General features: G+C 34.6%; 3 protein-coding genes across 3 annotated transcripts; 2 read left to right on the plus strand and 1 right to left on the minus strand.

The window, feature by feature from the left end:
* Positions 1-13,600: 13,600 nt before the first annotated feature.
* LOC132552913 (ran-binding protein 9-like) lies at positions 13,601-40,783 on the minus strand. Its single transcript, XM_060217116.1, has 12 exons — positions 40,594-40,783; positions 39,355-39,466; positions 23,727-23,779; positions 22,389-22,556; positions 21,975-21,997; positions 21,470-21,571; positions 20,751-20,833; positions 20,013-20,125; positions 19,075-19,752; positions 17,191-17,342; positions 16,607-16,718; positions 13,601-16,296 (listed from the first exon to the last, which is right to left on the minus strand). The coding sequence occupies exons 1-12, from the start codon at positions 40,781-40,783 to the stop codon at positions 16,166-16,168; spliced, it is 1,917 nt and encodes a 638-aa protein (XP_060073099.1). The 3' UTR covers positions 13,601-16,165.
* An 8,015-nt stretch (positions 40,784-48,798) lies between these two features.
* Positions 48,799-49,798, plus strand: LOC132553324 (uncharacterized). The gene is made up of 2 exons (XM_060217563.1): positions 48,799-48,849; positions 49,232-49,798. Exons 1-2 carry the CDS (start codon positions 48,799-48,801, stop codon positions 49,796-49,798), a joined length of 618 nt encoding a protein of 205 aa, XP_060073546.1.
* Positions 49,799-51,732: 1,934 nt separating this feature from the next.
* Positions 51,733-61,907, plus strand: LOC132553335 (translin-associated factor X-interacting protein 1-like). The gene is made up of 15 exons (XM_060217572.1): positions 51,733-51,779; positions 52,900-53,020; positions 53,466-53,711; positions 54,227-54,361; positions 54,809-54,878; positions 55,514-55,784; positions 56,127-56,238; positions 57,035-57,096; positions 57,563-57,652; positions 58,244-58,406; positions 58,556-58,684; positions 59,088-59,258; positions 59,732-59,971; positions 60,754-60,860; positions 61,371-61,907. The coding sequence occupies exons 1-15, from the start codon at positions 51,733-51,735 to the stop codon at positions 61,567-61,569; spliced, it is 2,163 nt and encodes a 720-aa protein (XP_060073555.1). The 3' UTR covers positions 61,570-61,907.
* Positions 61,908-72,089: the final 10,182 nt, after the last annotated feature.

The raw sequence follows: 72,089 nt of genomic DNA on the forward strand, positions 1-72,089 counted from the left end.
GAGACAGGATGAGGCAATAGGAGATGGATACACAAGTAAGGGAGGAGACAGAAGGAGGAGGAGACAATAGAAGAGGGATACACATGTAAGGGAGGAGACAGGATGAGACAATAGGAGAGGGATACACAGGTAAGGGAGGAGACAGGAGGAGACAATAGGAAAGGGATACACATGTAAGGGAGGAGACAGGAGGAGACAATAGGTGAGGGATACACATATAAGGGAGGACACAGAAGGAGACAATAGGAGAGGGATACACAGGTAAGGGAGGAGACAAAAGGAGGAGGAGACAATAGGAGAGGGATACACATGTAAGGGAGAAGACAGGAGGAGACAATAGGAGAGGGATACACATGTAAGGGAGGAGACAGGAGGAGACAAGAGGAAAGGGATACACAGGTAAGGGAGGAGACAAAAGGAGGAGGAGACAATAGGAGAGGGATACACATGTAAGGGAGGAGACAGGAGGAGACAATAGGAGAGGGATATACAAGTAAGGGAGGAGACAATAGGAGAGGATACACAGGTAAGGGAGGAGACAGGTGAGGGATAGGAGAGGGATACACAGGTAAGGGAGGAGACATGAGGCAATAAGGGAGAGACAATAGGAGAGGGATATACATGTAAGGGAGGAGACAAGGAGACAATAGGAGAGGGGTAAGGGATAGACATGAGGGATATACAGTAAGGAGGAGACAGGAGACAATAGGAGAGGGATACACATGTAAGGGAGGAGACAGGAGGAGACAATAGGAGAGGGATACACATGTAAGGGAGGAGACAGGAGGAGACAATAGGAGAGGGATATACAAGTAAGGGAGGAGACAGGAGGAGACAATAGGAGAGGGATATACAAGTAAGGGAGGAGACAGGAGGAGACAATAGGAGAGGGATACACAAGTAAGGGAGGAGACAGAAGGAGACAATAGGAGTGGGATACACAAGTAAGGGTGGAGACAGGGGTAGGATGAGAAGAAAGGAGGAGTTAAATGCGTGCACATAAATTGATTGTATAACAAGTTTCCAACCGGCAGATCTATATATCTCTCAGGTAAAAGTTAAAGTATTCATGATATAACACTGCCATAAGATATCGATGACACAGAATATACACGGAGAACCATTTTGTAGTTACTATGGACTGTTTCTACTTCATACTCACTGACAAATTCACCGTAAGGAATAAATTTACCTTACAGTGAGTAGAAGAGTTCAGATGAATTCCGCAGCATTGAATAAATTTACTGAAGCCATAGAGCAATAGAGAATGTTTCATCAGTCTCTGCCAAAATCAAAATGGTTTCGAAACGTGAAATAAACTGGACAGACATCAAAGAATTTTTTTGACATGTCAACAGAATTTAAATTCACACTAATAACAACGAATATGAAGCAAAATAAGGACAAAGGGGAAAAGTTACACGAAAATCCCTGAATAAGTACAAGGAGAATAAGACCACGTGCTATGGAAGAGCAAGCGTTTTCTGTTTTGTCAATGACACCTGACATGTGAATATTGGCTTATTCTACTACAGCATCTCCTGTTTCCATTTGAGAACAAGGTATATAGCTACAGAACCAACATGGAAACTATTCATTATCAAACACGTCCAATTTCATATCGCACAGGAAAGTTCCCAAGGCGATTTTTATGATACTATGCAGACCTCCCCATAATCTGCTTCACCCTGCCTCTGTTTCAACTCGCCGTGTTATAAGAACTGCTACGCTTAATGTAATAAACATGTTTTTAAGCGAAGCAACTGCTACTCTAAAATATTAAAATAGGCGTTATGCCTGTGATTAAATTACGGTTAATGAAACATTTACCAGCCGATATGATACCATTATACTACTGTCGTATATGTTAAGACCAGAAAACAAAACGTATGTGTTCAACCCAACAGGACAAAGCTAAATGACGACAAAACGAAAACAAAACATTACAACGCGACAACACATTCTGTACACACAATAGTTCAAACTGCCGTTTTATTGGGTTGTTGTGATAATACAATAAAGAGATATGATATTGGATAAATTTCAAAACCACGACAAAGCGACGACGCCAGATCAGACACCATATCCAAGCACCACATAAAATTCTACGACCTTGAACTTTTACCTTGTGACCTTAACCTTCACTGATTAAACCTTGATTCTACACAATATATCTATATCAAACATATATATATATAAGAATATATGAATCTTGACTCATACGACCTTGACCGTTAACTTGATCACTGTCTATCAGTTCCTGCAGTATTGCATCGTGATATCATCATGCCGTGTTTAGTATTTAGGGGATACAAAACTACATCTCTCTGACCTTTAACCTTTACCATTTGACATTAAACGTCGACGTTTCGTATCGTATCAGACAACATTGCTTCATAATGTTATTATGCTGTACATTCCCCAGTGAAAGGATTATAAGGCTACATGTAGCTGTATTACATTAATCTGTAATGTCCCCAAGCGAAGTTTGATTGATATCGTTTTAATTCAGTTTCTTTTTCATTTATTTTTATATCATCAATTCCCCAAAAGAAATTGAACTGATTAAAATTATATTGTCGATAAAGTTCGAATCTATCAAATTCAATGGAAATTATTGATAGTAAATAGCCGCAAGTATTTTCATAAAAACCCAAAAATTGGCTTTTGTCAACCAAAAACCTGTCTCCCCTTTATTATAAGGCAATTATAGTGCATTATATTTGACCTGTGTGTGATATAAAGGTTGAAAGATACATTGTACTGAATATTTTGCATTATTTGACTTTTGACCCTGCAGAAAAAAATCGAGACAACCTAATTTCATTGCTTTGCACACCACCTGTGGGTGATGTAGGTAAATTTTCAGTTTCATCAAGATCTCTTTCAGGGTTCAAAGGTTATAACTCGGACAGAAAATTTGGCACGTGCACGTGTGTATTTGGCCTTTGACCTTGCGATGAGGACACGAGGACCAATGACAGTGCTCTTCACTCCACCTGTTGGTGAAACAGGTATGTTATAAATGTAGTCAGTACATTTTGAACACTCTCCTGGCTATGGTCGGACGTGATTGTTCTGAAAAATCTGCACTTATTTGATCGTTTCGTTTACATTGAGGAAAAGTCCACAAGGACCTGATTTAAAACACTGCACACCGAGTGTGGGTGTTGCATGTAGGTTTTAAGTTTCATTTAAATATCTTCATTGGTTCAAAAGAATATGGTCTGGGCAAGAAATATTAGAAGAACTTAGGGTAGAACCAGAACAAGACAAATACTTTAATAACACAACATTCGAAATGGAGACATAATCATGTTTTCGGACTTCATTACATAAGCGCCTTCTTGAATTCTTGTCACTTGTACAGTTTCAATGCTTACTGTAATGATTATTACATTAAGCGTTGCGACAGCTACGCTTATTGTAATAAAACAAAAATGATTACATTAAGGGTATTAGCTGTAACGTTTAATGTAATGAAAAGGAAGATTTCTTTACACTATTCATCGCAGTCGAAACATTCATTACATTAAGCGTTGTTATTACAATAAGACTTGCAAAATGCCTCTCTGTGTTTTGTTAGTTTTTTCTGTTGGTTGCCGTTATCTTGCAGGAAAATCGTGATATTGGAAGCAACTTTGAATATTTAATCAAGTGCGGCATGTTAACACTGTAAGTGAATCAAACAACATTCTCTGCATCTAGGTGTATCATCTACAACAAGAATATCGACTACTAAGTATCTTTGGAATTCTACAAATCTATAACAGATCTGTGTGTTACTTGAATAGATGTTTTTTCTTTTTCGTTTTTTTTTTTTTTTTGTTTTTAGAGAAGGCGTTTTTTAACTATTCGGCATAATTTATCACTGTGAGGTCTTAAATATAGGTCAATGTGTTTCAGAAGTAGCAATATTTCACTGTGCGATTTGCATTTTAAGCAGCGGTACTCTCAAGGGATCAATGTGGAGTATTTAAAATTAACACATTTGTACCATGTGTCATTAAGGATGAATAAAACGAATTCATTTTAAGAAAATATATAGCCTCTTTCCGAAGCAACCTGCGCATGGGCTATCATTAGCAGTCATTGGAAGAAATTAGTGTTTGACTTGTGATTTTGAAATATAAGTTCAAGCATTTTTCTGACATATTTGGTTGCCGTTCTGTGCCCCTTGTTTCCAACTGGAAGAGAAGTTATATCCGGGATTTCATTTCTGATATCACAATACACCCATGTGACCTTGAATTTATACTATTGTATTTTTCATATTTCTAAACTCTATATGTTTGTCTCTACCCTTATATTTTTTGCAGTTTCGTTAGCTATGACCAATTTTTGATTTTTGATTTTTTTCATTATTATCATCATTTTTGCTTTCTCGTCCTTTTTAAATACAAAAAGCGTATATGGCAGTTCTTTAGAGAAAAAATGGAGAACTAACAATAATCAATATATTACATCTAATGTAGGTCATGGAATTTTTATCGAACAAAGTTAATAGTGCCTCCCTCCAGGATGCTTTACTGCAAGAATCACGTGGATGATGTTGTTCTTACGTTATTGATGTCTGTGAAAATAAATGCATTTTGATCAAGGATATATCAAGCGTCATATCATACAAAGCATGCGCGTATTTCATCACTATTTAGATTTGAATTGAGATGAAGGGGCCCCCAGACTCGTACATCTGTGGTACTAAAACACATATTAGTTGAAAACCTATTCCAAAAGAGTATTTTAATTTTATTTCATATGAACTTCCATTTGGTCGCTTTCCCTTCTATTGTTCATATCTAAAAAGGAACCGAATCTATTTCAATTTTATTTCTTTTCAACCCAAACCATTTAAAACAAAAATATATAGACTATATATAAACGTGACTGTAAATTTGTAAAAAGAAAACGTTTCATAACATCGAACCACTTACAGGCTTTTATCATTTCTACTTCAATGACCACCAAAGCAGGTTGTATTAAAACAATTCATAATACCAGACAATCCATACTACTAGTGAAATGTCACATTCTTTATCGTATTGGTTTTTATGTTGAAAGAATTGAACTTGACTCGTAATTAAGTAGTCCGCTCCTCCGAATAGATAACCTGATTACGTTAAACATATTACAGCGAGGGAATTTATAGAAATGGACTGTAGAGTTCATGATATACCAGGATAATGCTGTAATGTCAGAGTTAGTTCTTGGCGTGAACACAACGCTATGTGACAGTTCTAGTTCCCTATTACCTCTGTATATTGCAAATCTTATTTTGTCGATGGTATAAATTTTCGCGGTTTTTGAATGTTCGTGCATTTAAAAAAAATCGAAGAGACAAAAGATTTTTTTTTTTAAATATTCAATATATTAATAATTTTCTAGTTTGTAGTATTCCACACAAAGCAACGATGAGTTTGGCAGTTTGTCCAGGCAAACAATGATCAATATGAACAACAAGAAGACAGTCTAGCCTAGCTGATGTTTTTACTGTTTTGTGATTCATGTCCCGTATAAAATTCAAATATGTTTGGCAAGCTCCGAACATAGTACTGTCTGTAGCGAAACAGATCAACAGATCAGAGTTAGTACAAAATGCTAATTAAGAACTCAACATATAGGTTTTGATGGTACACGTACTGAACGTAAATATATAGAGAATACACGGTCAGCGTCTTTGGCGAGGGTGAAGAAAGACAAATGTGGCGAGACTCTTGCAAAATAGAAAATCATAAAATACTGTTTCTCTCGTGAAAATAACGAAGTTATTCCGGTGATAAACAGAATCTGAAACTCGTTTTCATTTCGTATGGGATATGAAATTTACTTCGACATTTTTTATAATCTTTTATATCTTGTTTCATAGTTCTCATATAAAATCGAAACTCGTATGCCTCGGTATAGTCTCGTGTTTTACATATTTAGTTTTATCACTGTAAAAGACCTTTCCAATGGATCTAACAGTATTACAAGGTATCTCCGAATATAAACCTCCAGCCAACTGACATTTTTGATGATTAAATCTATTGAGGCAAAAAAAATTGTAAAAGAACTTTCCTTTAAATTAGACTGATGTTTATTCAATAAGCGTTTATGGATTAAGAGGAATTAAATTGAGACTACACACATATATTTTAAATTGCTAAATCGATATAAGGTTTGGCTGATTCGTCTATAATTACAGGTATCTGACTTAGATTTCTATATATAATATTGATGCTGCTGTGATACAATTATGGAAGACATTGAACAGCGAATTCGAAAGACTTGAGGAATCAGAATTTTTTTTCTTCGTTTTTGAACAAGAGACCTGTCTAAACAGTCACCTGACTAATCTCAACCAAACCTATATAGCATTTTATTTTAACAAATATCAAACAGCATTAAATAAACAAAGAAAAAAAAATGAAAATTGCTTTTAATGTTGCTTTGTGTATATGTGACATCGTAAACTTGTCAAAAATGTAGCTTGGTAGCTTGGAATCACGTCTACAATATGATATGCAAATGAACTCTCTAAATATATATCTATATGTGTGTGTGTGTGTGTGTGTGTGAGAGAGAGAGAGAGAGAGAGAGAGAGAGAGAGAGAGAGAGAGAGAGAGAGAGAGAGAGAGAGAGAGAGAGAGAGAGAGAGAGAGAGAGAGAGAGAGAGAGAGAGAGAGAGAGAGAGAGAGAGAGAGAGAGAGAGAGAGAGAGAGAGAGAGAGAGAGAGAGAGAGAGAGAGAGGGAGAGAGAGAGAGAGAGAGAGAGAGAGAGAGAGAGAGAGAGCGTGCGTGCGTGCGTGTGTGTGTGTGTGTGTGTGTGTGAGTGTATGTATGTGTGTGTGTGTGTGTGTGTGTGTGTGTGTGTGTGTGTGTGTGTGTGTGTGTGTGTGTGTGTGTGTGTGTGTGTGTGTGTGTGTGTGAGGGTATGTGTGTGTGTGTGTGTGTGTGTGTGTGTGTGTGTATAATAACTACATACATAATTATCCACGACTTGAAAACATTTGCAGTTTTGAGTAAAATCGGCAATTAATAATGACCTAAAATTCAAAGATGCATAACTCTGCTAGTCAGTGTTTCAGAGGATATATCCTGGACCATATGGTAATGGATTAGCTTAATAGCATCATAGTTCTTCGAAATCGCGCCACATTTACCGTACTCAAATTGTCATGTTGGAATGCTAATTTTAACAAGTTTCAAATATTTTGAAGTACTTTTATATTATTGGGCATAGGTTTAATTTATTTGCATATATGTCGAATTCATTTGTTAATGATAACTACACATTTAAATCTTACTGATGAAATTGCAAAGGGCCATAACTCTTTAATTTATGATCAAATCCGTTCCATTGTCTACATCGCAATCTTATTTATATAAGGCTGCATACCAAGATTATCAAAATCCATGAATATTTACTCATTTTAAACTTTGTCGACGCCATATTTGATTTTTGCCCTAACGTCAATATCTCAATAATGAAGTGACATTTTGAAATCATCTTTGCATATGTTATATAGAATTGAAAATAGATAGCACTTTTTAAAGGACATTTTGTGTAAAACGTCAGCTTCCGGTTTTCAGTAGGGTTCAAAGTTCAAAAGTGCAATTTAGGGTACCAAACTCCCAAAAACTTCAACTCAAGTTCTAATAAGTCTAGACGTTCGATATTTCACACACAGAATGATAAGGTAATGGCCTATTAGTTTGTAAATATGAATGACATTGACCCACTTTCTAGGCCACGGGCGTCAATTATATTGATAACATTAAATGACGTTTTCTCACCTTTTAAGGGGAAATCAGTTACGTGATTTAGTCAGCAACTGTCTGTAGAGACTTGCATTTGATTGTTATAGGTAAAACTTCCACAAAAGACTAACTTCCGGTTTTCCATAAAAACTTTAATGTCGAGAGACTTGATATCTAATGTATATCAAGTTTATATAATTGTCCATAAATGTTGTCAATATGGATGACCTTGGCCCACTTTCGATGTCACAGGGGTCAATTATATTGATATCATTAAATGATGTATTCTTACTTTTCAAGAGGAAAACAGTTATGTGATTTGATTAACAACCTGCTGTATATACATGCTTTTGATTGGTATAAGCAAAACATCCGCAAAAGACCAACTTCCGGTTTTCCTTAGGGGTCAAATTTCAGAACTTCAATGTAGGGTAACAACGTATACGAAACTTCTTCTCAGGTTTGGAAAGACTTTATGACTTGATATCTAATACACGTAAAGTTAATATAATTGTCTATAACTGTTGTTAATATGGATGACCTTGACCCACTTTCAAGGTCAAAGACGTTAATAATGTAAAACAAATCCTAAGAATTCAATTTAATATTTTTAGATGTAAAGTATTGTGAAATTTCCTTAAAAACCTCCTGTGGTCCTGTGGACACTTACTATTGATAATAATAAGTAATGTTTTCCAAAAATTCAACTTCTGTTTTTTTCAGTACAGTTCAAAATAAACGTTATACGGCATTATTTTGGAAAACAGTATGCTTAGTCCTTTGATCTCTTACTATTGATGATTCCTTTTGTACTTCGATACTAATGCCAATGTATTGCAGGCGTTGCCTTTAATTACAGGCCAAAATAGGTGAAAACCCCGTCAAAATTGTCTATAACGATTTCTAGTTGTTTTTGTTTTACATATTTTCACTCTCAAATCCGTGAGCTAAGTTACCCTTTATTGGGCCTCTAGATCAAAAATTCATATAAAGCTGCACACACCAGATTCTGTTTATATTAACTCAGGACACCTAGTTCACAAGGTCCAATGGAAATAAAAGTCTAAAGGGCCATAACTATGAAAATTACGATCGATTTAGTCTCATTTTTAAAGTCCTTCGAGATCATTTTGACATAAGGCTGCATGCCACGACCACTAAATTTCATTGAAATATTAATGTGTTCACAAGGTCCAAAGGCAGAGGCCGTCAGTATAATTGAATCGGCCTTATTAAAAATTGACTCAAGATAACGATATATGAAACTGTGATATCGTAGCTCAATGCAAGGTGACGTTTTTAGGAGTCGGTAATTGATCTTTCTAGAGAGACTGACATTAGTAGTTCTTTAGAATTAAACTTAAAGGATGTCAAAATGACTAGAAATAGTATAACTTACATCACATGTAAGTTTCATCATTATTGTCTTGTTCATTTCAATGATTGGTCACGTGGTTTCCAGCGATTCATCCACAAATCAAACTGCGGTTTGCAAACAAACCAACATTTCTTAATCGATGAAACCACCAACCTGTGTGATGAAGATGAGGAAAAATTTCTTCGAGGGTCGCGTCTTTTATCGAAACGGGGTTCAAGGCCATCAAACCTGATATCGCTAAAGGAGACAGTTGAATTTCCAAAGGACATCATACCATGATGACCCCGAAATACATCTCGCACGAGACCATCTGATGTACATTTCCCCGTCAGCAATCAATTCCTGCAAAAGACTTAGTAATATCGGGAATATCGTATCAACCAGAAAAAGTCACCGCCGTAGGTCTGAGAAGGGTGAATGTTACTTCCTAGAAAGGGAAACATCAAAGCAGAGGATTTGCGAAACGCGAAAGGACAAAAAAGCACCAGGTGTTGGTTACGGTGTAGCAAAGTAAGAGGTCAACAAAGCTTGCAATTTTCCGAGAGTAAACAACACGTCATCAATATATCTAAAATGAACCATTTTAGAAAGATCTATGTTACCATGGATTAGCTTTCTCATAAAATCTGTTTCGTGTGAAGAAATTAATCCCCATCCATTTCGTTTACCACATACTGCAAAATCATATATATTTTGGTGGTTTTTCAAATAGTAACTAATTCGTGGCTACCTGATTTTATAGAGAAATATAGCTGATAGAATTTGCTTATACTAATTTTAACGGTTCATTGACATATGAAATCATGGATTTAGAACACAAACGAAATCAACAAAAATAATTCCCTCTCGAAAATTAATTATTTTTTATTTTAAAATGTCGTGAACGTTTTAAGACTTTCAATTAAATGAATTCCTCAGAGAAATGTGATGTTTTAACGCTTTTTAGTAATTAAACATTTAGCATGACTTATGTACCATAAAACCAATTGATAAATCATTTCTGAGATCGATAAAAATCATTTCTTTCTTTTGTCATTTTACTTACTAGTATTACTAAGTATGTTGGTATAAAAGAAGTATTTATTATACTACGGTTTGGCTTAAAGGACTGACTACAATGTATGTGCCGTTTCATAACAAACGTGCCCGAATCAAGCGACCGTTAAGAAAAAATTACATATTGGTATTCCTTGCCATTCTTATCGATTAATCAGGATTGCAGACAAATTGTAAAAGCAAAGATTCCAAAAATGAAATGTACAGCGATTTTTTCTTGACTTGAAATTCATTTTGCTGAAAAAGTTTCTTTAGGAAAAAAACAAACAAAACAATCAAACAAACAAACGTACAATCTTGCCAACACATTCATTCTCTTGTGATGAGCATTTTCTCAGAAAGGAAAGAAATAGTAAACATATATGCTTGCTACTTATTCGGGAGCATATTTTTTGCAAACATATGACGCAAGCGAAGGTGAAATATAACAAGGGTCAATGGTGACATTGTTGTGGAATTATGGAATAAGCTCTGGTTAAAACTTGTCTTTGTAATGGATTTTTAGTATCTCCCATCCTCTACCCTAGTTGTGTGTTGTTTTTGCGGAATTTCCGGTATTCGATTCTCGTAACAGACATGAAAAGGTATGGCGTCTCTTGCCCGACCACGTGGGTTTTCCAAATGCATTCCGGTTTCCTCCTATTGAAAGAACCCTCGCGTGCTTCTATCCGGGCTAATAAGAGTGACTGATATAAGCCGATAGCTTGTTTTGCAACTGTTGTAATAGAAAATTTATATTAACTTTAAACTTTTTAATTCTCAATGAGGAATATTACATTTCTTTGTACGATATTAAGCTCGAGCTATTTGATGCTCGTTAGTTTGACTGTTGGTTCCGTTGTTGTAAACTTTGTTCTCATTTGAGAACGTGGCATTACATACTCGGATAGACCGAGGTTTACATGGCGGATGTCGTCGATGAAGCAGAAGACGCTGACTCTTCCGGAACACGTGATCTTATTCTCGTTGCACTTTTTCAGGAGTCTCCGTTTATTATTTTCTTGATTATCTTTTACCTTATTTTGATGGAATTTAAGTTTGGATGTTGACACGTTAAAATTAAAAAAAAAAATTTTTTTTTTACATTTTTTTACAGGTATGGACACTGCACTATTCTTCTTTACCAGGTTTCACATAAATCAATGGAGCATAAGATGAAGGTCCCATTCAACATGCACAATCCATACTCTTTAAACCCTCTCCACTCTTCTACTTACACCGCTCCCATATTTGGACCATACAATTCTTCTTGACCAGAATCCATAGTGTAAAAGGTCAAGGTTACTTTATGAGTAAATTGTATATTGATCCAACCACGGTATCTTCTGGTCTGACATCAGGACTTTTAAGCTATCTCGTGTATAACTTATTATGATACATATGTTGTTTTACTGATCTGTAATAAAGGCCTGTAAGTAGTATTCTTATGTAGTAATCCCAGAGATGAGAAACAGGCTTCTGCACTCGATAGTGCATTCTTGTGATTACCATGTAAAGATAAATCTGTCTTTCCCTAAGGACACGACAGCCCACATATGCCTGTGTTTTCTTTTTAATCTAAATGTCATCCCTCACATTTGGGACACAACAGCACTTGATGTAGTGTACTAGCGATACAGTCCTCATTTTTGACACACGTTTCCAGGATTGCTTGTCAAAGGGTGATGTAGTAAATTCACACCAAGAGGCCCAAGGGCCTCGTAACATGCCATAGAAATGATGGTTTTAAAAAAGTGATATTACTTTCACTATATTGTACAGATAATAAAAATGTAAATTGTGTCAACATTAACTGCAGTCCCATGGTAAGGCTTCTAACCAAGTTTGAATTAAATTCCACTAAATTAAATTATATTAAAATAAATTATATAAAAAAAAGAATTTTCCTATATAAAATCTTCCATCAAACAAGAGGCCCAGAGGGCCTGTATCGCTAACCTGGATCTTTATGACCAACAGTACTATATCTGTGCGTATGTACCACGTTTAACGCATTTGAACCCTGTGACCTTGACTATGGGTCAAGGTAATTCCTTTTTGCAAACTTTCTTGGACTTCATAGAAGGATCATACTGGCAAAAATTATATAATTCTAGGCTTTTCGATATATCAGAAGAAATTGTTTAAACGTTTTAACACATTTAATCCCTGTGACCTTGAAGATTGGTCAAGGTCATTTCTTTTAGCAAACTTTGTAGGACACCATAAGAGGAACATAGTAGTCTAATATAATGATTCTAGGCCTTTCGATATTTGGGGAGAAGTCATTTAAAGGTTTTAACACATTTGACCTCTGTGACTTTGAATATGTGTCAAGGTCATTTCTGTTTGCAAACTTTGTTAAGCTTCATCAAAAGAACCTTCCAGCCATATATAATGATTCTAGGCCTTCCGGTATTTTAGAGGATGTCGTTTAAATGTTTTTACACATTTTACCTCTGTGACCTTGAATATGGGTCAAGGTCATTTCTTTTTGCAAACTTTGTTGGGCTTCATCAAAGGAACCTTTCAGCAAAATATGATAACTCTATACCTTTCGGTATTTCAGAAAAAGTTATTTAAATGAAAAGTTGACAGATGCAGGGGTTTGGCATAACCTCACTTGGCCACTAGGGTCATGAAATTCATAATTTGGTAAAGCATCTGAAGGCCTTTCCGTCCATGAAGATTACTTGATTCTACCATACCTGAGCTTTGAGAAGATTATTGAAATTTCAGTCAATTTTACCAATTTATGGCTCTGCCCAACAGCCCCTTGGGGGTCAGCTTAGGTTTTGAACTGTTTCCAACAGAAAATAAATAATGTTCAAGAAATGTGATTTTCCCATATCAACTAAGCATTAACCCTTCACCAGAGGGAAATGTGAGACCCTGGGGTCATGATGTTTACAATTTTGGTTTCTATACCTGGGATTTGATAGGATTTTTGAAGTTTCAATCAATTTGACCCTTTTTGGCCCCACCCCTCGGGCCCCTGGAGGTTGGGGACCATATGATGTACAATTTTAATGTGCCTTAAACCATGGAGGAATTTTGGAAAATTTCATTAAAATCGGTTCAGGAGTTTTCCAGAATTTGAAAATGTTAATAGTTTACAATGCACAACATTGAATAAAAGGGGATCACAATTTGTCAACCCTAAATTTCTCTCAGGTGACCTAAAATCATGCAATGTTTAACAATATAAAAGTGTGAAAAAAAATCAAACACTTCTGTGTAATGTTGATTGAAATACCTACAACCTATGGGGCAAGATTTTAAAAGTTTTGTAAGTGATTTTTGACAAATCTTAAATTTTTGAAATCTTCAGGTGAGTGTTACCAATTTCTTCAGATCTAGCAACCTTTGTACATATCCATAGTGAAGAAAGATCAATTCATCAAATTTGCAATGAAAAATGCAAGTCACATAGATAAAATCCATGTCTTTTATTTTCAACTGTTCACTCAATAATTATCTTTATTTAAATAAATTCACCACCGATCCAAGTATTCAACAATTTACACAATCTTCCATTTTTGCACATGTGCATAATCATAATATACATCATAATATTTATAGATCATTTAACAAGTTAAAGAATACACTACATACATGAATGAACTTTACACTAAAAACATTTTTTTGTAATGGTAAATAAATAAAAAAAAAAATCCTGACACAGTTTCATTACATGTACATAGATTCTTATATTACAATTATCACACTCAACAAATGGATTTACACACTTTGGAAAAACTCTTGTTTGTTTCAGTCACCAGTTTGTTTATAGAGCTGTAAGAGATCGGACAAAAACTAACTCCAATATCAATGATAATTTGAGCAAGAAATATAATTTAAAACAACTATTTACCGTGAAAATACAATATTATTTCTTAAAAAAAAAAAAAAAAGGACGTCCAAATTTACCTCATGAGCAGAAACTGCAAGACAGTTTTTCTATACCTTACCTGCAATACATTAATGATTTTAAAATGGGTGAAAATAAAATTTGCATAATGTGCCAAACTGGAATGCTATACAGATATTTTACCCTGTGTTTTACTTTGAATTTTCTTTTCAATATTTCATTTTAAAATTCATACCTCAATACTTTTTCTGTAATTTTTTTAAAAATTTTCACTTTGAATTTTTTTTGTGTGTTTTAAAATTTCTACTTTGTTTTCAATAGATCTAGTTTGAATTTTACATATAGTAATCATGGATTCACTTTGGTGTTTAAGAAGCTGTAGACTCCATGTGTGGGATCAGATAGATGGGCAAATATCATACAATATTTTTTTACAGATATACTTCACAAAAACTCTTACATAGTTCCTATATACATTGAAAACATGACCTTAATACACCATGGTTTTGCATATAAAAATCTCTGACATTGCTCTTATCTCTGAAATGTTATTGCCCTTCCGGGTTCAACCCGATCTCCCTGCCGCCTTCTCTCAACAGAAACCCATGCCCCCTCCTCTCACAGAAAATGTACTACGACATGTCTTACTGCTGCTGAAACTCAAGTTTAAAACACCCGATTTAAATCATCCCACAAACTTTCTAACCACGAAGTTCTACTTAGTCCAGTTTTTCTGGTGTAAACACAAAATGACTTATCTGCCTTTATGTATAAACTTTCTCAGAGCTCCTTGGGTTGTCCATTCAATAATAGCGTCATTCTCATCTCAATGATGGAGAAAGTTTGAATAAACCATAAATGCCATCCTCCTGAAAATCCAAACCACATTTTCTCCAAATGGAGTCTACATCTTGAACAAATCTTCCTAATGACAATAGGACCTGTTACAATGTCCACAGCAGCGGTGATTCAATACAATCGTCATTCACACTGAAATCTACAGACACCATATCTGTAATTCTACAAAAAGGGAATACACCAAGTTTGGCAACTTATAATTGGGAGGTTTTTCCTAAAGACAGGATATGTGTACACCACAGGGTGTTAATTCAATAACTGTCACATTCAGCCAAGTGAACAGCCATTCAGAAGTGGGTTTTATAACTTTAGAAGGAAAACTTCCATAAACAACAAAACTGTTTACACTAGTGTGTACAATCTATAATGATTTCAAATATCATCGTTTATAATAATAACATAGGGTTTCGTAACTTATAAACAAAAGTTTCGATAAAACAAAAATTATTTAGACCTCAAGGGCATATAATCTATGATTATTTCAAAGATCATAGTTCTTAATAGCATAGGGTTTTTATAACTTTTCAACATAAATGATTGTAAAGACCTGTTTTTTACACCATAAAGTGTAGAAAAAGATTTACATTATGACTATTCCGGATGTAGGACCATGCAACAATTAAGGGTTTTGTGACAAATGAACGAAAATGTTTACATTGAGATATGTATTAACCTGACATCATTTACAGTACAAAACTGAAGCTGTTGTATTAACACATAACAGTACAAGGTCTCAAGACTGAATACAGATTTTTGTTTTGAAAAAGACTAAGTTATCCAAACATACAATATTTTCAACATTGCAATGATGTTTGTACTTCACCACACAATACCATGTATTTATACTTTTTGTTCACAATTTATGTATACTTGTTTTACAGATATACTGGATTCGAATACTACCTTTTCATATATAAAAAAAAAAACCTCACAGCCAATGTTGTGTTTATCACCGTAAATAGGGCTGATTACAAACAGCCTTGCAGACACAACTAACAGACATCACTTATAGGCAAATACATTTAAATATCATTTTATCCAATTCTTATATTCAGTCAATAACACCAGGAACTGGCTCCCTTAAGGAAACGACCACAAGTTACCTTGACAACCAAATGCGTCTTCTAAAAGTATTTTGATATAAAAACTACCGGATGATACAACTGTCATTCCTCCAGAAAAATTTAGCATATATAAACGGAGCTTTTCTAATCACTGATTTGGTCCATGGACAAATTTATGATGAAAGTTCAAAGGTCAACTAGATAAATGAGGCACTGAAGGTCAGTGAAGGTAGTCTTTCAGGCTAGCAAATGCTGAGGACCCAATACCAGATTTTGACATCAATTTCATACATTCTGTGGACTGGGCTATCACAAGTTCAAGAGGTGGCTGCTTAGGAAGGCCATTGGATTCTGGAAAATGAAATAAAACAAACATATAGACAATATCCTCTTGTTCAAAGATTAAACAGACATGCATTGAACTTCAATGTACTTACATTCACAATAGCATATAGAGTTTGAAAACTTAAATAATTTATTTCTAAAAGAAGGATGTCGTTTTATGATTGGCTAAATTTCAATCACATGATCAAATACTTAAAACCATAATTCTCTAAGGTATGTCAGTATTAACCAAGGACTGGGAAAATTTTATTGTGAAAAAACATTTGAATCCCTCCACAACAATAAGCATCCATTAATAATTTACTTGTACAGGTACCTAATATAGCACTGTTCAGGGCAGCACAAACTGCTTCCCTCTGCACCGGATCCAGCTGGTATCCCATGGGACTATTCCATGGGTCTGAATAGGCTAATAGGCTGAAGGCGTCCTGAAAAATCAAGTAAAATTGTCTTACCTTGTGAAAATCACTGGAGACAACAACTCAAAATAAACTGACACACTTAATATTCAAATAACAACCTCCTCTAAATAACAAATTTCATTATACCCTGTTCATTTGAATTTTCTTACATGTATTTTTTAATCACAATGTATTGATATGTGTTATACAACAAAACAGCTAGTGATAAATTTCTTGTTTGACTTCTTCAGATGTTCTGGTGTGTAGACGACATGACAATTTGAGAAAAATTCTTAAAGAAATAGCAATGACAAGAATTGTAGAAGAAGGGAGAGAGGAAGGAAAGACAGAGGAGAGATGGCCCTCTGACGATGAGCAACTGTTCACCATCTGATGATGGTAAAGTCAATTTCAGAAATCCTTCATAGAAGCCTCCATTTTGACAATTACCACGTGTAGATGATCAATAAAATGTACGAGTTGTATTGATATAAGATACCTGTAATGCTTTTTTGTTTCCTTCATTTTTGCCGTACTGTCGTTTAAGTTGCTGACTCATGGCCTGTAGTTCTTTGCCGAATTGCAACATTTTTTCTACAGCTACCTGACTACCCCCGCACAGCTGTCTCTTGCCTGACGGACCGTCTATGTCTGGGGAGGAACAACACTCTCAATTACTCAGTACATCAGTCAACCTTCGCCTAACATCACATACCAAGGGATGTAACTCTAATAAAAAGATTTGATACATTAATCCAGAAATCTTGGAACTAATAAAACAAAAATATGTACTATTCAAATAAATGTGATTTAAACAATTTCAAACCTAATCAGTCAAATTGGTTTCAATTTAGTTTCTTCAAGTGCATATACTGTCAAATCAAACATTTCTGTGAGACTGAATTTCTGTAGTTTTTCAAAAAGAAAAAAAATCTACTTCCTTGACACATGATTTCATCACTAAATATAGCTCAATGAATCTTCTTTAATTCCAACAGTTTGCTGAAGAATTTGATTAAGAATTGAATTGATTATCCCTGATAAATAAATCATCCACAAAAATTTATAATTTTACAGTTCATTGTGGATTTACATAGGTGGACAATGAGTAGCTTCAAGATCTGTAAATACCTGTACTTGTTTCTTAACGATCAAAATATATATAATGACATCAAAATATTAACGCTTATAAGTAAGTGTGACCTAAATTCAATTTTGGTATACATATATATAGAATTCCTTGAATGAGGAAAAGTCACCTGCAGTAGCAATACCAATAGTGATTACAAATAAATACAAATATATTACAACCAATATTTTTTAACATCCCCAAATACCTGGAATGTTAATTTGTCCATTAAAAAATTCCATACAACTTTGGGAAGACAATAGTCTTTTTTAAAACCAAAAATTACTTCAGCCAGTGTAATAATATATACAGCTATCCCTCTACTGTCTGTATCCATCTTTCTTTAGAGGATATAGGGGAATGTTGATAAACTTGTGGAAATCTTCTCAACAATAGGTGTTTGTGCTATTACAGAAAACTCTCTATTTTCAGGATTCCAAAATTATCAAAGATTGTTCTTAACTTAAAAACTGCGCAAGTCTATTTCTAGAAAATGACATCAAAATTGACAATGTCTTAAATCGCAATAGTATTCCCAGAAAAGTTCATGAAAGATAAAACCTTTGATACACAAACACAGCCTTTACTTAAAAGTAAAATGTATTTACATTTTATCATTTGCTTAAAACATGTACTTTCAGGAAAAAGGTGATATCCATATATTCTGAATATTGAAATGCTAAATGTTGCAATGATTTTGGAGGTGAAACTTTAACTATGAACATGAAAAGATACCTGAAAACCTGCAAAATTGGCCTACTAAAAGAGTCTGTAAACAAAATGTGAAATTTTTTGTCCCTGACGAAAGTAACATCAACATTTAAAAATATTTTTCATAAATTTTCACATATATTGAATATAAAATCCGGCATAGTGTAAACTGGTATGATCACTCAAGGAGGTATCTGTTTAAAAGATTACTATGTATTGGTATCAATGCATCGCAGGTTTAATAAGAAATATATCATGCTGCAGACTTTCACAAAATAATTATCATTAAAATAAAAACCATTAGCCAGGTGTAATCCAAAATGTCCAACATTTACAGAATAAAGACCGCATTCATTTACCTCTTACCTGGTTAGTAACAACTGACACCTTAATTCAGAGGCTAAGGTCAATGGTTGACTCGTAGCTGGATTAATATTTCAGGAAATTTATGGTTACTTTATGATACATTTAGTAAGTAAACACTTGGTGTTATGGTAGGATTGCATGTGTTTACGCGATGGAAGAGAGAAAAATAACACTAACCCATATCTTCTGTCCTACAGTGCTCGTGATCTGTACTCTCACTGTTACCATTAAGGTAAAGTCCATTGGTATTGCCGTTACTCTCCACTGTTCCGTTTGTAACCACTTTGTTATTCAAATCGTGGTAATCATTCACAAGTCCGTCGATCATCTCGACATCGTCACTATCATCAATCAATCGTGAGTTAGAATTGCCGTTTATTGCAATATTTGCAGCATTCATTTCTTCCTCAGATATAGTTTTGAGATCACTGTTGGTGCTGTTCATTGTCTGTGCTTGTGTGGGTTGCTGTGACGTTATGGTGGGGTGGGTCTGAGAGTTGTTCTGACCTGCACTTGCTGACCCTGACACTGAACTATGACCTTTGACACCTATAGGTCGGTTGGGACTGCTGCCCCTTGACCCCACTGGTGTGTTCCGTTGTGAATGTGAGTTTGTGTGGTGGACAGGACTGAGGCTCGGACTTGACCTGTTGCTGCCACTTCCATGACGAGACTTTGGGCTGCGTATTGCATTACCGCGCACTTCACTGTCTGTTCCATTCACCATCTCTATAAATTGTCTACACTTCAACATAAACAATAGATTTAAGTTGCGTTCTAAAAGACCTGGATACAGTTGTGTGGTATTTTCAATGGCTTCTCCCATCCTTCCATAGAGAACTAACTTCTGTATTCCTAAAATCAAACAAAATTGTAAAAAAATTTATCAAGATGTTCATTTGAAATCCTTAAATTGATTAATTAACAATGCTTCCAATTAAGTTTTATCTAAAATAAAAATAAAATCACAATTCAAATCAACATGATGAAAGTTTTGCCATTAACTAAACCATACTCAAACTTAAACATGCAAAGCAAGACGAATTTCTTCACAAAATTCAAGGACATGTTGTATCAGAAAAACGAACACGGTAATCAATGAATATTTCACCTACTTTGTCTGTTTTTCATGGAGGCGAGCTCTTCATCGAACGATTGTCCCGTGGATTTGGCAAAGGCTTCTGCAGTGGCACAATAGCCATGATGTACTAAGTAGGTTGACACGATTCTGTAAATCAATACCCACATATAGATAATATATATAATACTGTTTTCTAGGTAAAAATTGCAATCCTGAACGATTTGAAATTGCAACAGCTTCACCCTGTACAAACCAGTATATCTCTATACCACAACATTACATGTATATCCTTATATATAGTATGACCTGACCTTGGAAACATCACAATCTCCATATTTACAGAATAGCACCATCTGAGAAGGACATAAGAATTTGTGTCTGGTTGTGAAAATTTGTGTCAGGTTGTGAAATTATCTCCAGAAAATGTCAAGTTCCTTCTGCAATTTCACAGCTTATCTTAATTTTGCCAAATAAATTTATTCAAAGACTTCTTCTTCAGATAAAAAACAAAAACTTTTGTTTTGTTTAGTAGTGAAAGTATATCTTAATGCTGTCTTGCAACCAAATTAAAGCCATCTGACTTCAGACACATACAGAGTAGGCCTTGACAGAACTTAGATTTACAAGCACCTTTTAAAATTACATGAATTTCTGTGATAGCCCTTCTTCATTAAAATCAGAAATTCATACCTAGCTGTTTTTTAAGGGAAGATCAAAAACAAATTTTATTTCAAAAAACTTTTTTGGTTTGATGTTAAAAGCTATCATATACCTCTGTAAAGCTGTTTGCCACTCTCCACGTTTGTCGTTCACCGGAAACCGTTCTATAGTAAGTCTTGTCTTCATGTGCCACTCCTGTTGAAGCATGATATTAAAAACTTTAAAGTCCATACCAGTAGGAAATAGTGGCACCTGAGATTTGCACATTAAGGAATAGCAGTGCCAGACATATGCACAGTATGTAATAGTGGCACGAGAAATTTGCCAGCTTTTTGTCATAACTGAAGCAAAATATAGCTATTATATAGTATACAATACATATTTACTAAACTGTGTATATATTATACAGTACTGTAGAAGATTTTACTGTTTTTAAACTTTAAAGAAAATTATACAAGATTGACAAAAATAAATTTTTACTTTTAATCTTGTAAATGGCTTGTTGTGTTCTGTCATATGACCATGTCATAAATATGGAAAGACACATGTACTAACACAATTGTGATTTTTTGACAATATCTGACTGCAGTAGTGCAAAACATACTGTTCATGTCGAAATAAGTCAGTCTTTTAGGATGAATAATTTTTCAGAAGTGTAGGTTGTATGATGAAATGAATCTTACACTTGTGCTAAAAGGGTAGTGACAATTATTAGATAAGTAAAAACATACATAAAATCTGAGGTAAGATAAATAGATTGTTGCTTAATGGTACACAAGGAGAGGGAACCCAAGGTATCGGGTTGCTGTTCATCAAATCTACATCACATACCCTCATATAGTCTTCAATGTCATAGGCAAAGGGGGCCTGACCAAAGTTAGCCTCCACCACCTCCCCGGGACTCTGTAGCCCTACAGTAGGGTATAGATTTTGCTGGAACAAACAAATTCACAAAAAAAAAAATTAATAAATTACAGTGGAAGTTACAATTCTTGTCTGAAAAAAGCCCACAGGGCCAACAGGTTACATTTGTCATGGGCGGGCTTATTACAGGTCAATGACGTGTGTGGTCACATCAATAACCTAGCATTGGCTTATAGAAAATTGTTGCCTGATTAATAAGCTAATTTAATTTGATCAAAATTGTTCCTTGACAAATCAACATTATAAGTACGTACACAAGAACTGGACACCTCCAGCCCTAATCTGATCAACACATGACACCACTTAATTTTCATCACTTCATAATACTATAGAAAACTATACAAAGACTATGTAATGAGAAACAATTCATGTGCTCTCATGCAGTTTAAATGCCTAGGACTGTAATACTTACGGGTAGATCTGTGAATGCAATACCTACAAACAAACAAGTCATGTTAATATAGCTTTATGCTTTTGTGTGTATGCAGAATATATGGTTCTCTTTGTATTATACTGCGATATCTATATAGATTTGCCATTATCCATACTGAAAATATCGGATCAAACAAAATAACAGCAATTTAAGATTCAATCTTTAAAATAAAAACACAGCCACATAAAGATGTAATTTATTTGGACACCCAAATATGCCCAGCAGGACCACTGAATACTGTGAATTTGTAATTAAAAGGGAATTTCACTACCATTAAGACTACACAAAGCTAGATATGTATATTCCCTGCAGGACTTAAATGCACCACAATCCTAAAAAATCAAAATGGCTACAGGTCTATCCATTACATTTACCTGTAGAGTCACAACTCACCTAGATGAACTCCGTTCTTTGTGTAGAAGCAGCTGTTGTCTATGAGGTTCACACAGCACCCAATCACATCGCCTGTCGTGAAGGTTGGTCCATAGGGCTGACCAGTTCCAGAGGAACAGAAAGAATGGCCGTCATCGCCATGGTAACCATACGAATTCTTGTCCCAGCCTTAAAAAATAGTTTAAAGTTATGGTCAACAGAATATTGCAAGTACAAATCCATGGCCAACATTAATTTAAATGAGATGCAGTTTAAAATAAGTTTTCAAAACAGCTTTGCTTGGGTTTGAACCTGTTCCTTTTTACAATGGTTCAATTTTTTGTCTTGTTACTGAAAGTTTGATGCAAAAGATCTATTTTTCACAGAACCTTGAAATCTTGAAGTGAATATGTTTCCTTTTTCTCTTCTGTTTTCAAGATGTCTTATGTTTTGCCATTTCAATTTATCCTCCAAAACAGTGAAGAAACCGTTGAGCACCACAATCTTTTACTTTGAAGCTTATGTTAACACATGTGTTGGAGTTACATAAGTATGTCTGCCAGTAACCAAGGATAAGCTTAGAACTATAAAGTATTATTCACTTGGTTTAGAGGTGTACTTGTGATGCCTGAAATAAAACTTCCCTTTGGTATGTGCAATATATAAACCAAGTTTTCTGACCCTTACTTAACTGTGGGCAAAGTTATGTCACAAAAGGATGGATGGAAAGACGGACAGACAAGCAGACAGACAGACACGGCAGCAACTATATGATCTCCCTAAAATTTTCAGGGAGCATATTAGATTTACTCTAACCAAATCAGAAACTAACCTGCATATTATCATTTAACTACCTATCAAATTAAACTACAGTTTTATCTTACCTGTTGAACAGGAAGTGAACAGAAACGACATTTTGATGCCAGATCATGAAAAGGCAGTCGGGGCATAAAAATAAACATACTGTGATTTGTGTTCTTATCAATAATTAACATCTCTTGTATGTACCAACGTAGTACACAGAATTTTGAGTGACAGAAACTCTAAACATCAGTAAATAAGCATGTAATCTGAATCACTGTTAGCGATGAATGAATCTCTGGGATACAGAAATTAATTCCGAGAGACATTCCCGGTGAGAATGGCAAGGGATCAACACCAAGAGAGCCAAATCAATAAAATTTCCAAGATGTTCATCGCCAGTCAAATCAGGTACCAGGTAAATGAGAACAAGATTTGCAGCTTCCTGGTCACACTGATGTACACGTATATAGTATATAGGGAATGCTTTTTTTTTTAAAACATAAGATTAATGTACCAGCGTAACTTAATGATCGCCACGATCAGACGAAGTATTACCTGGAAGTCGGTTCATGTTAACTCCTTGAGCAGCAAGCCCTATCCCCATGTACCTGAAAAACATAAAATGTTTGGATACACTTAAAATTTTTTCATTTGACCCAGCTGATACTTTCTACAGAGCTATATCAACACACTTTTTACATAGAGCTACATCAACACACATTACACAAACACTTGTGCTAGTCAGAAATATTTTGACATCACACATTGATGTTTGCTTCCCACTTTCCAATGACTGAATATTGAGTTCACTTTCGGTTTCACAAACAGACTAAATTAATTGGAGTATTTTCCTACAGATCGATTGAATTTCAACCAATAACACTTCATTTGGAAACATAACTAGCAGCTGTATACAAACACTGGCTTTATATCAAAGCAAACACCAATCAAAGATTTGATTATTCATATTGTACTAAACAAATGCAACTTGTGCAGTATTTGAAATAACTGAAATATTTACTTCATCAGCGTAATTAAGACAACTTTACGTAACAAGTAGAGAAAGATACATAAAAGTACATCAATCGTCTTAAATAACAACCCGAAAATACCTAGCAACCCTTGCCATCATAATAAAACATTGCTGCATCTCTACATGTGCAGTTCTTGTAGGCCTATATATATCTCTACAGCTGTTAGGTATGCCTTAGCCCCCTGGATCACCGACTTTAAGACATACCAATACAATAGGTACCTGTTGTAATAGCTGTTGTTTATGACTTACCACTATTACAGTGTACAGAGTCTAGACATTAGTAATATGTATACACTATATAGATCAGGAATACTTTTCATGAGATATATAAACCATTGCCAGAATGCCCCGGTCAATAAAACCACCATGAATCGGTCAATTTTAGAATTTGTAGGGGATCCTGATCTCCTTGTGGTCATAAACAACTCGGAGCAAAAAGAAAAAAAAACTATGTGGTATGATATAGATTCATTATTCACAAAAATAAACACACACAAAAAGTCAACATACATGTTTATGAAAACAGCAGTTCAGTAAACAGTTCAAGTAAATATCAACAACGCTATATATAAATATCAACAAGGCTATATATAACCTTCACATGTGGATCATGAGGGACACTTCCTGACATGAAAAGCAATTTTGACACGTGACCAATTTTTTTTTTAGAGTTAGTAATGTAAGAACCACACATTCTGGATTGATATGTAAGGTGGAGATAGAGACACATGGTTCAACACTCCCTACCTGTGGGAGTTTGTGTTTCTCAGTAAACCGAGAAACAGATGAGTCTGTGCTGATATGTTTGTATGTGTCCTTAGCTAGACACTTTACTCCTATAGTTTTGATTGACTAGCAACTAGCCTCCCATATAATGTTCAGTAAGGTAGTCACCAGGTACTACAAGAAGACTGTGCCTAAATACGACCCTGACTGGGGACGATAAAACCCAACAAACAAACCAAAATCATTACATTTTTTTGTTTCCTTCTGCTGTTGTTTCAAGGTTCTACAGCTAGGTTACTCTGGTATTGAAACAAACAATAGATAACTGATCAATACTCGATGTGCAAATGATAAGCACTTTTGCTTTTTCATCACAATTATTGACCCGTCCATTCCAATTATAGTACAACTCCAAATATCAACAATGGTTATGTTTATATACATGTAGAGTTGATAAACATGAAACCGACCAGGTAAGTTTACAAAGTATATGGTTATATCTTGTGATAAATGAATTCTGGCCTTGTTAGTGTAGTTGCTGTTTTGACATTGTGATGTTGTGATATTCATTTTGAAACCTTTTTTATTGATATCTATAATTAGATAATACATTACAACAATTAAATGACTTAGCTAAAACCAGCATGAAATTTGCTACATACATTATCTTGTGAGAGCATTTTCCTACAACCTTGTTTGTATTTGCTTGATATCCAAATAAAAAGGGTCCAAATCCCTGGCCAACACTCATTAATCAACATCGTCCGTGCCAGTCAACACTGCCTGACAAACGTGGAAAACCAAAGCTTTATACATATGTATATATATTACCCCTGTCTGTTTCAATGTTGTTGACACAGGTGTAGGTGTAACTAGCTATATATACAGATGTACAAAACATCTTATATTCACAAAATATAGGATCATCAATGAGAATCATTTCTAACAATGAAAGGAATATCATGGTCACACTGCAGTATAAAATAGCCAATCAGACCTTGTACAAGTTATCACATATCTTGGAGTTTTGTTTATAGTTGTGCTAAATATTGCTTTCTAATTACAAAATGAATAAATTATAGTTAGTGGTGTGCCATGTAATACCGTAAATTTCCTGTAATAAGCCCAGGGTACCAACGCATTATCTATGATATAAAGTCGGGGGCTGGGCCTATAACAAGACCTCATGGGCCAACTTATTACCTCTGAATCAAAGTTACAATGTGGGCTTATTATAGGACCAGAGGTGGACAATCTAGTACATCTGATTCAAAGCCACGGGCTGGGCTTATTACAGGACTTTGGGGGCCAACACATTACCTATTGACTCAAAGTCATAGAATGAGCTTATCACATGACCCCATGTAGCCAATCGTTTATCTCTGACTCAAAGTCAGGAGGTGTGCTTATCACAGGATATTGAGATGATATTTCTTGAATGTGCTACAGAACAACACTACATATAGGTGGGCTTATCATCAGAGATGGGTCTACTGTGTGATAAATGCGGTAACTCTACACGAAATGTACTGTTAACAAAGTGATACATAAATTTTACCTGCTTCGTAATGCTGATAGCGTAACCATACAATATATATACTGTGACTGGTATGTTTTGATTTCCCTGTTGTAGTGCTGGTGTAACTATGGTGTGTATATATATGTTTACCATAACTTGATTATGTTATTAAGTGTCCTGGGTAATTACACTTCTGTGCAATGTACCTAGCCGTGTATACCAAAGCAATTCAATGTGTTACCTCCTGGTGACAGTATGGACGTGCACACTGCAGTATAATGAGTCATCTTAAACATCCCAATTGAGTGTAACCTTACTCCTATGTCAAGCTCCTTTCATAACATATCTGGTACACACGTTATGTACACTATCATTCTTAGGTCCTTCCTCTCCTTTTATCATGCAATTTTGCCAGCTTCTATTTTGTTAAACCTTGTCATCTAGCCTCTATTTTGTTAAACATTGTCATTTGGCCTCTGTTTTGTTAAACCTTGTCATCTAGCCTGTTTTGTTAAACCTTGTCATCTAGCCTCTGTTTTGTTAAACCTTGTCATCTAGCCTGTTTTGTTAAACCTTGTCATCTAGCCTGTTTTGTTAAACCTTGTCATCTAGCCTCTGTTTTGTTAAACCTTGTCACCTAGCTTCTATTTTGTTAAACCTTGTCATCTAGCTTCTATTTTGTTAAACCTTGTCATCTAGCCTGTTTTGTTAAACCTTGTCATCTAGCCTCTGTTTTGTTTAACCTTGTCATCTAACTTCCATTTTGTTAAACCTTGTCATCTAGCTTCTATTTTGTTAAACCTTGTCATCTAGCCTGTTTTGTTAAACCTTGTCATCTAGCCTGTTTTGTTAAACCTTGTCATCTAGCTTCTGTTTTGTTAAACCTTGTCATCTAGCTTCTGTTTTGTTAAACCTTGTCATCTAGCTTCTGTTTTTTAAACCTTGTCATCTAGCCTGTTTTGTTAAACCTTGTCATCTAGCCTGTTTTGTTAAACCTTGTCATCTAGCTTCTGTTTTGTTAAACCTTGTCATCTAGCCTGTTTTGTTAAACCTTGTCATCTAGCTTCTGTTTTGTTAAACCTTGTCATCTAGCTTCTGTTTTGTTAAACCTTGTCATCTAGCCTGTTTTGTTGAACCTTGTCATCTAGCTTCTGTTTTGTTAAACCTTGTCATCTAGCTTCTGTTTTGTTAAACCTTGTCATCTAGCTTCTGTTTTGTTAAACCTTGTCATCTAGCCTCTGTTTTGTTAAACCTTGTCATCTAGCCTGTTTTGTTTAACCTTGTCATCTAGCCTGTTTTTAAACCTTGTCATCTAGCCTCTGTTTTGTTAAACCTTGTCATCTAGCCTCTGTTTTTTAAACCTTGTCATCTAGCTTCTGTTTTTTAAACCTTGTCATCTAGCCTGTTTTGTTAAACCTTGTCATCTAGCTTCTGTTTTTTAAACCTTGTCATCTAGCCTGTTTTGTTAAACCTTGTCATCTAGCTTCTATTTTGTTAAACCTTGACATTTAGCTTCTGTTTTGTTAAACCTTGTCATCTAGCCTGTTTTGTTAAACCTTGTCATCTAGCCTCTGTTTTGTTAAACCTTGTCATCTAGCCTGTTTTGTTAAACCTTGTCATCTAGCTTCTATTTTGTTAAACCTTGTCATCTATCCTCTGTTTTGTTAAACCTTGTCATCTAGCCTCTGTTTTGTTAAACCTGGTCATCTAGCCTGTTTTTAAACCTGGTCATCTAGCCTCTGTTTTGTTTAACCTTGTCATCTATCCTCTGTTTTGTTAAACCTTGTCATCTAGCCTCTGTTTTGTTTAACCTTGTCATCTAGCTTCTGTTTTGTTAAACCTTGTCATCTAGCTTCTGTTTTTTAAACCTTGTCATCTAGCCTGTTTTGTTAAACCTTGTCATCTAGCTTCTGTTTTGTTAAACCTTGTCATCTAGCTTCTGTTTTTTTTGTCATCTAGCTTCCTTGTCATCTAGCTTCTGTTTTGTTAAACCTTGTCATCTAGCTTCTGTTTTGTTAAACCTTGTCATCTAGCTTCTGTTTTGTTAAACCTTGTCATCTAGCTTCTGTTTTGTTAAACCTTGTCATCTAGCTTCTATTTTGTTTAACCTTGTCATCTAGCCTCTGTTTAGTTAAACCTTGTCATCTAGCCTGTTTTGTTAAACCTTGTCATCTAGCCTCTGTTTTGTTAAACCTTGTCATCTAGCTCCTATTTTGTTTAACCTTGTCATCTAGCTTCTATTTTGTTAAACCTTGTCATCTAGCCTCTGTTTTGTTAAACCTTGTCATCTAGCTCCTATTTTGTTAAACCTTGTCATCTAGCCTGTTTTTAAACCTTGTCATCTAGCCTGTTTTGTTAAACCTTGTCATCTAGCCTCTGTTTTGTTTAACATTGTCATCTATTTTCCACATGTACTTTTACATATGTGATCTCAAAATTAAGTGTACATGTGTTTTTATTTTTACCTCTGACCTTGACATTAAATTCTTTAAACTTACATGTTTTGACATTTATGTAATCATCTCTGTGTCCTTGACCTTGAACTTCCTACTGAATCAGGGTAATATTCCCTCTAACCATTCTCAGGTTAGAATCATTATAGGACCTGCTGATTGATGAAATCAAAATTTGCCCTTTTCACTATTTCTATTTAATAAAATTGTGGAGAAAAACAGGCCTGATACCTGAAAATCAGCGAACAAGCTTGATAAATGATATCACATATTCACAATTATTATGATAAACTTGTATAACATAAACTCCATTTATCAGTGAATGTGTCTGTACTATTTGACAGCTGTTTGCATCCCTCCTCACAATATCTCTGTACAGAAAGCATTGCTGTAAGCCGATCTTTAGTCGATTAAGCGTGATAAGTTAAACACTAACACATCTTTATGGTACATGAATCAAATTCACGGTTTTAATATTTAGCTTCAAAATCTGACACCTGTTTTTTGTAAAGTACATAAACTGCTAGTTAATACAGAACAATAAACTGCTTGTTCACTAATTCACATTACAATATGCTACAACATCTGTTTAATGTAGATTCTTGCTGAGAATCGGATTGACAATTTCTGTTATGACAATGCCAGGTCACCCTTCTTCCTTGCAGCCACGTGCACCTGCTGTTTCGTGTTAAAATCTTGAGTCTGCTCAACTTTATTAAATTCAAGTGTCACAATAATTGGCATGAGTATATAATCATAAATAGGTAAAGCACATGTCCTATCTCTCTGACAATAGGCCCATAAATGTCTATTATAAAACTAATCTTTATCTATCCTTGTTCAGTAAAATTATAAACCAATGCTATTTCATTGAAAGTCCTCCTTTGACATTTAAGAGGAAGCCTAATCATGACTTTGTGTGAGAAAGTTAAACCCTGACATTATGTTTGGGTAAGAAATCCCACTCCTGACTAAGAAATCTCATCCCTTTGTGTTAAACTCCTGACTTTGTTAAGAAATCTGACTTTGTTTGTAAGAAACCTACTCCACTCATCTGACTTTGTGTAAGAAATCCCACTCCTGACTTTGTGTAAGAAATCTCATCCCTGACTTTGTGTAAGAAATCCCACTCCTGACTTTGAGTAAGAAATCCCACTCCTGACTTTGTGTAAGAAATCCCACTCTTAAATCTGTGTAAGAAATCCCTCTCCTGAATTTATGTAAGAAATCCCATCCCTTACTTTGTGTAAGAAATCCCATCCCTGACTTTGAGTAAGAAATCCCATCCCTGACTTTGAGTAAGAAATCCAATCCCTGACTTTGTGTAAGAAATCCCACTGACTGAAGTAAGAAATCTGACCTGAATCTTTGTGTAAGAAATCCACTTTGTGTAAGAAATCCTATCCCTGACTTTGTGTAAAAATCCTGACTTTGTGTTGAAATAATCCCTGACTTTGTGAAGTAAGAAAACCATTGTGGAGAAAAACTCCCTGACTTTGTGTAAGAAATCCAATCCCTGACTTTGTGTAAGAAATCCCATCCCTGACTTTGTGTAAGAAATCCCATCCCTGACTTTGAGTAAGAAATCCCATCCCTGACTTTGAGTAAGAAATCCCACTCCTGACTTTGTGTAAGAAATCCAATCCCTGACTTTGTGTAAGAAATCCCACTGTAAGAAATCCTGCACTTTGTGACTTTGTGTAAATTCAATCCAATACTTCCCTGACTTTGTGTAAGTAAAGCCATGACTTTGAGTAAGAAATCCAATCCCTGACTTTGTGTAAGAAATCCAATCCCTGACTTTGTGTAAGAAATCCCATCCCTGACTTTGTGTAAGAAATCCCATCCCTGACTTTGTGTAAGAAATCCCACTCCTGACTTTGTGTAAGAAATCCCACTCCTGACTTTGTGTAAGAAATCCCATCCCTGACTTTGTGTAAGAAATCCCATCCCTGACTTTGTGTAAGAAATCCCATGACTTTGACTTTAAGAAATCCCACTGACTTTTGTGTAAGAAATCCCACTCCTGACTTTGTGTAAGAAATCCCATCCCTGACTTTGTGTAAGAAATCCCATCCCTGACTTTGTGTAAGAAATCCAATCCCTGACTTTGTGTAAGAAATCCTATCCCTGACTTTGTGTAAGAAATCCTATCCCTGACTTTGTGTAAGAAATCCCATCCCTGACTTTGTGTAAGAAATCCTATCCCTGACTTTGTGTAAGAAATCCTATCCCTGACTTTGTGTAAGAAATCCAATCCCTGACTTTGTGTAAGAAATCCCATCCTTGACTTTGTGTAAGAAATCCTATCCCTGACTTTGTGTAAGAAATCCTATCCCTGACTTTGTGTAAGAAATCCTATCCCTGACTTTGTGTAAGAAATCCTATCCCTGACTTTGTGTAAGAAATCCCATCCTTGACTTTGTGTAAGAAATCCAATCCCTGACTTTGTGTAAGAAATCCTATCCCTGACTTTGTGTAAGAAATCCTATCCCTGACTTTGTGTAAGAAATCCCATCCTTGACTTTGTGTAAGAAATCCTATCCCTGACTTTGTGTCAGAAATCCCACTCCTTACTTTGTGTAAGAAATCCTATCCCTGACTTTGTGTAAGAAATTCCATCCTTGACTTTGTGTAAGAAATCCTATCCCTGACTTTGTGTAAGAAATCCCACTCCTGACTTTGTGTAAGAAATCCTATCCCTGACTTTGTGTAAGAAATCCTATCCCTGACTTTGTGTAAGAAATCCCATCCTTGACTTTGTGTAAGAAATCCTATCCCTGACTAGTATAGAAATTGTTGCTCCCTGGGCTGATTCCAGGATATACATGGTAACTGTCTGATTAACACATACTGGCTGTTACACTCAACATAGAATAGCAGTGTTCTGTGTTATATAAATCCCACATTCAGCTTTATCATTACTACTCTATTTACCTTCAAGACACTTATATTCATTCATCCATACATATTGCAATGTAGTAAAATATAACATGATGTTATATTGTTACATCCAGTAATAAGCCCACCCCCTGACAATGAGTAAGAAATAATATTCTGACCCCTGGTCATGGGCTTATTGTAAGGTTTTCTATGACTCTAAAAAAACCTTCAGTTTGACTCCTTAAATTAAAAAAGGGCCCCTTAAATCAGTATAGTTTTATTCTATTTCATATATGATGCGAGTCCCAGGACTCTTGTAATTGATAAATTTTGCAGGATCAAGTACATTAAGTTAATGATGCCAGATGGTGGTTATTGATATGTTCAATAAATCTCTTCTTATTTGATAGTTGTGCACATGTTACCATCTAACTCAAACTTTTATAAATACATTTGTGTGTTTTTCTGAGAACCATCACTTATTCAACAAAATGATCACTTGTAATCACTTCGTCACTTCGCATGTGACGCCATTTTTGTCCCATCAAGTTTCACATATAAAAATCGATGATCGTTATCAATATTGACCTATGACTTTGAAAACTTGACAATGAGAAAACAAGTAGCTGTAATGGTGAATATATTTAAGATACAAATGTTGTGAAGTATAGCCACACCACATTGCTTATAGAAGTTTTGTAAACAGTGTTACAATAACAAGGCTTTATCGGGGATGAGAATCTCCAGTCTTATCATATAACATAAGTGAGTGCTATATCCAGGTGTACAGTTACAGACTGTGCTTACATCAGATGCTATATATAGTAATTTGTTTTTCCTCTACTGAAGTGGTCAGGCAGTAGAGCCCTATAGACCTGATTACAGGTAGTGTGGTAAGCCAGAGGTTGTCTTACAATGTGTACTAGGACTCTCATAGCTGGAAGTGTTGAACCATTTTTATACCTTACAATTTATATTGATAGAGCTGAAATACTGAACCATATACATTGAGTACATGTAAACAGAGATTGATTTTGTGAGGAAAAACATGTCTCCCATTGTCAGCTACACACAGATTTATACTTGATACTTGGCCTAGATCAGACTTGTAAAGGTCATGAAACGGTTATGAAATCGCTAAATATATCTACAGTAAAAATAAAAGCTGTTAATGTAGTGTGATGCACATGTACTGCAGCCTAAAACACAAGCATGCTTCTTTGTTTCATTAAGAAAAATAGCCCAGATTAGACAAAAATGCTCTCAGACATGTAACTGTTTTGTCTTTTATCGAGATAAAAGAGGTCCGTGACCTATATATAGCTAATTACAATGGAATATATACACCAGTATTTACTGTGAAACTTTATGGGGGCTTGTCAGTTCAGTTTTATCAAGATTTACATTTTCAGAGCTTTGTAAGTTACAGCCTTGATAAAAATTGTATATTTTATACTGATCAATCTTTGTCTGTGAAGGCCATCCGTGCCATGCAGGCTTAAAGATACATTTCTGTTCTAAATTTATTACGAACTACAAAACCTTCCGCAGACGTACATGTATACTTAAATGTTTGCGTTTGTTTGAGTTTAACAAATTAAAAGTCATGATTAAGACCCAGACAAATTTTATAATAGCCTAGATGAAGAATTTGTTAAGTAGCTACGTTAACACAACCTCCCTTTGATGACGACATGAAACATTAACAAAGTCTATAAATCTGCCGATCAGCACTGAAATGTACAGATATATCATCAGTGATTCTGTCCCGATTTAGACTCGTACATTTGTACACAGCGTAAAGATATATATCAAATTAAATATTCTCAGGACGTTCAGTGGCACATTAATCAATATCATTAATCAAATTGAAGATAATTTCTGATCAGACATGGCCTGTATCATCATCTAATTAAATTTGCATGAGCAATAAATAATAACAGTCAGTCTGCATTATGATGACTTCGACAACTTCAAACTATCATTAAATCTCAATATCTCAAACACCTCAGGTAAGTATGTCTGCATAGTTGTAAATTGTATGGAAAAGGAAATATGATGAAAATTTGTTTTTAGTTGTTGAACAAAGGAAAATTTTTTATCAAAATAACTTTTTTTTAAAGGAAGTTGAGTAATCTGCTTACAATAAAACCCTTAATTGTTGTGGGGATTTAATTTTCATTGATTTTGTGGGTACTCTAAATCTACAATTTATGTATCTAAGGATAGTTGTAATAAGTATAAGTAGATTGAGTTATGTTTATCTTTTCAATAGGACTTTATGAAAATCCATGAAAATAGAGTCCCACAAAAATTGTAATATCTTACAGAATATATCTTCTGTGTGAAGTAAAGATATCTAGATATAACAATGTAGGATAGATGAATGCACACAGACAGGATACTGAATATACTCATTCCTTCAAAACTACTATGAGTCATACCAGGAAGATGCATTTTTCAAATCCACAAAAAAAAAAAAAAAAAAATCAAGTTATTTTGCAAGTGATTGTAGTCATTAGCTATGCTTCCCAGGTGGAACTAGAAGCAGTTGGTAAGATGTAAGATGGTTACTCTCAAGAAATGGAAAGTTTACAATGGAGAAATTTAAATCATCACACTTTGACCTTAAGTTACATGGTACGCTTCTACACTTCTGCTGTTGGTAAAAGTTACTTTCCACATAAAGATATGAACTATGAAGAATGAAATCACTTGTTCCTATTTATATAAACCTGAGACTTTTTTTAGACTGGCTAACAATTCTCTTAAGCTTGTTTCTAAGGTTGAATGAGAAATGCAGAAAATCGCCCACTCTTCATAGACTTCCTTATAACTACTTCACATTGACAGTAAACAAAGGGATACACAAAGATTCTCCATTATGTACTGTAGATGTACTTAACTTAACGACATCATCACTATTTGGTAAATTAGCGCAATGGTAAATTTCCAGTAATAATTGCCGTACATAAAAACATCCAGAATGGCAATTACTACAACCATAAACCATATGTAATTGCATGGGTCATACTTTCAATGTGAAAAGCACTAAAATAAAATTACCACTAAAAAAGTAAACATCTACAGTAAATGATGGGGCACTATTGATTGACCCAAATTCCAGTGTATATATGTACATGTCTATGGTACATGTTAGATTCATCAGCCTTGAGAAGTTCAATTCTCATTTACATACACACAATGATTCATCATACCTGAAATGAGTTATCATATTATATTCAAATCCAAATTTAAAATAAGTTTAGATAGATTTTGCGTTAAGGTTTACGACATCTTAATTCAGTATTTTCTAAGCCTCTACAGGATACCTAACTCCAGGCCTTATATATACATATTTATAACACACAACATACGCAGCAAGATCTGCATATATTCAAATTTTCTACTGTACTTTTTAAATCTGGGATAAATAATTAGAACTCTTGAAAACAAAGGACCAACTGATATTTAATGACAGATTTGATTATGAGTCAGTATCTTCAAAGTCCTCGCAGTTGTTTTGAGGAGAATCGCTCATTGTCTGTCTGAGTGTTATACACTGAAGTGTTCAAGTATGCTACAATAAAGGGAAGTTCTATTTTTGCTGAAAGTTTTGAGAAACGTACATATTTTGTGTATGTAAGTATACAGATCATAAATTACAACAGTGACTCACATAAGATGAAAAAAAAAGAAGGTTGAACTTCCTGCCTTAATTCTAATCTATCTTTTGCTTAAAGGACCAAACTTCAGAAATTGATACTGTCTTCTTTATAGTGTAAAACTAAAAACACAAAAAAAAAACCCACATTTCTATCTCCTTTTCCAAGAATCAATAATTGACATGTTAAAAACGAATTCTAAAAATGTCCCTTTGCAGAAAACCATTTTTACTAAAACTCTGAAAATTCATTCATCATCTGTTATTCCTACAAAGTTTACCAATCACATTCAAAGTTTAGCTTAACCTCCATTCACAGAAAGTAAATACTGAAATTGATCAGATAACTTAATTAACTTCTTTTCTTTTTACCAAAAAACAATAAGCATTACTGCCGATGTAACGACAATGAAATCAATATTGTACATATACCAGAGATATTTGTTCAGGGGGCAGAAACCACACAATCTATATATAGCCCTGCCATGTACATTCTCTTTACAGTCAAACCTGCCACAAAGGTCACCTATATACCTGTCTATAAAGGCCATTGGCATCAGGTCCAAATGTGGCATTAGCTATTGAACCTGTCTAGAAAGACCACCTGTATATAATGTTCATTGGATTTGGGTCCAAATACAACAGAATTCCTTGTAATAGAACCCTTATATAAGATAACCTGTCTATAAAGGTCACTTTTCTCTGCTCCTCTGTGTGGACTTTATACACAGGTTTGTGAATATTTTAAAATCCAAATACTTTGAACATGTTATAATCTTACACTGCTTTAAGGGTTTCTGCAGCTGTCAAAATTCCATAAAGCATCAAATGCCATAGTTGATAATTAACAATTCATTAATCATATCATGTCACGTTCAAAAAGAGGCACATTCCTCCCTGCTAAATATATACAGTGCCTCTAAAATGATGAATTCCACCAGTGTCGGTGAAGTAGGTACAAGCACTTATATCAATATGAATCTTACACTGTTTTGTCTTTCATGTATACTGCTGTATATTATCATATACATAGTGCCACACAACCCCTCGCATTATATAGTACAATTGTAGTAATACACATCACACTCTACATATATATTGGCACTGACTACAAAAACTTGGGAGAAAGTCACTGTAGCTAGACCAGTATCAGATCTAGGACGATCCTGATCATGTGATATGGTAACAACAGGACTGCACCTGTTGACCCCTGAGGCTGAGAACAACAAGCCTGATATGATATTTGATAAATTTCTGTAGATAATCTTACATAACCAGTACATATCACCGAGACACGACATACAGATCTTAGATAGAATTAAAAACAAATGTCTAAGCTACCTCTAAATATAGTGTAGCCTCCATTGATATTTATGTATAAATATCTCTGACTCGATTAAATTATTTATTCACCTTAGTTACTGTACAAATATTTATCAAGTATATCGAGAGTCAAAATAAATATCATACTGAATATAATATGTACATGTAGGTGAGTTTAATCTGTAGATATAAAGGTATATGTTAAAATATTGGACAAGATCCAAGGAAGTGAACAAAAACAAACATGCATACAAAATGGCACCTATGCAATTTGTAAGTCTATCATGTTAACATAGAACAATTTTACGATCAAATTTAGGAAAGTCATAGCACTGATTTAACCGCAATTATTTTTTTTTTTACTTCCACAGGAAATTGTGTTGTGTACTGTTACACTAGATTTTGACAAATTATGTATAATGAAACACTTCCAGAAAAATTTCATTATCAACGAGTTATTTTCTGACAATTTTTATGGGGCTGATTATACATAATTATATCATGAGATCCATTTCCAATGTTAATCTAATCTATTAGTATGAATTATTTTAAAAAAACTTGATGTTTACTACTGAAAATGTTTAATTTTCCTGCATAAAAAAAGGTGAAAAGGCAAACTGAAAAAAAAAAAAAAATTGAACAAACAAACCCTGCAGCAGTAGAAACTGTATGCTACGTAAATAGCATTTATCTACACAAGGACCTGGAGTAATTACCTGCAGATATTGTATAATGTACATGATTTAAATCAAAACTGATAAATCATCTTCATATTCCACTAGGACTTTAATTGAACATCCTGAAGGATAAACAGACAAGGCTATAGCTGTACAATATTCCTTGTTTATCACACGCTGACATAGGTGGACAGATCAGTTGATATTTCACCTATATATAAAACCATCTAAATCCTGGCATCAACAGCACTGTATATATTCATTACTACACAATACATACAAACTTCATAAATTAAATCAGGATTTCTTAGCTTGTGCAAACAAATTAACAGGTATATGATGTGTCATTTTAAACTAAACATTATCAAGTCCTCAGGAAAATTCTGAGTCAGTAATGTAATGGGACAATTTCTGGATTTTCAGAAGGTCCCTAAAGCAGATGGGATTTTCTTGATAATAAACAGCACATCAAGAGAATTTCAACAAGATTTTAAGCAAAAGCATAACTCTGTAAATTGTGACTGAATCAATTTCATTGTCCAACTCATCCTCCATCTTTATTATCGATAAACAGCTGCATATCAATTTTCAGTATAATCTGTTCTTATTTACCCAAGTTGTTATGTTCACAAAGTCCAAAGGTAAAAGGGCCATAACTCTTTAAATTACAACTGACTTAGTCCAAATATTAACTTCTTTACAGATCTTATTGATATAATGCTGCATACCAAAATTCATCAAAATCTGGTCCTATTTACTCAAAGTGTAATATTCACCAGGACAACGGTAATAAAAATTCAACCTTTATTGTAAAATAGCTGCTGGATGAAGCCAGAAAGTAAGGTCTGACAAAGATGAAGGCACTAGAATTATCAAACAAATGTTTGACAAAAGATGTGAAAATCAAAGATCAAATTTTGTAATAATACAAATGAAAAGAGTATATATATATATATATGTGTGTGTCTTGAGAGTGACCATGTAATAGATTTATCAAAGTTTGGTACGAGTTACCGATCTATAACCATTATATATAACTGATTGTGACTGTCCTCTTATGAAAACGACACATCTACTACAAGTATAGTGACTTAATTATCATCAACAATGCTTTGCTGGTGTAATTGTTTTAGTCATAAAAAAAAATCACATAATCTTGAATGCATCCCTTACACTATCAATCATCTAAAGACAATTTATCCCAGAAACTGACCAAGGATAAGTTATCTTCACACATTTGGCAGCTACAGTAATAGATAAAATTTCGAGGCATTATCATCCAGATTTTATTCTATTCTTTCTTGTTAACAGAATTTCACACAAAACTCAGCTAAAAATTACAGATTGTGAAAATTTAAAAAACCTGTATGTTATATTCAACCTTATTAAACCTTTTCTAATTGGTGTGATTTAGAAAATCTCATTTTCTATGGAATGCCTGTTTAGACCATCCAATTTTTGCCATAGTTCACAAGTGCTCATGATCTGTTGCAATCTAGATGTTATTCATCATGAAAAGATCAGATCTGTATCCTGTATGAAGCTGCATTATGTCAATTATCAAAATCATTAAGCAAAAGAGTTCATCAAAAGAATCCCTGTCTGTTCCATATCTGTTAGCGGCAATGAAGTCGGTTGTCCATAGAACATACACCCCAGTGTATCCCTATTTCATTGCTGCAGTACTAGTGGTCAATTATTACTTAAAACTTGATACAAAGATACCAATACCCATTACAAAAACATTTAATTCCACTGCGCGCGGCTCAGTGACGTTTACAATCAACATAGGACACATCAAAATTTACCCGACATCGAATTAATACACTTTAAAAACAAAGATGTTTTCACACACACATAACAAGTAATATGCTACTCTGGTGAAAAAGATTGAAAACTTACCCATCTCTTCCTTTACTGATGATTTTCACCTCAAAGTAGTATATTCCACATGAGGCTGGTATAGGGTGAATTGCCCGTACACTAGCAGCATCCTTGTGTGTCTTTCCAATACCTGCACAAAAGCATGCATTGAAATTTTATAAAGATTTAAATACACATTTAAAATTCACACTTATTTTCTTTTCAGTTTGGAATGAGCTCAAGGTTCTAGCTCTTTGGCTTATTTTGTTTGGAAAATCAGCCGACTATTTATAAAAAAAACTAACATTTTTGAATTTTCAATTATCTTAAATAGTATCTTTACCCCAAGAAGTTCATAGATTAGCTTTGTTACAATCATGTAGATACCAAATTATTACAGCTGTACCAATTCTGAGATTTCAGAACAAAAGACTTTGAAACTACTTAAAATGATGAAATCTTAATCAGCACTTGTTTATATCACAACCAATTAAATTAAGCATCACTTCATATTAAGGGTTTATGATTTTTATGAGCTTTGATACACATGTAATCTGATTACATACATATACATAATATGTATTACTAAATAAATAGAGTTGCGTTTTTTAGTGATAATCTCAAAATAGGTCATGGTCTCTAACATATTGAGATCATTACTGAAAGCAGTTTGTAAATACAAAAAGAAAAGTTCCTCCTTAGAAATAGTGATGAACATCTGTGATAACAAACAATATCACAAGGCAGATTGATAAGTTAAATGAACAAGGCGATTTCTAAATATTTTAGGGAACACAAATGCATATACAATTATTCACATATTTTTACATACTGAATCACTAATGCAATTTCCTCTGTACTTATGACTCAGAAAATACCCCACTCCTTAAATCGTAACTCTCAACAAATAAACTCGGGTCAGTCCTAAAATGGACACAGGCCACGGACAGTGACCGCTACAGCGATTCCGTTTTATTTAATGTGTATCGGATCAGCTGATTCGTTCGTGTGCTGGTCTCGAAGTATGTCACGTCAAATGTTCTAAAAATAAACCCAAAACAAAGGCGCAACTTCTCTTATGCTTGGAAAAAATAGCACGTAGAGACGTTGAGATTTAAAATACGAACCTTTACGGAAAACAATGACAATATATAAGTTTTTCCCTCAATACTCAGTAAAAGTTACAAAATTATTTCAAGCTGATATGAGAAGATTACAGGAATAAAGTACCCAGGCTGATACACAAGAACTTTCGCAATGTTTAGAGTAAACATCTACCTTTGTAATGGACTCGGAGGTTGTTTTGTGACAACCCTATGTAGTTATATCGATCCTTCTGACTCCACGATCTAGGGAGAGGGTATTCTTCTTCGTTTACCGCCGGGTATAGCAATTTTAGGCGATCCGTGGAATCTTGAGGTCCTAAATTCAGCGACTCAGTCGAACTGGAGCCACAAGTCGCTGCCATTTTCCCTGTGCAATGACAGGTACCCGGATGTTGGCTAGAAGTAATTGTTAGAGTAGTGATGATTGGCCACATAAGAAAACTATCAACGAATCGAAAGGAAGTTAAGAAAATGAATGCAAATATATTAATGTGATAAATAGGTCAAATACCTTAATCGAACTTTTAAAAAAATCGTATGCTTTCCCGTTTGAGTGAAAAAAAAGTTATTTCATCTACACTTGGATGTATAAGTGCACGATCCGGATCGACATGGTCTTATTTTGTTCGGATGCTGTAGTTATAAATTTCCTTATTCATTTCATTAGTATGATTGCATACAAATCAACATGCCCTGTTGTGTTTTTGCCCCTTCTTTACTGTGCGTATTTGTCAGAAACCTTAATAAGATAATTTTTAAGGCTCTGATTAGAAAAGCGTTTTTTAGGTTACTAGACTGGTTGTTAGTATTCTGATTTGCTGGTTAGTCTGTTTAAACCTTTAGAATTATATTACTTTTTTCATCTCAATTTTTCAAATCGACAAACTACAGGAACACATTATCTCTTGTCAACTACGCTCAAATTCAAGTATTACGAAAGGGTGAACAGCGCACATGTCATATACTATGTTCTGTCCTGACTGTGCACAGATATTGCAGAAATACATTGATATCTCTTGAGAGTAATCGCTTTTATCCATAAAAATTCTATTTAAGTGTAACTTTGATAAAAGAAAAACCACCCCCCTCCAAAAAAAAGCAAAAAAAAAACAAAACAAAACAAAAACAAAAAAAAAAAAAACAAAACACACACACACACACAAAAACCCCAACCAAAACAATAAAAAAAACATACCATTAAACCATTTTTGTTTATTCGAAAAACGAAAATACAGAATGAACAACAAATTCAAGCAGTTACGTATAACATAGAAATTTAAAATAGGGCCGAAATTGTACACGACCGCGTCAATTTCCATAATAATTGCTATTCCTCCATGTGGTAAACAACTTCTGATTCAAACAAGATTATATTTCGTTGACTTTCGTAGAATCAATAATTACAACACTGTGTACGATGGCTACAATAATTAGGTACTCATTTAATTACAGTAACGTAAATATTCGTTGACTTGCTTCAACACTGTTTCTATCCAATTAATCATTTTGTTTTAATCACGGGGGTACATACAAAATATTGTTATAGTCAGGTGCTCCTTAGTTAGAAGACAGATATGTAAAACTTACTATTTCTTTCTTTTTTCAACTTGATACATACCAGTTGGTCTCTAACTCCCGACCATTCCTCCAGCACTCCCTCGCCACGCCCCTCCTCATCTCTACCCCCTCCCCTCCCCCCCCCCCTCTCTCTCTCTCTCTCTCTCTCTCTCTCTCTCTCTCTCTCTGTTGTGTTTAGTTTATAGACTTATTTATTTATCTCCCCAGGGTACCGATCTGTGACTAAGTACGACATTTTTCACGCAGTTAATTATATAATGATGTAAAAGCAAATCAGTAGGCATCGATATTGCCAGACTCACTGGGTTTGTGACTGTTATACATATCTACCTGTCTCTACGGGAAGAAAAGGAACGTACATCCAGGAGGGTCGCCACACTCTCACGCAACTAGCATGTATTTATGGAAATGACGTTACCTGTGTTCACATGCACAGAGTTTGAAGTATAGTCTGTATCTGATAACATGTATTTATGGAAATGACGTTACCTGAGTTTACATGCACAGAGTTTGAAGTATAGTCTGTATCTGATAACATGTATTTATTAAAATGACGTTACCTGAGTTCACATGCACAGAGTTTGAAGTGTGTATCTTACTAGCATGTCTTTGTGGAAATGACGTTGCCTGACTTTACATGCACAGAATTTGAAGTGTGTGTCTTACTAACATGTCTTTGTGGAAATGACTTTACCTGAGTTTAAATTTACAGTTTGAGGTACAGTCTGTTTCTTATAACAAGGACTTAGATAAAGGACCATTTTTCAGTCGGTGCTTATAATGTAGAATTTTGTAACTGTCATTATGTCAGCGATAAGTACAGCCGAAACTCATTATGTCGAAATTTAAAGGACAGAGGAAAATATTTCGACTTATCCGTATATCGACTCAAACGAAGTGTGTGATTAAGGTTGACGATATCAGTTTCATGGCGTTGATTACGGCTGAACGATACGAGAAGTAATCTGATATTTGAAATGGCAGGCTACGATTGGTTATCCATCCAAATAACAAACCATATAATAACAACTCCAACCAATTGAGCACGCATACAGCGTAGTTTAATCTGATATTTGAAATGGCATTAGATCATTTTAGTAAAATACAATGTATATAAACTTTATTTATTTTACAACAATTGCGAAACAAGTTATGTCAACTTATATTAATCACTCTTGTTGGCCCGGAAGTAAGCGCGTGAGGGGTCTTATTGTGGGAGGAAACAGGAGTACCCGGGGAAAACCCATGTGGTCGAGCAGATGACCCCCCTACCTTTTCACGTCCGTTCCATGAATCGAACCCCGGTCGGCTAGGTGAAAGGCGAGTGCGTTACCACTGCGCCACCCGACCACCACAATGTATATGCCGGGTACCGTATACTGATGAAACTATGATATATCATATCAGCTGAAATGTAGTAATTTAAAATCAAACCTTACATTCAAATGCTCACAAGTATACGATTTCATAATTGAAATTTGAAAACCTAAACATTCTGTTAACTCTTTCTTTGTGAATTAATTGTTTACGTCACAATGGAAATATTCATTTTGTTGTTGTAATGAGAAAGTATTATGGTAAATAATGGTAATATCGTTTAATATATTGATGGTTTGATATCTTATGAAACCATGGCTGAGATTTTGAACCTTATGGTGTCTTACATTTTACCAAGTTGATATGATTTTCATTCTTGTTCAAATCGCCAATATTGTTAATAGTTGCTTTACGTCCTATTAACACGCAGGGTCATTTAGCACGTGCCAGGTTCCGGAATTCCCGGAGAAAATCCATCAGCTTGCGTTGCCAGTAACTGGCGACTGTCCAACGTGCATATCGAATCTCCAACCCCGAGAGAGAGAGGGCTGGTGATAAAGACGGAAAGACGCCATTTTTTTCTTGAAATGAATAATTTATTATTTATTCCCATGAAATACCTAAGTACTCGGTATATGACTGGGCAACATAAGCCCCTCAGAGGGCAGAGAGCAATTCACATCGGTTATAGGGCGGAGCAATATAGATCGTCACAGCAATACACACCTGTTATAGGGTAGGACGAAGTGTGTGGTTCGAACCTAGATCCGATAACGAAGTTCTAGGACATTGGAGAGACGTTTTGTTTATTTCTACATCTATTTTGTATGAGTTTGATCATTACCCGAAGATTTCTGATTGATTGCCTGTCTCTAATTTTGCAATTGTGCACAGAATTTCACCTCTACTTCTTTGGAAAGCATTCGGTGGGCCTTCCTTGTTCATTGACGTAACACCTTCTACTGCAAAGAGACCTGCCTCAAAACGACACTGGTTGTTCAATGAGAGATAAACCACACAAAATACATATAAGCAAAGAAATGTTCCTCGTCATTAATCTTGAGATCATACAGATTTGATCTCAGACACGAGACATTCAGAGTGGGCTATAATTCTCGAAACTCCCTCCCTCTCTCCCCCCCTCTCTCTCTCTCTCCCTCTCCCTCCCTCTCTCTCCCTCTCTCTCTCTCCCTCTCTTTCACTCTCTCTCTCTCTCTCCCCCTCTCTCTCTCTCTCTCTCTCTCTCTCTCTCTCTCTCTCTCTCTCTCTCTCTCTCTCTCAATCGAGCCAAGAATATGTGATTCTTGTACTCTATAAATGCGGCCCTTTATGCTCGTGTTTGGAAAACAAAGAGACTAACGAAAACTCTTTGTTATATTGTAGTCTTTTCCCGGAGTTTGAGTCACAAGACAGCCGGCATCCATATTGTACCAATCTCAATGGTTTCGCGGATGTTGTTGGATATTAAGGAGATACAAGTCTTCTGAAACAAAATCGTTTCGGTGAATTTAAAAAATTTATATCAAAAGAAGTCTAACTCTGATTAATGGATTAAACTTTTTTCATATTTTAATAGAATTTAGCTTGCATTTAAACACAATTACCAATTCATTTCAAATTCCAAAGTGTATTTGTCCCTGTTCGAGTGTGTGTTTTACCAGAATGTATGTGACCTCCTTCTACTGTGAGAACAACGGACCCAAGTATTACAATTTATAGTTATCGAGCATTGCAGCTTTTTTCCTGGTCGCTAGAAAGCCGTTACTTGTGTAATCTAGGGTAGTTGTAGACCGTGGTTTAACATTACTGAAAGTAGTCTTGCCTTAGCTTTCTATTTCATAATGAAAACTCTATTTCTCTTACATTTGAATTAAGACCAACTTTCTGGGCGCTTTGGACTACAGGTAAGTGCTTTTTCGCTGTAGTACATTACATATATGACAGTGTTCTCGTAGGACTATTAAATTATGGTTTATCTGAGGGGCTTGGGCAGTTGAAGTCCTGTTTCCGAAATTTCTTGCGCTAAATCACATTTGTCTCTTAAGTTGCCTATTTCATTTTCAGACTGATTTGATGCAGGAACATCCTGCAATTTCAGGGTTATATCGAAAGAAAATTAAGTATTCGTAAAATAATCGGTGAGGGTTCTGAGGGCCGCTTAAAGCCCCAGGCCTTCAGTGGGGTCCTTGTTAAAGGCCTGGTATATATTTTGTCCTCACCCCCAACTCAGAGATTTTTCTCAAGTGATTTAATGTCATATTACGACTAGTTTTGAATGGGATCGCACCAAAGTGCTGACAGTTATTGCCCTGTCATAGTATTTTCTCACTGTTTAACTGTCTTGCCGCCATCCATTATCTCTGATATTGATTTTAAATGTTTGTAATTTTTTTAATTCATGGGTTCGCTCCTGTAATTAGTTTTGAAATGGCAAAATATGCTTGATAAAACGGTTCTCGATGGGCTGACGCATAGTTCGGGTAGTGACGTGCGCATCATTAGGAAATACCCAAAATTCCACTTGTTGTCAATATATTATGACGTCACAATTAGCTGACGTCATATTCATTGTACCACGGTGATTTTCCCCACACAACGCGGTGGACAAACTGGTGAGCTGTATTTCATTCTTCTAATTAAGGATGATTTATGTAAATTACTTTAAAGTATCTCTTAAATATGGATATGAGAGAGAGAGAGAGAGAGAGAGAGAGAGAGAGAGAGAGAGAGAGAGAGAGAGAGAGAGAGAGAGAGAGAGAGAGAGAGCATGTTACTGACGAATTTTGAAAATATTTTTAACAAGTCTTTATCGTCAGGTATATTTCCAGCCAGTTGGAAAGTAGCAAAAGTTATGCCACTGTTTAAAAAAGGTGACAGGCATTTTCCCTTGAACTGTAGACCGATTTCTCTTCTATCTTCTGTTGGGAAAGTCTTTGAACGTGTTATTTTCAAACATCTACATAATTATTTCGTAGAAAATTCATTGTTTTATAAACACCAGTCTGGCTTTATGCATGTGCATTCTATTGTATATCAGCTCATTGAAATTTATCACAATATTTTATTGCTCTTGAAGAGAAAAAAACATGTATGTATGGTCTTCTGTGATATTTCTAAAGCATTCGATCGTGTTTGGCATAAAGGTTTGGTGGTAAAATTAAAATCGTACGGACTTTGTGGTGAGCTATTTACGTGGCTAGAAAGCTATGTATTTAATAGGCAGCAGAAAGTATTCCTAAATAGTGTTTATTCTCATTATTCTCAATTAGATTCAAACTAAGCAGTGGTTCCTCAAGGTTCCATTCTTGGACCACTTTTTGTGTCGCCTGCAGAACTGGCGAACACTAAGGGATCACTTTGTCCGTCGTCACGCGTCGTTGTCGTCCGTACGAAAGCTTTCCGGATTTTTTTCGGTAATGCTTGAAGTTATCAAAACGAAATTTGGCATATGGCTTTTTGTTGCAAGGGTACAGATTAAGTTCGATTCCCGGCTGTCTGTGACACTTTTTGGCAGAGTCATGCCCCTTTCAACTTAGAAAATTTCCTGGGAATATTGTTTTCCGGACTTTTTTGGCTTATACTTTGAGTTATCGAAATGAAATTTGGTATACGGCTTCTTGTTGCAAGGGTACAGATTAAGTATGATTCCTGGCTGTCTGTGACTCTTCTTGGCTGAGTTATGCCCCTTTGAACTTAGAAAATTCTCTGGGAATATCTTGACTTTCTTTGGTTATGTTTCAAGTTATAGAAATGAAAATTTGGTATTACAACTTTATGGTTGATCGTTGCACATCCAGTTCAATTTCTGGGTGACACTTTATGCAGGCGACACATACAGTTCCGAGGAACTCTTGTGTTTCTTATATACGTAAATAATATTGCCGATGTCCTTGAATCATCTTCTCGTCTTTTAGCGGATGATTCTTCTTTATTAAAGTTTTCTTCGTCATGTCTTGAAATCCAAACTGTCTTAAATAGGGATCTTGATTCTTTAAACTTGGTTGGTTACTTTCAACCCAGAAAAAAACTGAGGTAATATTTATTTCTGATTCGATTGACATAGATGATGATTTCGACGTGAAATTAGACGGGAAAGATTTAAATTTTACTGATCATCATAGGCACTTGGGGGTAAATTTTAATTCCAGCACAAAATGGGGGATCTGTTATGAAGAAAATAAATGTCTTAAGGTTGAAATATTTGTTAAAAAGAAATAGTCTCTTCAAAATTCACAAAGCTTTTATTTTACCAATTTTAGAGTATGCGTGTGAATTGTGGGACGGTTGCACTAATACTGAATCAGATAAATTAGAGAAAGCCCAAAGAGAAGCTGCTCGTATTATAACTGGCCTTCCTTCTGATGCACGTATAGAAGATTTACATTTTGAGACTGGTTTAGATACACTTTCGAATCGTCGAAAACGCAGAAAACTTCAACTTTTATTTAAAATTCATAACAAGCTAACTCCAGATTATTTAAACGATCTCTTGCCACCTATTGTTGCAGATAATATCCGATACAATCTTGGAAATAACAATGATTATAGAGTTCCTCTATTTGGGCTTTCTCTTACAAGCCTTTCTTTTATACCTTCAACGCTTCGTAGCTGGATCTTGTTAGATTTCTCTGTACGGCCACTGCCTTCCATAAAAAAATTGTTTAAAACTTCACTTACTTTAAATACACAACAATCCCCACCTGTCTATTTTAGTTATGGTGAACGGAAGTTAAACATAATACATACTAAACTTAGACACAATTGTAGTTCCCTTAAATACGATCTTCACGAGTAAATCTTGCCGAAAGTCCAGTTTTCTCCTGTGGATATCCTTGTGAGAATACCATTCATTTCTCCTTTGAGTGTCAAACTTTCAAAAATGAAAGACGCACTTTGTTTCATAATCTGGCTGAATAAGAAATAGATTTGAATTTAGAGCTTCTTTTGTTTGGTAGTTTTGATCTTTCTGAGGACCTAAACTATTTTGTCTTTACACATGTGCAAAATTTCATTAAATCCAGTAAAAGGTTTTAAAAGATTCTTATACGATGATGTATTTTTATGTCTGTGTGTGAATGCTTAATATTTATAATTTATGTTTAAGCCTATATCCTTATAAGCATGTATTTGAAAATGCATGATGGGAGAGAGCTCCAATAAGTTGTAATGACTTGTGCGCAATGCCCTTGTTCAAATTTATTTTGGCAATAAAATATGTTTAAACTGAAAAAAAAACTACTAACGAATTATTTTTTTGTGGAGGTTTTCAAGTTCCGTTGATGTCGTTGATAGCCCGAGTGGAATTCGGAAATACTGTTTATCTACAAAATAAAATATCAACGCTTTTTCTTGGAAACCACGAAATTTGAGATCCACAAAACACGTACGAGTATTATCAGTTGGGGAAATAGTCATGCAATTAAATGAAGTTCCTCTATTTCAGATTTTTGGTTGTACGATCTGGTTATATTGCATTCACGTCATGACACAGCGACGCCACATTGTAGTAGACCCCTCTTCAATAGATCCAAAGGTATGTTGTCTTTACAATCAGTATTAAACAATCTGCATAAACTACCATTAAGAAATGTTTGTGTTGTAAATTTGGTTGTTGGTGGCCCCTAACCTTGAATGACATAGCGTAATACGAAACGACATCAATAAATGTATTTCTATTTTGAATTGTGCTTCACAAAAAATATACATTTCATTGTTGACAGAATTGCTCCCTGCAGGTTTTCACAATAAGACAGAACTAAGTAATTTTGAAGGGAATATACTCATAAATGAAAGCATTAAATGTTGTGTCGTATCAATGGGAAATAATTAAGCATTTCGCGCACTTAGGTAAAAGAGATCACATAGATTAAGCTGCTTTGTGGTACAAGAAATCCTTGATTTTTTCTTATTCGCAGGACCTTGCGGATGTGGCCAGTCTGGATGGTACAGAAGGTTGCCCAGCTCCACTGTTGGGAAGATGTTTGTTGGGATGTTACTACTTTTTCAGGCCGAATAAACGACCCATTATTTACGAGATTGACCCCACATTATTCGTGGAGCCCGTTTGGACTGGCACTCATTCGACTGACGTTCAATCAGACGACGAAGTGGTAATCGACACATTAGTGGAATCTAGGCCATTGCGACTCATGTCATCGGTATTCTCCAGCACCCTGGCGCCATCTAACAGCCACCCAAGGGCTGCGGTCGAGCTACCAGGCCAGCTACCCGACGAATCGGAATCCCCAGCTGATTTGATTTCAAGGCAAATGTTAGGACCACATGGTCCGATTTATGAACATGCCAAAGGTTCCATACAAGCAAGTTCAGAAAAAAGTGTGAAGAAAACCATGGAACTGTCCGACGTGTCGGCAGCTAATGGCGACGAGGGTAATCAGCAATCAGTTAAAAAGACCCCGGATGTGTCCGTACATCGATATGAATGGTTCCGATCCACTCTCGGATGGACCAGCTCTGTGTAATAAGAACTTTTTCGCAACAACGTTGATAATTAGCTACAATCAGAATAAAATGTTTAAATTGTCTCACGATTTTACCACTACTGTCAAATGTAATGTCTATTGACTGTACCCACAATGCAACGCGTTGTTTGATAGCTAGACTCAAGGACACGTACATTGCCAACAATCTCGTGTGTGCTTGGTGAATTTTTAATAATGTGGTCATCTGGTCAAATGTGAACGGTTGATAATAATTTTTATCATGTACACACCATGATAGTTATATCCTAATAAAGCATTGATGATTGCTGACTTCTTATTCTGAGTTTTTTTTTATAAATAACAAAAAAAAAAAAAAAATAGTTTTGAAAAGAGGACAACTTAATATAATTTTGTCAACTTCAAAACACATCACAGAACAGACACGTCTGTGATTGAAAATTTCAAACTGTCACTGAAAGACTTGATTACAAGAATATTTAATTATGTCGGAGTGGTAGTATCGCATTTAGTACATTGTATGTCATTACATTGAACTTGCCAAAAAAATCACGCACTTGTTGCTTCAAAATTGAGTACATGATGTTGCAACAACCAAGCAAATGGATTACGTAAAAATGACTTATTGACAGCTATCTTAATGAGAAATAAAATGTACGAGTTCAGTGGTTTCGAGATTCGCTCTGTAGTATGTAATTGCATTGGAGAGAAGTATTCCCACAGTAATAGTCTCGGAGTTTTCTTTGTTATAACCGAATCTACGGGTGTCTTTACATACGCCCCTGAAATCAGACGATTTCTTCGTATATTGACAATATTAATGTGTGAAATCATATAGGAGAAATTAGCCCACGAAAGAGATGGCTGTAGTTTACACCTGTCCATGTAAACCACAAGGCGCGTCCTTCGAAATAACTGACCATATATAGACACTCATATAATCGAATGTTGTTTTCATTCGACAGATATTGTTGAGCTGAATTGCACCAGTCTGGTGTTTATAATAATCAGTGAAGGTGGTTATCATTTGTTTGTGATTCTGAACATGGATATTCACGCTATCATGGATTCAGATTCGAAAAGTCCTACATGTCACGTACCGTGCTATTACGAACAACATGTGATAGATGTGTAACCTCTGTGTAGACTACAACATATAGCCAAGTCTGTCCGGTTCTCCGAGTAAAATGGTACCTACTAAGCCTATATTAGTTATTTGATAAAATCACTCATCCATGACTGACCCCATTCTACCCGTAGGGTTACATGCCTACGACTCGATAAACAATAAGGGGACATAACCCATGGTATCCTGTAGAAAGAGCTGCATACGGCCGACTCCGTGTATGCGAGTTTGCTACTAAATCGCCCAATATCAACTAAAGTGCTCTCATTAGGTGATGATGAGTTATCAAACGATGAAAACGCATTAATTTTTGCGTGTACGCAAAATTTCATCCTCAGATCGAAAAGACTTTGACGAGTGTTCTTTATTTTTTTTACTGAAGTCAGAGACATATATAACACTGAAGTGTGTTTCGATATTTTATGACTTAATTACATCTTCCCAATATGTTTTTGCTTATACATAAAAATGTGAAAAAAAACAAGCGCGGAAAGGGAAATGCTGTTCATCTTTTATTCATAAACGACACCGATTTTTCGTTGAACGGCTCGTCCTCCAGCGTTGATATTTGGTTCGGTTGAAGACGTATTATGTGTTCAATCACTTGTAGTAAGTAACGTTTATTTTTGCATTTTTACAACATCCACACATTATAAAACGCATTTAATTTCCGAAACATTTGCTGTAATCTGTTAATATTTTTAAAAATTTGTTTTCCATTTGTTTCTTTTAAATAATTTAGGCAAATGTTAAGTTATTATGATTTACGACTTACGGAAGTCAGAACTTGATTATTGTTGTCGTAGTAACGCCTCCATTTTAGTTCAATATGGAGGGGAAAATGGCAATGGCTCGCACTCTACCGCCGCTCGCGGGGTAAGTCGTCAAGATATGTCAATGATTATCATGGCTTCTCGAACTAGAATTGTCATTCTATCGAAAATGTTTCAACATTTGCGATTTATGAGATGTTTAATCAAAATGGCGGACCGAATCATAGTGCTGTCAGTCATGTTTTCCTGGCAGTTCAGAGTTAATCTTGATCCTACACCAGACGTTAGACATTGCCAGGGGCAGATATATGGTCGATATCACACATCATTGATCAATAAGTGTCTACTAACGATAACTATGGTCTAATGTCTGGTGTATGAGGCAGAGGGAACTTGGTTTATGGTATTGACAATCGAAATAAACACATTTCCATAATCATCACCATTGATTAGTGTTGATGCCGATTATCAACCTAGATGAAATGTGCTACCAAGACAGTATACTGGTACAGTACCAAGGCGATGAAGGTCCTTTCTTTTTAATGTCTTGATCTTCATGAGGTGTGCATAACATTTTCAATCCACATGTCCTATTGACCCAACAAATTATGGTGTAACTGAACAGCTAAATACACCGGTCATTGCTTATGAAACTCATGCATCAAGTACATAATGTAAATTCAAACATGTGCAATTTGGTTTTTATTAAACACGAAGTCCTGATGACGGGGTCGAGATCAAAGTCTGATTATTAACTCTGGGACCTGGTATAAACATGTATAATTATAATTAGAACACTGAACACTCATGGATACTCAATACACTGAATAACATCAGTGGTACACATTTACGCAATCTAAACTAGATTAACTTGAAATGATTTCAACTTCTTGGTGGATCAGTTGATCTGTTATTTGTAAGTTTGATCCCTACTTGGGACAATCATGTTTATAGGAAGCTGAGGTCACAACCATTTTGTGCTGTATTGGCTGTGTCCTTGGGATGGCATTTAATGGGCCTTTGGTATGTTGTTCAGTTAGGTAGCCACCACCTTCTGAAAGGATGGGATGATAAATCAAGGAAAATAAAACAAAAATTTTGTACCACTCTGCAAACTAATACTACATATAATAATATTGATAAATTTTAATTTGTTATCTAGCATTTAGCATAACATAGCATTTTGGATTTATGAATGATTTTCTTTTCTTACTCTTTTTAAGGAGAGGAGGGCCTATAGGGCCTATGTCCCCTCGGATGGGCCCCAAATTTGATGGATTAACAGGTCCAAGTTATAGATTGGACAACAAAACATATCCTCTGCCAAACCCAAAAGCATTAAAGGTAAGTCTTCGGTGTGTGACCATCGTTAAACTTAATATAACAGGTTAGAATTTAAAGCAGTCACCATAACATTTTGAAGCATAGAAATAATTTACATTTGAAACTTTAAATTAAATTCAATAAAACAATTTTTCATTGATTCAGAGTTGTTTTCTAATAAACATATAAAAATATATTTTCTAAAGGTTTTTTCATGCTAATTAAATTTTAACCATTCATCAGTGTTCTGGTTTTTTTTTAATGTTAACAGGCTGCATGAACTTTTGATGTGTTTACGAAGTAATATTATTTTGAAAATAAATTATTCAATACTGATTTTTCAGTCAACTTTCAGTCATACACTTTAGCAAATCAGTCAGGTATAGCAGTCTTATATAAGGAACATGACAATCCATCAATGACATCTCATTAAGATGAAATTAAAATGTTTCTTTTCTCTGTGTAGCCCTATGCCGATACTACAGCTGGTGCAGTGGATACGTGGCCGGCTCATGCTAGTGGACATAATGTACCACGTACAACACTGGTGCTGACAAAGAACAAAAATCTTGTCTTATATGATGAAGATTTGATGGGAAAGCCACAAATTATACCAAAACCACGCTTCCTGGAACAGCTGGAAGGTTACCTAAAAACAGAACTTAAAGCTCTAGGAGTAACACAAGTTGTACCGAATGACCTACGACTACAGGTATATAGCCTTAGAGCCTAGGCTTTGTGGAAGTTCTGTTCATATCATGAAATATATTTCATTGTTTTTTTTTAACTTTTTTTTTAGCCCTTTGAATTATCACCTGGTAATGCTAGTTTGATCATGTAGCAAAAAGGTAAATATAAACATTGTGCAAGTGTATATAAAAACATAGACATTTATTGCAGTGAATTTTGGAACTCAAATATTTTGAATACTGAATGCATGCTTTTCCTTTGGGACTCATCTAATTTTGAGAACCCGAAACAATAGGACTCCCAAAAAATTTTGGAGGTGGCTTCCAGGACTCCCATGAATAAGAAAGAGAAAAAGGAAAAAAATCCTATAAATGTTACTGAATTTCAGAAAATTAAGCGTACTTGTGGTATATTATATATTTATATAACTCATTTGGCTGTTTACTATATTGATAACTAGACACTACAGTTAGACCTACCGTTAAAAAAGATGTGGAAATTTCTGTGTTTTATCTTTTGAAAATTTTTTCCACACAGGCCCACAGAGAAGTATTTGAGTATCTCATAGAAGATTTCAAGACCTACAAACCCCTGCTCTCCTCCATTAAAAATGAGTATGAGATGATGCTGTCTTTTCAACGACAGCAAATCCGAGAACTCGACCCTCTCAAAGTGAGTATACTACAAAATACATTGTAATGTGCATAATGACAAAGGTTATTAAAAATCATATGTTGACTTCTGGTAACTAAACACTATTTTTATTTAAATAATACTGTAAATTTTCTATTTCTGTGTCATCAAATTTTAGTACAATATGAATTTTTATCTTATAAATATAAAAATGAATAGGCACTTTTACAATAGTAGATATATCAATGACATACAAATTCTACAACTAATACAATAATATTTTACCACAAAAAAAACCCCACGCTAAAATAAGTTAACCACAAAAATATGCACATTTACAGTATTTCAAGGATCAATTCAAGGGAGGATTGTTGTTTTGAAATTTCAATTTCACTTTAAATTCCAACTTTGTAATGTTTTGGTTGATAGTTAGGATAGTAGACAGAATCCATGTGTATCTGAAACATATTTAATTTTCTTTTTCAGCAAATGTTGGTGACAGTTTCTGAGCAGTGTGACCAGAAGATTATGGCCATCAGAGAGGAGGAAAAACAAGGTAAACTCACGCAACAGCTTTTCAATCACTTATCCTGAAATTTGGAGTATTTTTGAAAAAAATAAAGGCCATGTTTGGTAATAAGCCCACCCATATCTATTACAGTTCATTAGTTTTTTTAACAAATCATTTTACATTGTCTGTTCTGTAAGAAGCCTACTCAACGAGGGATAAATTTTTATCTTAATTGACCAGGTACCATTAGTTCTTATTAGATAAATAAGTTTCTTTTTCAAGACCAGAGGATGTAATTTGATACAACAGCAGAATTTAAAGGCAAATCAAGAGTCATGATATATTACGTTTGTCGCATAGTTTGATGGTCAAAAATAGTTATGCAGACATTTATGTAAATTCTCACTAAGATGAAAGTCTACTCATTACAGACACTGATGCTATTCTCTACAACATCTCTAGAACAAAATTGTCTGAATGTGTTTGTTTTTATCCACTGATAACCTCATGTCTTGTAATAAGCCCACCCTATTACTGTTTGGTAGAAATAACAATAACATGTTTTTGATCCTGTGATAAGCCCATCCTCTGTATTAGTCAGAAGTTGTAATGTTGCCTCCTGGACTTCTTACAAAAAACAAATGATACATTTTTAAATAACCATCTGTCCACCATTGTAGAGATACGCGATTTGAAGATGGAGAGAAAACGGCTTACAGAAGTGATCCAACAGATGAACAACGAGCAGAAAGACTTATTAACCCAGGTGTCTAAGTTACAGGAAGATCTCGCCGCAGAGTATCATCGGTACCGTGACGAGTGTGACGCACGTAAACAGCTGGTGTCTGACATCAACGACCTGCGCTATCAACAGGACGACTACATGATGTCGAAACAATCTGCCTCAGACGAGGCGCAGGATGATCCGATGACACTGAAAATTGCTCTGAAGTAAGTTAGCAAATCATTCGGATCTGAAAACCTGGAGACATCAATATTGATTTTCTACAATATCAAAGTACAGTCTTCGAATCATTACAAGGATTTATTAGCTGTGCAAAGTGTGGATGATAAATGCAACTGAAGGTTTCAATTTTCAACTTTCAGTTTAAACTGTCAACTTTTAAAATTTTTAAAGTGAAAAAAAAATTGTCACAGTCTTTTCATTCATGATAGTAGTAAATTTCAGTTGGTGAAGATGAGGTATATAATTTTAAGGATAAATTGCAAATATTTTTGTCTGTGGTTTGACTACCCCAATCATAGTGTAATGTGCTCTTGTCTGATGTTCAGGAAAGCCAGAGAGGACGAAAAAGCTGCTACAGAGCGTCTCAACAACATGGTGGCTAATTACGGAGACGTCATACCCAGGAGGGACTTTGAACTCCTAGAGGCTAAATACAATGTAAGATTTTTAATTAGAATTGCTGTGGTTTATGGAAGATTTTACAGTATCCACACTTCTAGGCATGTTGTTCACGTTTCAGTGCAACTTCATGGACGTGATCAGTTACTTCATTATCTCTCGGTGTACATTTTACATTTCTTCAATTTTTAACATTTGTCATTTGTTTGCCATCATTTTCATTTGTGATCTGGACAATTCCCAAACTGATGGACTAAGCATGATGAACTGTAATTTCAAAACCTCAGGTGAACAGAATATCTCTTATATCTTTTGTGATAATTTGTGATGAAAATATTAAATTTGACACCAAATTTGTTAATTCTAGCAGCAAACCAAATATATAATTATTACATATTGTGTGTCATTTCCAGAATAACTAAAAGAGTTTTAAACCTTTTCATTACCTTACATATAAAACTGTACACAGCATCTTTATTTATGTTATGTTATGTTATGTTTATGTTATGGAACAATTATTCTACCTATGAGTTCCGGGACAAATGACACATATTTTTCTAAATTGTCCTATTAAATTTGGGAAATTTAACATGCCATATGTAGGGAATGTCCCATTGTTTGCCTGTTTTCGGTGGAAAATGTCTAGACCTTTTAAAATGTTGATAAATCACGGGTCACATGTAAAAGATTGAGACTTTGACTGTTGTTTAGAAGTTGAGTTGTAATGTTTTAATTCAGTTACAATGTTAAGGTAGTGTTATGATAACCCCCTAAAGATAATACAATATATGTGGTAATTTTACACACATGCTAATTAGCATTGCTTTATTAACAGAAACTCCAGGAATTGTATACCACAGCCCAGGACGATTTCCTCAAACTACAGAAGGAACACGAGTAAGTCGCATCTATATTGATACTAGGGAACAATATTATTACATTATTGTCACAGCTAAATAAAAAGTCTGTCAGTATCAATATACCCTAACAACCATGCTTCTGGGATAAGAATTTGGATACTCCCTGAATTTTGAAATCCAGAGCTTATATTACTGTGAAAATTATCACTTTGGGGTTGTCTATTTTGGCTAGTTTTGAGGACAAATTTAAATTTAGAAAAAATACCAAAGAAAGCAAGATTGACAGAGAAAACCAACCATAGCCAGTTTCATGATTTTATGTAAACAATATTTTTTTTCAAGCTTTCAAAAAAACTGCAAAAATTTGATTCATTTAAAAAAAAAAAATTAAAAAAAAACCATTACCAGCTAGTATACCCTATGAAATGGTCAAATGATTTCAAATGTGATTTCAGTATACATACAGTGTGTATATATCAGGACTAATGAGAGATTTGTTTCAGTGCCTTGTTGGATGTCCACAAGACCGTGACCAAACAGAGAGATGAGTACTACATGGAGTGTGAGACACTCAAACGCAGCTCCACCCCCAGGTACTGTATGTGTACTTACTATACAGAATTACGAGGGAGATATTGCAATTTTGATCCTATCTGTATTGTTATCACACTTCATTTATCATGATTTTTGAGACAGTTTAGCAACTGGTTGAATATTGTTTTCATTTCGAGTGAAATTCTGTATTTGAGACATCACGGAACAAGATAGAATCCTCTTTTAGCAGGTCTGGCTTTGTTTTGAATCTATAGAATGATGCACATTGCCAAATACTGGCCACCTAATATTATGTCAAAAATACCTTTTTGGGGGTCCCATTGTAATATCAATCGTAGTAATTAAACCTCAGTATAAAGGACACCTGTGTATAAGGGTCAATTTTCTCTGATCCCTTTAATGGCCTTTATAGATATGTTTGCAAATCCTCTGAGTCACTTTGTTACAGGAAATCTGTTTCAAGCCAGTATAGTATTATAATGGTAGATAATTACTGACCATACAACATACAAGTCATTTCTCAACTAGATGAGAGTTGACAGCCGGCAAAATAAAAAAAAATTGAATCTACTTTCAGAGAGAAAGAGAAATGACACTTTCATATCTATGCATTTTGTATTTTTTTGCAGACCTGATTGGGACAAGTGTGCTGACCACGTCCAGGGAGGGATGACCAGGTGGCAGGAGTTGTCCAAGGGCAAGAGGAGCAACGAGTTGGTAGACGTCCTCATCGCCGAGATTGCAGCTGGAGGAGCGGGAGATTTGGGAGGAGCTGAATACTTTGATGGACAGGTCAGTCAAACTTGGACACAGAAACCTCAGTTTAGACCTTTAGATTTTAACATGACTAAGATTAGAAAATTGATAAAATACAAAAGTAAAGTTGATTATGTGGAAAAATAGGATTAACTTTTACACTGATTGTCTTGTGGTTTCTGTAGGGCACTGGTCCAACTGTCCCTAAATACCTCCAAGTCGAAGGCCCTGTCCGCAACAGACGACTCGGCAAGCGAGACTGCTCCATGCTCATTAGAGACATCTGGAGGGAAAAAGTAGCACATGATGCGGAGGTAAGTTATCAAATGTTAAACAATAGCTGCATTTAAAACTAATAAAAACTTTTTTTTTGCCCTGTGATAAGACCATCCCTAGACCTTATGTAGGTCCCCATTCTTGGTATGTATATGTTATGTACATTATATTGCTGTTTAAATAAATTGTAAATGAATATACTATTTTATTGTCCTTTGATAAGCCCACCCTCTGACTTTGTAAAAGAAGGAACATACTGCTTCCCGGAGTTTTTTGCAGAATAAATACAGAAATAAATGAGAACTATTTATTGAGGTGACAAAAAACGATTGTGTCTGAAAAAAACAGAAAAACGTTATTCATATGCAGTTGTCAAATTTCCTTTTTGGAATTTTTTATTTATTTATTTTTGTAATGCAACATGAAATGACATATTTGCAGAGAACAGATGGCCAGAGAGATGCTATGAGTGACTTTTTGGACCTGTACCTCCAGCGTCGCTTCGCTATGCCGCAGATGAAGGTGGAATGGGGTTACAACTTACAGGATGCCTGCGAGAGATACGCACACGATGAACTTATCGGCCTTTTCTGGGGAGTCCTCACTTATAACGTAAGTCTCATACAGGAAGAATTATATCCCTATAAACATGTAACTACATTCGTCGGCGCCACGATAGCTAATTCAGAATAGAGTGTCAGATTTCGCAATCCTAAGGATAGTCCGAGATGTATAGTTTGATAGCTATCCAGGTAGCTTGTGTCTCCAGGAAGTAGAGATCATGAACTCATGGGTGTGTGGCTCCCACATTATATCAAATGAGGTAGTCATCGGCACAAAAGTACTACATCTAGAATTCCACCTCAAATAATTTGGGCTGTTCATTGGTCGATAGACTTAAATCAGATTAAATTCCCAACACACAAAAGCTCTCACATTCTAGATCAATGAAGCAGTTTTATCTGTTTCTACTACATAATGTAATACATTTGAAGACTACATTTTAAATTCATAAAAAGAAATGATAATATCAAAAATTTTGATTTGTTTCAAGTTGACCAATCAAACTGCTTGTAACATTTTAGATTGATGAAGAGATATACCACGACCAGATGAACAAAATTGAGGAGCTGTTGAACCATCTGACGAATGCCGACATGGAGAAGGGCAACCAGGAGAAGATCAGTAAGGATGAGCTACGTCAGGGCATACGCGCAACCTTCCCTGGCATGGAGGACGAAACACTCATGGTGGCCATGAAGGCAGCGGATGTCGAACTTGACTCAAAGGAAGAGAATATTGAATATAAGGAACTCTTTAAAGAGGTAAATGTGATTTAATGGTAAACAGGTTAATGATAGGGTATGGCACTATTTCTTTCATCTCCAAATGAAATTCCAAGTCGCATTAAAAACTTTGTCTGGTGAAACGCTTGCATTAATTTTTTTTTGTCCTTTGCTGGAAACTTCATTTATTAACAAGTCTTAGATTTAAATTATAGTAATGTATTTCAGCTTATGTATAACATTTTATCCTAGCTGAAATTTCATTTTTGCCATATTGACAACTGGGCAATGGTTAAACTTTGGTAAAAGTTTCAGATATACAATAGTAGATGGTATGTGTAGACTGTCTCTGTTTCGGCTGGTCTACTGGGTGTATTGACTTTATAGATAATGATATGATGGTAGATGGCAGCATGGTGTGTGGTACTTCCAGGATAATTATGAAATAGCTGTAGAAGACATTGTTTATCATACTTGTGTTAGGATTTAATGGGCATATGAAAGTGAAAGAAATTTTTAATGAATTGTGCAAGTCAGTTTTTTTACTTGTGTCATAAATGATGTATATACTGCAAAATTGCATATTTTCATGGGACTCTATTTTCATGGGACTCTATTTTCATGGGTTTTCAAAACAACACTATTTTGTTGACACATGGATTTCCTGAATAGATATAGCTCAGTAAGTCTACTAAAACTAATTATAAATGTTTGTATGAATTCATTGATTAAGAGTATCCTCAAATTCAATGAAAATAAATCACCCACAAAAATTAAATATTTTACAGTATGTAATATGCACATTTTGTTAATACCCACAGGATGATGAGGGAAGGACTGGGCCATTCCTGGAGGAACTCATGAAGTTCATCAAACAAGAACGACTCAATTATGTTGAGGATATTAAACAACAGCTGGCGGGAATCAAGTAAGTATGAAAAAAACTAAATAAATAAACAGGAATCCAATAAGTATGATATATAAACAAATAACCAGGACGCAAATAAGTATGATATATAAACAAATAACCAGGACGCAAATAAGTATGAAATAAACAGGAATCAAGTAATTTGATTAATGAAGATGTTTGCAATACAATAATAAAATCAATTATGTGTTACATTACAGCAAGTTTGCAGAAAGCTGAAATAGATAGGGTTATTTTGGATCATTTTTTTTTGCTGTTTATTTTGCTCTGCTGTTATTTTGGAGGAATTAAAAAAGAAGTATTACATTGAATATAAAAAAATTAATAGAGAGAAATGTAGTCCATCACTGTGTGAAAAGTATGTGTACGTATCATTTCTGGTAAGGTTACGGTAAAATTGTGAAAATGAAAATATGAACCGTAAAAAGAACGGTGAATGTTTTTCTGAATTGCTGAAAAACCATACATTGATGTACAAATTATTTAAATATCATGACTTGAACCTTTCAGCAATGTGACTGTTGATGATCTGAAGCGAGCACTAAGTCTGGCCGACCCTGAAATAGACAATGCTCTTATGGACAAATATCTAGCATGGGCCTTTGATACAACTGCAGAAAAATTTAACGAAGTTGAACCACTTGAACAATCTAAACTTGTGGAAAGATTACGAAATGGCTGTCTTCACAGAGCTGGTAAAAAAATGTGATTTCTGTTCGGATGATATGACTGTGTTCAGATGCTGACATGGAACCATCAACCTTGGCTCAAGTTTATCTCTGCACATGGTTAAAGAAATTTCTGTGAAAGAAAAAGTGCTGTGTATGTAAAATTCAAAGAAAATAATTTTAAGATAATTTCACAATTTTTACAAAGAAAATTATTTTGATCTTAATATAAAGTGATATCTTTATTTGATTACTGACAGAGAAATAGATTCGAAACATACACAAATACCTATATATAATTAATTTTGATTCATTGTACTCACAATCCCATTTGTAGACAGTAAATAGTCAAAAGTATACCACATAATCTAAAAATCTTCTTCATATGAATTCTTTTTTGTGTTTCTTTTTTATTATTATGAAATGGATATTCAAAACACTTCGAAATTATTCTTTTAACGAAATGTATAAACAAAATTCAAAATCTGAGTTAACATAATATAGAACTGTATGTGTGAAATTTTATGAAACTTTTTAAAGTACTCAGGTTTTAATGTTGCATTATTCATGCTGATTATCTGCCAAGATAGAATTATAAAATTTCTAGCTTTACACATACATACTGACTGTTACTGTGACAATGTGTCCTGATCATGTGCAATTGTGTCTACACCTATTTGTTTTTAACTTTTATTGTTGTCGTCTGTGATTTTCTGTCCCTTTTGAGTTCTGGTGAAACATTAAACTTTACTTATGATGGTAAAAAGTACAGTCAAAAGTCATTAAAAACAAAATTTTATGAAAAGTTTATGTTTTTTTGCTTCGGTTTCACATTGACTATATGGCTATAAAATTCAACTTATAGAGTTACTCCCCTTGTTATGTAGAATCTGTTTTACAATAACATTTTTACAAAGTAAAAGAGACTAAATTAGCCAAAACTGTCCCAATTTTGTTAGTGTCATCAATTGCCTTGTCAAAATCAGTTTTAATCTGGTAACATTTCATCAAAATCAGCACATCTGCCAATTAATTCTCTTTATTCTGATATTTTTTTCAATATAAATAGATTTGATTTTACAATCCCCCCACCCCCAACTGTCTGTGATATCTTTACACTGTACATAGTTGTATAAAATTATCATATCCAGCATTATTGTAAATTCAGGTCATACATGTATATATATATATGTCTGCATGAGTTATACAATGTATACTTATATACATATTAGGAAATTGACATACTGTTTATAAATGCCAGTGTGCCGTTATTGATTTCACTGTTGTATGAAAGTGAGTGTGTGTGATGCGAAGAAGGGACTTGTTTCTTTGTATTCTTATCAAAGAAAAATATTTTTTGAATGAAATAAAAGTTTCACAATTTATCAAACAATAAAATTGTCTCGAGTTATTGTGTTTAAATTCTACAATGACAAGTTTTCCTGTGTTCGTTATATTGTGCATCTGTTAAATGTAGCTTATTTTACGTTTTCTGAAAATATTTGTCACAATCTTAAAAAACTTGAAACAATGACACCCTAGTGGAACAATATCAAAGACAGTGTAAAAGGAAATGATTGGAAATAGAGTTTTAAAATTCATCCATGTGACTTATAACACAGATCACTATTATTAATTGGTGCAAGTAACTAAAATTTGAACATACTAAGGGTTCAAGATTTTTCCTTTCACTTTTTATTGCCAATTTGGACCATTATGGGTTCAGATTGGCAATCTTCAGAAAATCTCAAACTCTCAAATCTCAAATTCATAAACTCATCAACCATATAAAGTGATAACATCAACCTCAACCATACACAGTGATAACATCCAACCTCATCAACCATACACAGTGATAATATCCAACCTCATCAACCATACACAGTGATAACATCCAACCTCATCAACCATACACAGTGATAATACCAACCTCATCAACCATACACATTGATAATATCCAACCTCATCAACCATTCACAGTGATAACATCCAACCTCATCAACCATACACAGTGATAACATCCAACCTCATCAACCATACACAGTGATAACACCCAACCTCATCAACCATACACAGTGATAACATCCAACCTCATCAACCATACACAGTGATAATATCAACCTCATCAACCATCCACATTGATAATATCCAACCTCAACCACACATAGTGATAATATCCAACCTCATCAACCATACACAGTGATAACATCCAACCTCATCAACCATACACAGTGATAATATCCAACCTCATCAACCATACACAGTGATAACATCCAACCTCAACAACCATACACAGTGATCACATCCAAACTTATCGACCGTACACAGTGATAACATCAAACCTCATCAACCATACCTAATGCTAACATCCAACCTCATCAACAATACACAGTGATAACACCCAACCTCAACCATACACAGTGATAACATCCAACCTCATCAACCATACACAGTGATAACATCCAACCTCATCAACCATACACAGAGATAACACCTAACCTCATCAACCTTACCCAGTGATAGCATCTAACCTCATGAACCATAAACGGTGATAACATCAAACCTCATCAGCCGTACACGGTGATAACATCCAACCTTATATAGCCATACATGGCTATAACGCCCAACCTTATATATCATACAAAGTGATAATTTTCTCATCAGTTTCTTTTCCTGGTTGTATTTCTTTCAACAGGAAGAAAAAATATCCTAATTTTTCCTTTCATGTGGAAAAACTTGCACATTTGCACTTATTTTCTCTCATGACTGAGTAGTCACCATCAAGGATGTTAATGATATTGAAAAGAGTTCAACATTTATAACCCATGTAAATTGTACTGAGGGTTTCACTCAATAGCTCACATTAATTGAATTAAAAATCAAGTGCTTTTCTAGACGTGGTAAGACTTTAGGAAAGATTTTACATCTTTTTTATACTTTTTATTTTGTGGTCATATAGTGAAGTCAAAAAGTCGCTGTATTGTAGATCCATTCAGATTAGTTTGAATGTGTTAAAGTTGGTGTTTAATGTATAATTAATATAGAAACTGATGTTTTGGTCTCTGATTAAATGACCAGTCTTTTTTTTAACTATCATTCATATTTTGGTAACTGGTTATATGAAGGAAGAGGACGAATATGAAATAAATGAAGAAAGAAAAGAAAGAAAGACCCGATCCAATATTTTCCCACTAGATCACCGAAAGTCATTAAGGCTGATGACGAATATTGAGTTGTCTCCCCTATACTTCGAAACTGCCCTGCTGAAAGGCATCGCGGGAGAGCTGGCGAAAAAGGGATGCTGGGGAGTTCGGACCCGGAACAAAGTGTAAGGGGACATTTTTTGTCCATTTCTCTTTAAAAAGATTCTTCTCTGCAGCAGGCCCTGTGGTCCACCGGTTCAGACGCTGAATGGTAAGCTAGTCCGAGATCCCTGGATTTTGTAACATTGAATTGCTACTTCACTGCAAATTGATTTACATTAAAATATTTGGTTCCTTCGCATGATTTTTTTTTAGATAAATTGTCAAAGGTCATACTTTATATGTTGTTGACATGCCATCTAATTTCAATAATTTAATAGGCCTTGCACAAACGTAAACGACTTACGTACGGGGTTAACTTGAATCAAAGCTGCGAAAATTGATGGAAAAAATAAAGTAAATTACTTTGGTCAGTGTTTGGGCGGGTTTGGGGAGTTCACACAATTTTCGTATTCCAAGACTTTTGGAATCAAATGCCTATTTAAAGGTATGTAGAGACCATAACAGTGTCTTCTTAATTACCAAAGTTTTTAAAGTTACAGCTGTGTTAAAACGTACCATTTCTGACAGCTGTATTACTAGTGCATCTCGTTAAATTTGGCCACCTATTGTAATAGCACACCTAGTGTAATAGCATATCATGGTATTTGTTGAAAGTTTTAACAGTTTACTATTAAAGCTAGCTATTTTCAAGTTTTAGTGAGAGATATGAATATTCATATTGTGGATTTTAGACAAAAACCTATCTGCTTAATTATTTGTACTGATATTATTTTTGTGAACAATTTGTCCTGCATTAAACTCCAAGGGCTAACATAGAAATTCTCTCCCAAGTTATGTGTTGAGTGAAGGTAATGCTCCCCCTACAAGCTTATGATAAAACATGACAGTCATGCTACACACTGAGAATTTAACAGATAAATTGGCTGACTTTAAGTCTGGAGCAGGCTTATTAACATATCATGTATATATAAGATTTATTTTTTCAAGTTTAATGTAATTCTAAGTGGTTGAAAAGCTTATAAAAATTGAGATGAATTGATATCACTTATACAATGTATCACAGAAGTGTTCAGGAGTAGTGGATGTTTCTCTATGGTTATCATCCAAATGTTCTCAACTCATTTGAAAGTGAAATTATTTTCCAAAAATAATAATTTTTTCTGTCAAATTTTTGTGATGATGTATGGATTACGTACCGTTGAGCAATTTATTTTCGATATAAATGTTTTCGGGGTTATATCCATAACGCTATGAACCTGTTTTGCTTCTCTAAAATTTTAGTACCGATTTAAAAGATGAATATGAAAAGAAAGAAAGCTTTTATCTTGCAACTTAAAAGATGACATGGGTACAGTAGTGTGATTTCAAAACTAGTTTTACTGGTAAACTTTTTAGGAAATTGGTTAAGAAATTGGTATAAATCAAACCGTAACAAAGAATAATGTTTAGGTATTTGGGTGCGGTTCAAGTGGAGACAAAGTGACCTAAGATTAACTTAATGTAATGACATAGCAATAATGTCTCTTTAGTTTTTTGTCATGTCATTTCAAAAAGTACTTTCATAAACAGGTTCAACAACTGAAACGAATATATATATAATCTAGTATTTTTGCTCACCTGGCCTGAATTGCCAAATTCAACAGTGCTATCGTACTGAGTTCATTGCCATCTTTTACTTCAAAAAGCTACTGCTGTAGAATGGCTCGGGATATTTTGACTTAACTTAGATTTAATACTGATATGATTTTATCTTGGTAAGAATTTAGGTTGATCTGAACTGAATATTATGCCGATTTATAGGATGGAGAGATGAAAATTATCGCTTGCATGTTTACATAAATTAAGAGATCTTTTGCTGTCAAGGTAGACACACTTCAAGACTTCGACTTCGCAGAAATTGTTCACCTGGCACTCTGAGCTTACTAGAAAGACAACTCATCATAATTAACACCGACATTGCTTCTTCGTTTACAAAGTCTTTCCTTCTAAAGGCAGTTCAACCAATTTTCATGTGACTGACTCTGATTTATCTTAAAAAAAAAAACCCACTAATGGCAATTATCAAACAACTGTTATACTGTGAATAATTTTATATCAAAGATCTCACAGGTCTGAATAGATTTAATATTTTGACAGTCAAATGTAAAATCACACTTTGAATATGTAAAATATAGTAAAATTTCAAATACTGTGATATGGTATATGGTACAGAAACTTAGGAGTAATATTATGAAATTCCATCATTTAAACAATACACTCAAAAAAATATAATGAAATGTTTGAGAAATTCTTTAGGAAAACTGACACTAAATTGAGTGTCTCAAACTTTTACATGAACATGAAAACAACACCTATGTAAGGTTATTAGGTAGAATTTGCTCTGATAAAATACCAAATTGATGACATAGAAAAGAGACCTCAATTTCTGCAGTGAAATGGACAATGTGTCTTGATTACCAGATAATAGACAAGCTTGTGTATCACTTTCACTTTCATCTTTGATATCTCAAATTGGTTTGTATTACATCAAAATAGAGTGGATTTAGTGCTTATAGTAATGATATGGTGTAAATTATACTACTGGAACAAAATAGGAAACTTTAAAGTATGAGTCACCTTCAATTAATGTATTTTGAGATTTTAAATGGCCTTCATATGAAGTTACATGATGATGATGTAAATATTTCTTTAAATGTGTTGAAAAAAAAAAGCTTTGATTAAAATTGTTTTTTAACATTAAATGTTTTGAAAAAGGAAACTTTTTATGTCTATGTAAGTGTTTAGGTGATATTAATGACTAAAAAAAAACCATTGTTTTTTGTCTGTTGCCATGGATCATCTGCTACGCAGCATCCACTGTGCACTGTCTGCCATGTGTAAACTTTTAACATTTCAAATTTTTCAAATTCTTCCACCAGTGGAATTCCTTTAAACTCAATGCCTAGAATTAGTTTGAGTTGGATTTGACAAAATGCTGTTATTTCTTTAGTTGTTCTGAAATCCAAGATGGCCACCATTGCTTCCATCTTGAACAAAGATTTTAAACTTCTTCCCCCTGTGACAGTTGTGCTTAACTGAACCTAAACTTGCTGGGTATATTAAGATAACGTTTCTGAATGAAAAATTGTAATACTAAAACCATAGAATATAAAAGTATTTACATTTGCTATCTACAACATAGTTTCCTAAATAATGTCTTAATTCTGTGTTGATTTATTTTCCATTCTTTGTTGAAAATTAGACAGAAATACTAAAATACACAGTTAGATAGAGAAAATTGAAGTTATTGCTAAGTGCTTGTTCTGGTGAACTTTAATTTGTAGTATGACTGTTCAACATTTTTTTTCAAATAAATACCTATATTGAAAAATTTTGTCTTCTTGAAAATCTAAAAAGTTTGGGAGCTACAAAGGTCTTGCCAAAGTTTTTTGTAAAGTCCCAGATTTGGCAAATGAAAATCATTGCATTCATGAATACATTTTTCCTGGATTGCTGGTATGCTCTTCCTTAAAATCCAGATGCATAGTAACAGAACTTTACAAAGGATAAATCACAAATATTTCATTTTTTAAATTATTTCATATTTGAAATTTTGAAATATGAAGTTCAGAATAAAGAAAACTAATCAGTTTCCAGTCTTGTACATGGTATATGTTAACATGAGTGTTTGGGTACTAGTAACTTTACATAAGACTTGCTAAAGAGTCATTGTAAACTATCACTGAAATGAAAACAAGAAATCTCGTGTTACCTGTTGAAATCTGTATATTTGTACTGATGATATTTTAGATAAAACCTATTGCCTCAATGCATATATGTCATACCTCGGTAAGTTATCCATGTTGTGTAAAGTTTAAGGAAGAAAGACTAATATGTGGTGTTCAGTGTACCCTCTCTAAGTATCTGTCCCATAATACTACAATGGAATTTGATTCTGTAGATTACCACTGTGGAAATAAAGGTGTGAACATATGTTGGAGCCCGAGGCCACTCATCGACCAATCAAATTAATTCATGATGCGTGGAACACGGTAATTTCTCCTGACAAAGTTTAGCTATTATGAATGAAAATAGTCATTTTACCGATAAATCTCACTGTCGTTGTCCACAGACATCTTACTCACGAAGGTCTGTGAAAGCAGAGGGGGTGGGAAATTGAGAAAAATTTTCTTGATGTTGTCGAATCAGTGTGATTTAGATGTATTGTGATTGGTAAAGAGAATTTGTAGAGAAGTAAGGTCGTGTGACGATATCGCCACCAAACATCAACACACAAAGTGTGGTCTTGTTTTCATTGAATTTAAGGATTTTTTCTGTTTTTGAGACAGATGGTGTAGTCATCTCTTTCACCTGATATTTTGTAACATACCAATGATTTATGGGGCACTTGAGGGTTTTCCTAATGATGGAGAGAGATGCAATCGTAAGTTCTTTGGTTATTTTCTTAATTTCTCTATTTAAGAAAGATACAATTGAAGCTAAAAAAGAATGTTAGTTGAAAGTTGAAAGGTCAATAAATAGGTTAATAAGGTTGATAAATGTATATTAGAAGAGTATTGTTGCAGTCAGAGGTCATTAAATTAGTTGAAAGGTCCAGGTCAAAGGTTAATGAAATGTCTATTATTTGATAGTGTCAAGGTTAGAGGTTAATACAGTGTCTATTTGAAGATATTACCAAGGTCAAAGGTCAAGACAATGTCTATTAGTTGATATTGTCAAGGTCAGAAGTTGATATACATATCTATTATTAAGATGTATCAAGGTCAAATGTCAGTACAATGTCTTTTAGTGGGCTTTGTCAAAGTCATTGGTTTTTAAATAAAATGTTCATCAGAAAATGTCGTGTAACTTAATTACGAAGTAAAAAGTCACAGAAACTTAGACTGTCTTTCGATGTGCATCACTCATCATACATTCACTGAATTTTGTGGAAAAACCAAGTTTAGTCATAACTTTAAATAGCTTGGGATATGGTTCATTTGATCAGAGGCATCAGACCATATACTGATTAGCATATATTTAACTGAATATAAAAATAACAAATAATATTATTCTTACCCTTTGAACTTCCCACAATTAATGAGAAAGTACTTTTACTACTAAGGACTGTATTTGTACTCTATATATTGCTTTATCACTTTCTGTGATGTCACAAATTTCTTATGTTGAAATAATTGTAATTGAATATAAAATGGACCAGGGTACCTGTACTATTCTGGTTCATACTTGTTATCCCATGGTGAAGACGTTGGGGAGAGGTTGGCGTTATGTTCATACAAACATTCATATGTGATCACTTTTTGTTGTCACTATGGCAATTTTAATTATCAAATAGATTTTGATCAAGTTTGCTCATTCATTGAAGGACCATAATTATATCTCTGCCACATTCAAGTTTCAAGGTTGTAGGGTCAAGGTCAAGGTTATCATTGCTATTTTTAAGAAAATCAATGTTAGCACTCCAGTGGCTCAGTTTCTGGAGAGATTTTGATCACATTTCACATAAATATGGGGACAGTAATATTTCCGGCATGTTGAAGTTGCTGGGTTGTTTGGTCAAGGTTTGCAGGGTCATTGGGTCAAGGTTTTCAGTCTTGTTGGGTCATGGTCATAATTACTTACTGTTATAAAATCCTTCTCATTGCAGTAGCTTATTTAAGGAGTGATTTTTGTCAAATTTCTCATTCATATAAAGGACAAATATCCCAGACAAGTTCAAGTTTCAGGGTTGTTCGGTCAAAGTCAAGGTCACCATTGCTACATTAAGAAAATCCTTGCCTTCACTATTGTGGCTTAATTCACTTAGATATTTTTATCAAATCTCACATTCATATTAAGGACTTAATTATCTTAGACAAGCCAGAGTTTCAGGGCTTTAAGGTCAAGGTCACTGTTACCAGTTCATTTAACTTTGATTAGATATGATGGTGATTTTTATTGTATCCTTATAAAACAAACACAATTTAATTCCACAAAAAGTAAACTAAAGTTCATGTATCTGTAATTCATGGTTTGCCTTTAATTTAGATGTAAATAGACTACAATTTACCAATAAATATGATCATTGTGTGGTGATGTAGTCACAGAATACATCCAGATGGAGGAGTTCCAAGCCCTATATATCGGGTTAAACATGCTTGTAGGCTTTATCCAATTCCCCAGTGACATTTCTTTCACATCGTTATTAAAGGATCAGTCTCATTTGATCTAGAAATATGTAAATATCTTCAGTGCTGATGCTTGTTTAAATATCTACACTAATGACTTACCAGCTTAGTTATGTAATGTTAACCTTATAGATTTTCACCTGTCCTCTCTTTAATTATCATTATTTTTTAAACTTGCACTCATCAGTCTCTGAATGAAGGTCAGTGTTCGATATGGCGTCATGTTTGCCTCTGCTGTAGACAGAACTTAACAGTGGACCGACATTAATTTAGGAACCTTACAAGTAAAATCACTTGGAAATCAACTTAACCATACTATATTTTATTCTATATATCTACGGTGTAGTGTTTCATGAATTTTTTCTCGACAAAGAAATTCTGGGTTTAAAATGCCACTCTGCTGTACATTTCCAGTATAAGATCTAAATTAGCTACCTGCTACATGAAAATTGGATCAATAATTTCATTTTCGTTATTTTGATAGAGGCAATCTGTTATATGAATCACATATATTTGTTGATAAAATCTCTACCAACAATATTTACATATTCTAACATTAACTTACATACCAAAAACCACTAGTGTCGATGTAGCCCTTCTCATCTTATCTGTATTCAAATTACAGGCAACCTTGATGTCACATTGTATTGCCAAAAGCTATTTTGTTAGCTTTTAGTAGGCTTTTTGGTAGAGTTATGTCTTTCTAAATCGCTAACACTGAATGAGAGAAGATGTTAATCACTAGACACTTTCTTCATGCAAGCATGGTTAGTTTAATTTCAAATTTCAATAAAAAATTATTATCGTTACAAATATCACGGAAAAAATAAAGGCTTTAAAATAAATTTTTACAAGTCAGCAAATAGATAAAGATGTGAAATAGGAAGATTACTGTTTTTTAAAAATCTGACACATATTTTGTTCTTTAGAACCAGTGTCAAGTTTTCTGAGCACAGAAATTTTTTTTCTTTTTTTTTGGTCTATTATGAGTATTAAATATCATGTAAGACTGTTTCCAGTCAAAGTTTCCTTTCTTGTACCTCTGAAATGAAGTGTGAATGGTTTGATCACAAGCAAATTGAATTTTAAACATCATGTATGTAAAGAGTATATAGCAGCTTGGGAGAC

This window comes from Ylistrum balloti, unplaced genomic scaffold, assembly GCF_031769215.1.
Source record: "Ylistrum balloti isolate Yb309-2 unplaced genomic scaffold, AGI_CSIRO_Ybal_v1 Utg369636, whole genome shotgun sequence".
NCBI lineage: Eukaryota > Metazoa > Mollusca > Bivalvia > Pectinida > Pectinidae > Ylistrum > Ylistrum balloti.

What these genes read in the sequence shown, in the direction of transcription:
- LOC132552913 (XM_060217116.1), bottom strand. Translation starts at nt 40,783, where the DNA reads ATGGCAGCGACTTGTGGCTCCAGTTCGACTGAGTCGCTGAATTTAGGA. An exon ending in TTGCATTCACAGATCTACCC is followed by an intron (nt 21,572 to 21,974) that starts GTAAGTATTACA and finishes TGTTTGTTCCAG; the next exon opens with CAAAATCTATACCCTACTGT. An exon ending in GAAACAAAAAAGCATTACAG is followed by an intron (nt 16,719 to 17,190) that starts GTATCTTATATC and finishes TTGATTTTTCAG; the next exon opens with GACGCCTTCAGCCTATTAGC.
- LOC132553324 (XM_060217563.1), top strand. Translation starts at nt 48,799, where the DNA reads ATGACACAGCGACGCCACATTGTAGTAGACCCCTCTTCAATAGATCCA. An exon ending in CCTCTTCAATAGATCCAAAG is followed by an intron (nt 48,850 to 49,231) that starts GTATGTTGTCTT and finishes TCTTATTCGCAG; the next exon opens with GACCTTGCGGATGTGGCCAG.
- LOC132553335 (XM_060217572.1), top strand. Translation starts at nt 51,733, where the DNA reads ATGGAGGGGAAAATGGCAATGGCTCGCACTCTACCGCCGCTCGCGGG. An exon ending in CAAACCCAAAAGCATTAAAG is followed by an intron (nt 53,021 to 53,465) that starts GTAAGTCTTCGG and finishes TTCTCTGTGTAG; the next exon opens with CCCTATGCCGATACTACAGC. An exon ending in AAACGCAGCTCCACCCCCAG is followed by an intron (nt 57,653 to 58,243) that starts GTACTGTATGTG and finishes ATTTTTTTGCAG; the next exon opens with ACCTGATTGGGACAAGTGTG.